Consider the following 59,509-nt stretch of genomic DNA (forward strand, 5'->3'; position numbering starts at 1 on the left):
AAACAAAGGATTCTGTCTGGTCGTCGTCAACTTCTTCCTCTGAATCCTGACAGCATCTTCAGGGCTGAGCGAGGCAGGAAGAAGTTAGTTTCTTCTGCTAAGGGAGCAATAAATTCTTTTTCTCTGAAAGATTTAGGTGTCCTGTGGCTGCTATCTCGGTGCGAGTCCTCTTTTAAAAAAAGTATCTTACATAGCATAGTTTCTATTTTAACATTGTTATAATCTAAAACTATATTTAACACACTACTTAAGAAAATTAATACAGCATAACTTTCTAACATAAGACACATAATATTCATTTTAATATTTGCGAAAAGCCAATCATAAAATACACATTTTTCACACTTGTGAGTTTTGTTTTGATTTTCTTTGATGTTCTTGTTGTATTTTGTTTGGTTGGTTTGGGTGTGGTGTTTTTGGCAGGTTTGGGGTTTTCTTGGGGGTTTTTATGGGTTTTGAGGGTTTTTTTTGTGCTGGCGGGGGCAACATCATGAATATTTTTATTGACGTGGAAAGAAGACCGATTCACTTGCGTCCTCCGCGACGCTCCATCTCCATCTGCCCGCGCTCCCGGCAGCGTCAGCGCGGGCAGCCAAGAGCCCGTGGCAACAGGTCCGGTCGGGGGCTGGAGCAAGGCAGCGAGCGCCGGGACTCTGGGAAGAGTGAAAACTCTTTTCCTTGGGATTCGCGGGGCTTTATTTGTTTGTTTGTTTGTTTCCGTGACGTGCGGCCGGCTGCGTGCGCGGAACGCCGGGGCCGCGGGAGCCGTTTCCAGCCGAGCCGGGCCGGGCACGGCAGCGGCCCCCGGCGCGGCGGGGCACCATGGCGAAAGTGCTGGCGGCCCTCAGGCACCACTGGAAGAAATCCACGTTCGGAGCCTGCCTGCTGGGCTGGGGCGGACACTGGCTCTATGGCAAGCACTGGTAATGCCGGCTGGGGCCGGAACGGGCGGGGAGGCGGGAGGGAGAGATGGAGGAAGGGGGAGCGCCTAAAATGGGGGTCGCCTCTCGGAGGCCCCGGCAGCCGGAGGGGATGGATCTCCCTCCTGCTTCAGCAGCTGGGGACGTGGGAGGCTCAGTGTCTGTTCTGCCTTCCCACGCCTGCCGTGCTGTAGGGCTGGGGCGGGTTCAGGCGGGAGGTTTAAACAGAGGGGATGTCTGGCTGGCATGAGCAGTGTTCGGGCCTCTTGGAGAGGAGAAGGTTTTCTGACTTAACAAAGAATGTCGTGAGCCACACGTGTGCCTTCAGCTTGCTTGCTTTGAGCCTGTATTATAAGGATGACTGGAACCAGGCCTGCAGGGTGTGCTGAGCGTGGCTCATCCCAGCGTGGTGGCCCTGTGCCTGTGGCCTTTCCCTCCTCCTGTTTGCTGTAGCGGGAGCCTCTGTCTTTTTGAGGCCTGGCACTGTAGCGGGAGCCCCTGTCTCTTTTTGAGGCCTGGCACCCGCAGCTTTGTGCTGTCCCCCACCGCGTGCGGTCTTTGCTGCTGTTGCCCACCCAGCTTGGAAGAAGCCTGGCAGCTGCTCCTCCCCTAAGTTATACCTGGTGGTGTCATTGCCACTGCTTACCTGTGGAGTAAATGTCCCTTACTGTAAGGAAAATTGTCATTTGTGTTTTTAAAAAAGCTGAGTTTATCTTTTAATCCTTGCCCTTCAGGATTGTGGGTAATGCATTTGACTGAAAAGCAGGTGTAGCCAAATTATTATTAAAAGGTGTTACTTTTGGTTCTGCTGCTTATCCTCACTGTCTTAATGATTTTTAATTGTTTACTCAGGTTTTTAACAATGCTCTTTTCTGCTTACATTGCAATGCTGCCAAAGCCTCGGTGGAAAAGTTAGGAAAATACATCTGTTTATGCTGTTTTTATACTCTCTTCACATCCTTTTACCTAGGGACTTTGGCATTAAATCAACTTTTGTTTTGCATGGTACATCTGCTTTAGTTGCTTGCTTCTTACCTGAAGCACTGAGGCTCAGTGTCCCCTTTGTATCTGTTGTGTCAGGGAGTTCTTGTGCCTGTGTGCTGTTGGTTTCAGGTGTGCACTGTTCTCTTGTGTGGGGGTGGTGAAATTGTGTTTGGATCACAGAGAATGTGGAGTGTGCCACAGGTGATGTAGCGGGGAATAAGGAGGAAAATATGAAAGGCAAACAACCAAAAAGGGGATCTTCGGTATCTAAATTTTGGTGTGTGGGGGTTGTTTGCCCCAAGTGTAGGCATGGTGCTTTAACCCATATGATGTACTGGGGGCAGAAGATTTTACATATCCCATTCTCCAATCTCCCTATTGTCTGTAAAGGAAAATACAGTATTTCCTTAGGAGGCACTGGAAATGCAAGGAAAGAAATCTTGTGATGACAGACAGCTCAGTGAGACTTTGATGCAGGCCATAGCTACTGCTTTCAGAGTTTCAAACACTGTTTGGAAACACTGACAACTGTTTAGCAGTTTCTGGGCCATTTCCTGCAGAGAGTTGTTTTATCCAGGTTAGAGAAAACAAGGAACAAGAGCCTGATGACAAGAGTGTAAAGAAGAGTTCAAAGGTGGTCTCAACAGCCCTTTGTGATATTCTGTGAACGGTGAGGACCTTACCTTGTGGCAGGTGGACAGCAGGGAGTAGGCCAGGATGCTTCTCTGCAGCTTGTGGGGATGGCTTTTGGTGTGTTTTTGTACATTCCCTGCTCCTGTGTCTATGTCCCAGGTGTGCTGAGGAGCAGGGAGGTGCCTTTTGCCCCATGAACAGATGGCCACAGACAGCTCTGGGAGAGGTTAATGAAGGATCTTTAGGGGCTGGGCTGGCCCTGAGGCTTGTTGTTATCCCCATCAGAGGCTCAGTTGCTGTGCATGAGCCATACCTGACTAGACTGATATTTGCCCTTTGAGAACACATTTAAAGTGCAGTGAGGTCTTGTACTTTGGTTTCTGGCATCACGAGTTCCTGATGAAGGGCCTTGCTTCAGCACAGCATTGGCTCAGATTGGCCTCTGACTTCCTGGAAGTAGCTGAGATGTTGGTCACTTATTTGCAGCCGAAGAAAATTTTTGTTTGCCGTCCTGCATCCCTCTTTCCGTCCTTGTGGGTTTTCTAAAATATTTCTCTTGCAAGGAGAAAGTGATTTGCTTTTTTGACTTCTCAAGGTTCTTTCTTCTTTTTGATGCAGCAGCCATGATGCCTGCATTAAGTGGAGCTATTGTAAATAACAATCTGTCCTGCAGATAAATGGCAGCTCTTCTGTAGTCAGTCTCTCCAAGCTCACAGAAGAGCTCTGAAGTACTTCCTGAAGACTTTGGAGGACGCTGTATGAACAAGAAGAATGTTGCCTTTTCCAGGCTCATTCCCAGTGCCTCTTCCCTGCCTGGAAATGGATATGGAAGTTCCCCTTGCACACCCTGAAGAGTGTGCTATGGAGTCTGGTGTGGATGCTCTTGTGCTCCCTAGGGTGTAAAGGGAAGAGGGGCATGGAGTGTGGTAGATCATCATTGAATTGGTCTAAAGGTTGTGGATGGCAATAACTGTAAAGGTTGAGGAGCTGCTTAGTCCTGGTACTTTCTTCCTGCAGCATTTCTTGTCTGGATCAGTGTTTTAGCCTTTCCGTTCGGGGGGTGTTTTTTCAAATGCTGACTGATTTAAAAGTATGGAGTATTGGACGAGCAGGAAGAATTAAAGTAGGAAGCCTTGTGCTTTTTCCCCTTCTGCCATTCAGTTATTCTGAGCATGTGATAGTGCAGAAGGTACCTCTTCACAGGGTTGTCAGTCAGGAGGTGGCAAAGGTTATACATGTATCAAATGGTAGGAGTTATGTCTGATTGAACTACTGTTAACTGGAACCCCACTGCCGTTTTTGCAAAACCATTATGCATCTTAAAATTCCTTTTGTTCTCATAAAAGAATATGCTTTAAAGATCCACTGTCTTGCATTTAGGATAGCAAATACTCAGTGTTAAGTTTCAAATAACTCAGTGTTGCTAAATGTGAAGTTGCCTGGATTGCATGAATTTATGTATTAGGCTCATTTTAATCTGTAGCATATCATGTTGCAGGTACAAGGGACACTTAATATTAAGCTAGATCAAAGCTTGCAGGGTATGCAGATTGCCAGCTATCTGCTCATACACAGTAACGTACTTCTGCTTAACACAGGTGAGCGTGATTACAGATAAGGATTGTTCTTTACCATTTGATTGTTCTAAAATTTTCACCAAGTTTGGAATCCCTTCTCAACTTTATGTCCTGGGTCACCTTTCCTGAAGTGAGCTGCAGCTGTTCTTTGTATACCCAGAGGGTGCAGTGAGTTACTAGCTCTGTCAAATCAGCAGAAATGAAATCTCCAGCATGATGAACATCAGCTGAACTGATTGTCAGATTTGACCAGACTGTTGCAGTGATGTCACTGCATAAGTGATCATCACCATGTCAGGATGGAGACCCTAGATATTCTACTGAGGCAGTGGACTCATCACATACTTAGTTTTACTCTGTATATGTTAAGGTATTGACATTCTCAGTAGAAAGTGCTGGCAAAGCACCTGAGCCTTTGACTGCCTGCCAGTAATCCTGAGTGGTGCTGTTATCTACAATTTGAATGTTAGTCTCTGTTTGCCAGCTGATAACTCACTTTGTCACCTTTCTGCGTATAGTTCCTGAGTAGCTGACTTTATTTCATCCAAACTTTGTCAAAAAAAACAGAGTATAAATTCTGAGTCTTAGGTAAAGCTGATGAAACCTAAGATTTGTCTTTCATGCCCTTCCAAGGCCAAGATGGAAGTAAATTCTAATACCCAGTAAAGAGGATTCTGTGCTCTTGCTGTATTAGAAGCAGCCAAAAAAGCTCTCTGCTAAGATAAAATCTTTTTCAGGAGTTCTGATACAGCTCCTGAGGGCTGATCCTGTGTGCACAGCTTTGGTCAAGTTTCTCCTCACAAAACTGTTTGAAGGTGCGGACACTAAAGTTTTTAGACTTCTTCATATTTGAGTATATTTAATAGTCTTAGATTTAATGCTGATAACCCATTTTGGAATGAGATACTGAGCTTCTTTTTACATTTGTAGTGTGATCACTTTTAGGGGAGTTGCTTTGGTTGGATCTAAGACCCTTGCTGCAGCTGAGAGCCTCAGACAGCTTCAGTTCAACTTTGTTGTCCTCTTCTTGTTGCATTCATTGCTTTCCTGAGTGACTTTGATCATGGGAGCTGTCTTTCCACTTTGGCTGCTGCTGGCTCTTGGTCACAGAACTCAGCCTCATCTTGAGGAGCATCCATACTAAATTGTGTGGATCTTGTGCTTATGTGTGAGAGTGTTAATGCCCTATTCCAGCTGAAAATGTTCAGGACAGGGGCACTGGCCAGCTGTCCTGCCCTAGGGGTGTTGCAGAGAAATCAGAGCAGTCCTGTCCAGGCAGGTCATATGGATGTTGTGCCTTGTGTGCTGGCAGCCTGGCATGCCTGGGGAGTGGGGAGCTCTGCCCAGTCACTCTTGAGTCCTTTCTGTGTTGGTTCCATCCTTTGCTGTGAGCCTGCTCTGGTCTCCACAGAGTCTGTACTGCTGTGGCTGCTGGCCTTGAGGCTGTGCTGGGAATGTTCTCTGTGAGTTCAGCCTAGGACAGCCTCTTTCTTCCATACCCTGCTGCCATTGTTTGTTCTTCTCCGTTTCCCAATTTTTTACTGCTTAAGCAAGTTGGCCCAGCTGTAAGCTATGTGATGCTTAATTCTCACAGCAGGAAGACAGTCCTGAGTTTGCCAGCAGATGCAACACTGCTTGTCTGTTTGGCTTTAAGGCCAAATTGTGTAGATAAGACCTTAGGGGAAACGTGAAATAAAAATTGATTTTTAGTTTGCTGTGGATATGGTGCAAGTCAGAAGAAATCTCTTTGTATTCTTTAAGGCAGTGGAGCAATTTCCCTCCACCTCCACCTGCTCATGTTTGAGGATTGTTGAAAAAGCTTTGTTGCTACCTAATAGTAAAAAATAAAGTAGAAAAAAATCAACAAAATCTTATGTTTATTACTAAAGTCTCATCTTTTCTGGGAGCTGGTGAACAGTCATATTTTGAGAATGAATACATACTGAGGCAGAAGACTTCAAGAAGTTACCTTTTTGCTGGTTTTCACATTTTTTTCTAGCTCTATTTAGTGATTGTTATGACCTGCAGAGGACTTGCAGGGCCAGTTGGGGTAGTTTAGGTGAGCCATGTGAGGTGAGTAAATGCAACAGCTGGATGTAGGAGGAGGACTGCTGTTCTTACAAATGCGTCCCTGTGAGTGGACTTGTACTGTTTTTTCTGGAGTTTGAATCTAGTTAAGTGTTGACATAATATTTTAAGGAAATGAAAAAATTCCTATTACCTGGCATCTTTATACCACATCTGGGACATCCTTGACAAACTCAGATGACTTTGAAATGTCCCAGTTGAATTAAGTGGAAGTCTTATGGGTATGGTTGGGGTGGTATGGGATTCTGGGTGCTGTGCTGCTGGAGAAGTGAGACAAATCACCTGGAAATTGCTGGATGGTGAATGATTCTTCTAGTCTCAGAATCTAAACATTTCCTTTGACACTAAAATGGTAAGTGTTAAAATAGGCTTCTTCTGTCTCTTTAAGTGCTTCAGTGCAGGAGAAAATCAGCATAAATGTTGACATCTAAACTGTCAAGCTTAATTTTTATGGGTAAAACTCACTGAGGTGAATCCTTGACAGTTGTTTTGAGGATCTTTGAGGTTGAGAAAGAGAGCACAGTATTTTCTGCTTGTATTTGGGAAATGTTGCTGGAATTCATTTTAAAGACAATTAGCGCTGCAGCATAAAGCTGGGGGCACCAGGAAAACAGCCTGGCTGACAGTGTGACAGAGCTTGACTTCTGAACAAAATAGCATCAATGTCAAGTAAACAGATAACGTGGGTTTGGCTGGGATTTGTTCAGAAGGTTAGGACAGCAATTCTCAAAGACATCCACTGTGCAGCCATCATTTGATAGAGGGGGCTCCTTGATATCCCATAATATTTCAGCTTTATGTATTGAAATCGCAATAATTTTCTATTTGCTTTGGCCACACGTAGTCACAGAGGGAGGTGAAAATGTCCCTGTGTGAGGGCTGAGTCCACACTGTGCCCTCAGTGGTACAGTGTGGACTCAGCCTGTCACGCTGTCTTGATTGAGCTGGAATTAGCTGTGACACTGCTGTTGCACAGCCTGGAACACCAACCTTTGCAGAGTTACTTTAACTGGTGCATTTCCTTCATGTTAGTGCAGTCAAACCCAAGGCTGTTGCTCCTCTAAGTGATATTGCAGGTGCTTAATACAAATTATCTACTCCTTTGGTTTTAAGGAGCAAATATGACAGCATGCCTCTGAGGAATTCTTTTGCAGACATTCCAGTTACTTGTTATCCTGATGAGGTATTATTCACATATTTTCTTTTTGCATGCTTGAACTCTTCCTTTGTCTTTTCATTATTGCCAGGAATAAATCTGGCTTTTATAGTGTAGTTATTTTCGCAGAACCCAATTTTATATCTCACCTGAAGTCACCCTACTTCTCGTTTCATGGCACTGCAGCATCTCTTGGTGATGCCAAAAAGAGCAGCTTATGTAATTCCAGTGACAGATAACCAGTGGAAACAAATTACTACTGTAAACCAATGGAATTAAATAGATGGCAATTGGGTTTAGCCTTGCCTTTTTTTCTGCCATTTCCATGGCAGGGTTTGGCCTGATGAGCCACACCTTGGGGCAGAAGTGTGCTGTTCTCCTAGCCCCCTGTTTTTGTCTGGTTGGCCTTTAATCCTTTTGGTCGGTACAGTGTTTGTTTTGGTATGCTGACTGTAAGTGGGGTTTTTTGTATGTGATATTTTGAGACAAAAATACATGGTCTTGCCAGGTGTTAGGCAAGGACAAGCTGGAGGATGGAGAGTGTTGGTATCTGGAGGACAGGCAAGACTCTGGGCACAGCAGAACAGTACTTGCCATTTTGTCTGTAAGGGGAAGTAGGGCATTTTTGGGGCTGGGGAAGGAATAGACTTTCATTCCTCGCTCAGTAGCTGTGTCTCCAGTGCTTGCTGTCTGTATACCCTTGCCAGTGACAAGTCAGAAATGTATTTCTGAACAGACCATTTGTCACATATCTAACACTGAGCATCTCTCTTTTGTTTTTACCCTTCACTTAATGAGATGAATGTTTTCCACCTTTCTGAGTTACTGCTTTGGGCCATGCTCAGACCTAGGTGAGTGGGAGGTGCTGCATTAAAGTGTGTTTGGCTTGCAAACTGATGGAGAGTTCACAGTTGTAATGCACAAAGTCCTCTCTAGAACCCTTCTACACTGCCAGAATGGTAAGTACCTTTAGTGTAAACACCAGGCAGCAAGAACATTGGAAAAAACCCACACCTGAGCTCTGGAGTACAGTTATGTAGCAATTTAACAAATAAATCACAGTTACGCAGTGTGCCAGAGCTTACATAATCTCAGCACACTTGGCAACCTGGTCTTTGTTTTCTGCTTTTCTTTTCTGTAGAAAGAATGCTTGTGTGCACATGCAGAAAAAGAAAATGCATGTGTGCATCAGTGGGGGTGTTTTATCCTTAAAATGTTTTGGGGTTTTTTCTGTTCCAGTGTTGTCAAACTGTGTGTAAAAAGGGTATGTACCTACATTTTAAAAACGAGCAAATTGTTTTAAACTTACACAACGTAATATCCCCTCTCTTTCTGTCTTACCTGATAGTGATAACCTGCTACGAAGAGCTGCATGCCAAGAAGCCCAGGTAATACTGTTTAAAGTAATAAAATTAGATTAAAATCTGCCTCTTATCTTGGTTGTGCAGGGCTCCTGAGATTTTCCCAATGGGCCTTTCCTACATGTCAAGCCTTCTAATGATGCCATCATCTGTGTTCTTTCCCTTGACGCCCAGGGGAGGATAGGGGTACTGCCCCCTGCGTGTCCTGGCTGCTGCTGCAGGGGGGGCAGCGTTATCCTTGATCTTAATCACTGCTGGAGCTACCCAGACCTCCATTGCTGCACATGCAATTCTCTGTGCCTGTAAACTTCTAGCAGGGAGATGATTTGTTGATAAGAGTGAAATCCCAGCCCCACCAGGAGGGGTGTGTGCTGGGCAGAAGCAGCAAAAACCACTTTGTGTCAGTGCTCAGCTGCAGAGACCCTGCCCTTGTCTGTTTGACACTGAGTGACTTTATCAGGGATGCCAGCTGTGATGACTGACTGACCCAGCTCTTTGGGGACCCATCTCCTGGGAACTTAATAGGGACAGCCTAGTTGCTGATCAGTGACAAGGAGGCCTCTGTTCAGGGGGGAGAGTTACTCTCTTTGGTACTGACTGTTGCATTTCTTAGTTTGTGGCCTGCATGGGCAAACAGCAGTCAACAAACTCCCATACTGCAATATTCCAACAAACAAATCTTGTCCTTAATAAGCAGTCTTTTGGAGGTGTAAGTGCTGCTGCCCATGGATGACATCACTTCTGTAGGATTTTAAGAGTTTTTACCTCCCACAAATAAAGTTTATTCTACATGATAGATCTTTGACATTTTGCAGGGTGTAACGCTGCTCCCATCATTGCATACTGGGGCCTGAGTAGAATGGTGAAAATTGTTTTTCTCAATAAGGAAGTGTTGTGCACCTGAATTATCCCAATTTTAGCCTGTCTGCTGTTGAAAGATTTTCACAGCAACTTGTCTTGTGCAATGGATCTTCATGCCAGAATAGATGTAAGGGAACTCACTGCTCATGAAAAAACAAGGAAAATTTTTCCTTGAAATATTGCTTTCATAAACCATACGTGTAATTTCAGAGTCTTTATGTTTTCAATATTCATTTTTACTACATAATAACAAAGTGATAAAAGTTTTTTATATCACAAAAAATAGCCATTAATACCTCAGTATTTGGAAGCATGCTGACCAAATTAAACCAATTTTTTTAAAAGGAGCTGATGAAGTGGTTTGTGTGTATTGTCAAAAAGGTGTAAGTCCTAAGGAAAAGACTGGTACCAGCAGACAATTCAGTTGTGGAAATCCTGAATTTCCCATTTCTTAAATCCAGTTATTAAGTGACGGGTTCTATTCCATTATGGCTTATTCTTAAAAATGAAAATACAAAAGCACTGTCAATAAAGCTTCCTGCAATTTTAGCGGTTAAAGCCAGAGAAAATGTCCTGCAGAAGGCTCCTACATTAGAAAGGAATGAACCAGAAAGCCTAGTAATCAATTCTTGCTGTAATTTCCATTCTCACTGACGCGTCATTGCCAAATAGTGCTTGAAAACACTCAGCAGTACTGCATTAAGGCATTAAGTGTCTGGTATGTTCTTCAGAATAACAACAATCTAAAATTGTTTGAAAAATGCTACTTGCTTTTATAGTGCTGTATATAAGTATCGGAAAAAAATAGAGACAAACTCACCAAAGAAAAAGTTTAGTTTGAATTAAGTGTGTGTGAAGTTCTTACCATTTTTACATTGGATTTTTAGGTTTTTATGCCTGTTACATTATCATATTTGATGAGGGAGGTGCCTTCCTGAGAGAGAATCCATGACAGCAGTACTTCATGCAAAGGTTCTGCTGTGTGTGTCTGAATTTAAATACCAGTTTATGATGACAGCCTTGGTGTGGCAAAAGATTATGGAAAGATAAATTTCTGCAATAAAGAACCCATTTATCATATTTTTAACATTTTACACCTCAGTCTCTGGGATAAGTCAGTGTCAGATGACTCGGTCTTCCTTGGCAGATCAGTCTTGCTGATTGACCTTGTTGCTGAAGTCTGGGCATGTGTAAAGAGGTGCTGTTTAGCTGGCAAACAATTCACTCAATGATAGTTTTCTGTAAAAGTATGTAGTTTCTTTTCTGGTATTCATAAAGCACTGTAAAAGCTTTGTATAAAGGAATTTTCAAAGATGTAGAATAGTGGTTGTCATTTTAGAAGTCCAGAAATATAATACCTGGAAGTGTGCATGTGACCAGAAAGTGAAAAAGGCATTGGCTTACCTAAATTGTATCTTCATATATATATATTTTAATAACCACTTTTATGGTATGACTATAAGTTGTCTTTACTTATGTTCTGCTCTGAAAGACTTCTTTCAAAATATTTTGAAATATTGCATTATTTCCTGTCTGACAAATCAGCATTTGCTTTAGAAATGCCCCTGTATGTAACATAAATGTCTAAGTATATTACATAACGAAGCAATTATGTCATTACTAATAAAATCTTTATGAGCCGTGTTGGGTTGTTTAGAGCCTTGCTAGATTGTTTGGAGCATGCAAATACATCATATTGTGCCCCCTAAGAAAATTAGTTGTTTCTAACAGCTGTAACATGCTAGAGGGCCCCTATTCCCCAATTCCCACCCAACAATTGTAGTATAATAAGTTGGTCTGTTTTCCAGCTGATCTTTGAGTAAAGCTTAAGAGCTATTGATTTGTTTCACTTTCTTTGAAGATTTCTTTACTCTCAGCAACTTCTCTCCTGCTTTTTCTTTCCTGAAGAAGAAATTTGGATGTTTTAAGCAGCACAGTCAGCTGTACCTTTCTTTAAATTGAGGTTTCCTGAGCAAAGTTTGCAAGTGGAATTACTAATAAGTTTAAATAGCTAACAGCCACTAAAATGTACTGTTCTTTGTGTACAGTATCACCTCCTTCAATATAAAAATTCTTGCTAGGGAGTTAACTTCCAAGGGAAAGGGGAAAAAAAGCCAGGAACAGTTGACTGGGCCATGTTCAGCACAGTAGTCTTTGGTTCCTACTCTTTGTGGGGCTTCTGGATGGTATTGCTGAATACCTTGTATTCCTTGTGTTCAAATCCAGTATGATTTGGTGTGTTAGTGAGGCTACCTTTAAGTGACCTTCTAGAAGCTTATAGAGCAGGATGTAACGTGTGGAAGTCTTGCATTTCATGGGCTGTGCTGAACAGCTTTGGAAGTAGGTCCAAAGTGTAAGAGGCTTTGTGGAGAAACTCTCAAAGAATTTAAAATTGAGACACTTTTTCAGAATTGAATTAATAGTTGAAGAGGAATTTAATGATTTTTATAGAGAGAGATTAGTTTAAAAAAAGTATAAGAAACAATGGGCTTGCTTATAGGTCAAGGCAGATTCTCTTACAATTATCTTTCCTGTCTTCAAAAACTGAAGCATAGAAAATACTAAAATGAGTAGAAGAGATAGAGGAATTAAGTTCAGAAGTTGGAAAGAATGCAGAAAGAAGGTGGCATGCAGGTGTATGAGGATTACACATGGAAAGAAAATTCAGTAACCTTGGAGTCAAGGAGAGCTCCCTGGATTTCTGCCCATTGCAGAAAACCAGAGGTTGACAAAAATGAAATGGTAGCGGAATTAAAAATTAGCTAAAGAGTACTTAGTGATGACAGTGATGGGAGCTGCTGCTAAGAATGCAGGCCTTTGAATAAGAGACCTGTACAATGGCTGAAGATGGAAGACATTTGAATGTCATGAGGCTTGAAAGCCCATTGTAGCCCAATAATGCATTTGTAGAGATGCATTATTTTGAACTGTTTTAGCAGTGTGCTTAAAAGATGAACTGAGCCCTGCTGTTTTTCTCTTACTTAGGCTTTTGGCAACCAGCTGATGCCTGCCACTATGCCACTGAAGAAAGCAACAGTCTTCCTCAACCCAGCAGCTTGCAAAGGGTAAAATTCCCCCTTCCTAGCACTCTCATTTGAGGCACTCTCTCTGCATTTTTCTCTGCTGTCCACTATAAAAGCTAGCCAAATTTTTGAGCTCATTTTTGCCTCCCTCTGATGACAAGCTGGTGCTATGTAACTATGCCAAACTTTATTTCACCAAAAATATTGGGATGAGAAATAGAATTAGTTGCTTGAGGTGGAAGAATGATTTCTAAACATTTTTTTTCCATTTTTTTCTTTAATCCTGTGTTTTGCCTTTGTCATTCCTTCGTATGTAGAATTCCTATGTATTCCTTCCAAACTTTTGCATGTGATATATTTCCATCCTCAAAAACTATAGAAGTAAGAGATGACCTTGATTGCTTCAAGACTTGAAGTTGGCAAGAAATGATCTTACTTCTGTGGGAACCTGCCCTTGAAAGGGATGTGCCCACAAACTGAGAGGCTAAATACGGACTTGGAGCAAGACTCCTGGAAGAGGTCGGCTGCTATTTTTACATCCTCATTAGCAGAAAAACCATAATCTTGGATGCGATGTGTGTCTATTTCTGCTGATCAAATAAGCTTTGGAATAGTTGCATTTTGTGGAGGGGCAGAGAGTTGTTACTACCAATATGAGGGGAATATTATAGCTGACATGAGAGTGCTTGGACTCATGCTTTTATGAGTCTGGAAAATGCGTGGAATTAACCAAGTCTCATGTTTCAACTTGTAAACAATTTATAGTTAATGATATAATTTTTGATACATATTTTGTTATTTGATATAATTTGATGATATATATTTTGTTATGCAATGATATGCATGAAATTATCAGTCCTACAACAAAAAAGGTCAGAATTTTGTTTCTAACCTTATTTAATAATATATAGTAATAAATAATTTTAAAAATACTTCTTAAAGCCTACATGGGCCTTCCTTATGGTCCTAAAGGCTAGTGCTATGTAAGTCATTCATTTTCTAATAAATTTCTTTCTGGAGATCTTAATTTGTTTTAATGGGTTTTTAAAATTATTTTTGGCAAAAGTTAGATAGCATCTTGTGCACTTATTAAAGCTGCAACAAAACCCTGACACCTGAGATATGAGACTAGAAACATAATGCATTTGAGCCACGTGAAATCTCATCTTTCCTGACTGTCAGGTTGAGTGACTGATTGTGGAGATTGAATGCTTGGTTTTAAGTAGATTTCTTTTTGCTATTCATTTGTTTTTTTCCTTTTTAATTTTTTTTTTCAGCCGCAGGCATCATTAAACAGTTTTTACTCTGTTATTTCTAGCAAAGCTGGGAACCTTTTTGAAAAGAATGCTGCACCGATCTTGCACTTATCTGGCTTGGATGTAACTGTGGTTAAGGTAAGAACTGATAGGTCCTGTTACTGTAGAAATATTGACTCTCTTCTTTCTGCTCTTGAAGAATTGAAATTCAAATCTGTATGCATTTGAAATTCTCACTTGTCCTGCAGACGTCTTACAGGAAGAAATAAATACTGAGATATTAGGCCCATACCTAATCTTTTTAATTCACAGTTGGTTTTCAAACAGTGTAGTGAGATTTTAATTTTCAGCTAAAGCAGTACATATGCTTGTTCTTCTGTCTAAAGCAGCCCTTCTATAATACATGTTTGAGAAAAAAACTCTCTAAATATTTGAGTGCTGGCTAGTGGTGCATGCCCATTGCTGTTGAATTTGTCATTTTTGCCTGAACTTAAAGAATTGAAAAGTGAGGAATTTTGACATGCAGTTGAACTGTTCAGATTAATTAAAAATAACCTTTTATCTTTACACTGAAATTATTTCTGTCTCTCTCCAAATAATTCAACATTCCCACCATGAAAGCAGAACACTGAGCTCTAAATGGTGTGAATTAACAACAGGTCTCCTTTGGAAAGAGAAGAACAAGGAAACATTGAAGGGATTCTGATCTTTCTGTAGGTTTTTTGAGGCTGTGATATGTGGATTGCTTAATAGTCAGTGTGTCCTAACAGCAAAGTACTCTGATGTGCATCTTTCTGTCTTGGAATCTTTTCCACAAGGTTTAGTATTAAAATGCTGTTTTTATTAATCCCTTTCTCTGATCATTAAATATACCTAGTCCCACCCTATGAGAAGAAATCATTTTGCAAGACTTAAAACTGATGCTTGGTAGTGTTAGACCCGACAAGTTGCCAAAACAGGGCTGGGCCAGGAAGTGAGGTTGAGATGGCTCTGTAAAAGACATGAATTTTGTAGAAAACAGTTTTAATGGTTTAAAAAGTCAGTACTCTTTACTGCTAAATCTGTTGTCAGTGGCTGTCAGGCAGTGGCCTTTTGTGTAGTTGATGCTGTGTTTCAGGAGATGCACTTGAGCACTTTGGCTGTTAAAGATAGTGGGAGTTTTTCTGCAAGTGATTGGCTTCTGGATTTGTTTCATTGTAATATTACCTGCAAATTAGATGGTTGCTGTGACATTCTAGATCTATTGAATAAGATTTCTCTGATATTTCATTTAACTTCTGTGTGTGTGTTTATTGCACATATTATATTATGCATCAGACTGGTTTTATAAGTTGAAAAAAACCTCTGAATGTAAGTAATATACAGTACTGTGTGCCTATATAAAAATAACTGTAAACCGGAGAGATAGATGATTCTTTTTTCTATGAAAGAGATATACTAAAAATAGTAATTTGAGTGCTCATGTTTGGATCTCTGTTTCTTCAGACTGATTATGAGGGACAAGCAAAAAAGCTTCTGGAATTAATGGAAAACACGGATCTGATCATTATTGCAGGAGGAGATGGCACAGTCCAAGAGGTACTGCGGGAGCCTGGTTTGTTGAGAATCATAGTTAGGCCAAGGGCAAGAAGATTGAGTCTGTGCAATGTAGCAGCATCATAACAACAGTTCCTAGAGATCTGTCCAGTTTAGTATCTGTGTTTTCAGTAGATGTTCTAATATTCTGGGGACAGAACACTGTGCTTGTTGGTATTAGTGTTAAGACATGATGGGGGTGGGGGCAAAAGGAGTGTGTGACATAGCTGTCTTCCAGAACTTTATTCTAGAATGAGCAAACTCTTTGAAGGGACATGATTCAAACCTTTTCTTTCTGTGTGATGTAGTTGTAGTGGTTTGATTTTCAAAGCTCCTTCCTTTCTATAAACTCCACAAGAGGAATTCATATTTTGCTTAGTGGGAATCAGATAATTTAAAAATTACGTGGGAATGGTAACAAAGCGTGGAACGTATTTAATAAATGCCTATTGTCAAGATGATTAATGACAGAAGCAGAACTGGGGGATACTCTGTTTTTCAAAACTGTATTTTATTCAAGCAGTTCCTGATGTCTAACTACTGATTTCATAAGACAATGGCTAAATGGATGTAATGAAGAGAAAGACATCAGAATACATCTGTAGGTTCATTCTGGCCTTTTGTTAATTGCACTGGCCAGTGCTGGTTTTGCATTATGCAGACCATCATTCAATGTTAAAACATTTACACTGGCATTGGTTGTGGTACCAACATGTACTCAGGCACACTCATAAATCTGCTGTTTCCAACATGTTTGCGGGCTGAACATGCCTCCTTTCCCATGTAAACAACTGTAGCAGCTTCCATAAAAGGGTAGCTGCTCCTTAAATCTTCTCAAAGATTAAATGTGGTTAAGAATTTCATAGGTTCTTACTGTAACTTTAAAATAAAATTCTTCGAGCATGTCCCATGTTTTTCAGGTCATAACTGGACTTCTCCGTAGAGCAGATGAGGTGAGAAGGTGTCATTTTAAAAATTGTTTTTATTTCTTGGAGTGTCTTGTGCATCCACTGTGATCTCTTGGCCTGAGCTGCCTCCCGCAAATACTTTGCTTACTACTCTGGAGCCAGCTTTCTGTGCAACAGTCCAGCTGGACTACTGTCCTGCAATGCTGCCTGCTGTTCTTTGTTCCCTTTCTGAGGGAGTGCAGTGACTCCCAAGCCATGGCTTTGGGAAGTTTCCAGCGTCAGAGCAGGGATTGTGGAGAAGCCAAATGCTCAATTTTCAAAGACCCATGGACCAGCTGTGCATGCCACTTTGTTTGGCAGAAGCATTGGGCAAAAGTACATGTTTTTCTTGTATTTGTTCAGGCTTGAAACTGAATTCAGTTATGGTCACTCTCCTACTGCTTTGGGATTGCTTTGCTGTTTCTTCAAGCAGTGCATACCTACCTATGCAGATGGCTGCAGTAAGCAAATTTTAACCTCTCAAGGTGGATCACTCTGAATGGAAATGAGATAGATTTATCTTTTTAAAGTGGGAGAACAGTGTTATTGAAGAAAGGAGGGAATCATTGTTCCCAAAACCTTCTCGCAGGAGCTGGCAAAAACTCTATTAAATGATCCAGACAAGATTATGATGATACCCTTGGCAGCTAGAATTGTATCTGTTTAGGCATTTGCTTTGTGTGAATGTGACGAGGGGGAGTTGCAACCAAGTCAGTATTTTTAAAGGAAGGCTAGTTATTTCAATTCTGATACATCATTGTTTTAAATCTAATGTTATTATAGTTGGATCCTGAGACTTTTATTATCTGATGATAGTGGAAGCAAAGTTTAGAGGCTTTACTGGCTAGTTTCTCTTTATTTTTTTGGCTTCTTATCTTGATGTGGCTTGGATCGTTTTGCAGTAGTGTGGGGAATTCTGCATCCAGCACCATTATGGGTGGAATACTGCATTGTAGTATTGCCACTGTGTCACTTCCTGTCTTTGGCCAAGGAATTCTTGTCCTTCATGTCTCTCTGTCCTAGGAGGAGAGATCTGCACTCGAGCTCCCTCTCTCTGTGCCCTGCTTCCCTTTTCCCTCGGGGGTGTCACACCACTGTTGCTTGCATAAGAGCCTGTGCAAGGTATTCCAGAAGCCCTGTTCCTAGCAGCCAGGGGAGCAGAGCTTGACTGCAGGAGCTGCAAACAGCCTGTCATCTGCACACTGCAAAGCAGTGCTGAAGAAAATGAGAGCAGGGTTTTTGAGAGTGTTGGCACTCACAGGTGACACAGACACAGCAGGGGAGAGGGCTTGGGTGTGCAGTGAGAGGGAAATTCCCGGGTGGCTGTGGATTGGCTGTGTCCTGGTACTACTGACAGCATCCACCTGGAGGGGTGTGGTGCTCTGGGGTAGTTTACACTGGTTTGCTGACACACTTCAAAAAGCAAGGTTTGAGATGAGGTACAGGGTAGTAACTTGCTCCTTCAACAAGCCCTTTTGCTGAACAGCTGTACAGAAAAATAATATGGTCAGTGACTTCCAAAAATTAGACCTTCTGCTGCTTCATGATTTGGATGGCAGAGGAATAAATTAATTTCTCTTCCTTAAGTGAGAAAATCTCTTTGCTGTGCAAGGTTACTCTGTCAGAGGGGATTTCTGCAGTGGTAAATGGGATTCAGAGCCTGTGATGCCACCACCAGTATTAAGGAAGATGGCAGATTGCTGACAGAATTAGTTGGGATGTGGCTGCCAAAATGGATGTAACAATGCTCTTAATGATTACAGAGAGCTCCTTTGTACCCAGTTGGCAGTGGCTTCACAGATTTGGGTGCCATGTTCTGAGTCATTGTGTGAGGAAGTGCCTGGTGCTCAGTGCCAAAGGGGTGATGCCAGACACAGCTGTGATCTCCACACAGGAAGCTTCATGCAAGTGTTAATTTACTCTCCTTATGTCTCCAGGCTGCCTTCAGTAAGATTCCTATAGGATTCATACCCCTTGGAAAAACTTGCACTCTGAGCCACACACTGTACCCTGAGAGCACGAATCAAGTCCAGTAAGTATGACATGTTTCTGAAACATGGTTGGTTGTTTTCAAGAAGCAGTGCTTCTTGGTAGCTTGATTCTTTTCTTCTTCTTCTGTGTTACATAGAAGTTGGCAGTCTCTGGGCAGAGCCTGATGATTCTCTGGACTTACCTGAGTTAATGACTTCCAAAAACTGACTAAAAATTAAAAGAAAGAAATGTATGTATTATTAGAAATCATTTGCTGTGACTAATTCCTCTGTGATCGTGTGATGCTCAGAGTTTAAAAAGAAAAAGGGATTAAAAGGATCAGCCTGTTAGGAATAGCTGAAAGGGTACAACAAGGATATAGCAAGGATGTGACAAAATAAGCCAAAAATAAGTCCTCTTTCTGACCCTTCTCCAGTCTAAGAACTCTAGAAACCGGTCCGCATATAGCCTGGTTAGGACCTGCAAAGTAAGGCATACAACAATGTGGGAAAGGTTGGATCACATTACTGACTTTTGCAGGTCAGGACTGACTTTTCCCTATGGTGGGACTGATGCTGGCAGTAATCCAACAACCCAATTCTTCAGCATTTTCAATATGATCCAGTCTGGTGCTATCTGTTGACTGCAGTTCAATTTGCTGCAGGATTGTTTTGTCCACTTATAAGGAGAACAGGGAGTCAGTCTTTCTTTTCCCCACACTTCATTTCTTTTCAATTTTTCCCTTCCTCTCCTCTCATAATAATAAATATATTTCTTCTTGATCCTGAAATCTTTTCACTCTCACTCTCCCAGTAACTCATTAATGTTGTTCTTTGTGGAACCCTTGCTGGTATCCATCATACGTAAAACCCACGAGTCAACTGGCATAACATCCTTCCTTAAAACTACCAGAGTGCTTTGAAGCTCAGGAAGGTGGACAAGGCTGTAATCAGCAGCTAAGATTAAAGTAATAATTTATGTTTGGATTCTGAAGAAGCTGTTTGAAATGGATGATCTTCTTGTGCCAGGGTAATGAACTGTGCAGGTGGGACTGCAGCACCCTGGAGAAGTTGAAGATAATTTGGTCAATAGGCTGCTTAACAACCCGCACCAGTGACAGACCCTGAGTTAAGAAGGGCAGAAGTGATATTTTTCGAAGAAATGTTTGGGCTTTGGTTCCTTCAGCACTCTCTTAGGAGTGTAGGAACTGTGAGGGTCTTAGAGAAAGATAAGAGCTGGGAGAGAAGATGGGCTGTGGGAAGAACTGCTTCCTTATCTGTCTCAGTATTGTAATCCTGATGAAACCAAGGGTAGTTTCTCCCACTGATTCATATGAATATTGGGCTGGATATGAAAACTGCATTTTTTCCTTGCCCAGCTGAGACACTGGAAATGTATGCCATGTGGAAACTAAATATTACCCAACTTTGAAAACAAAGAAGGGGTTTCAATCAAGTATATACTTTAAGGTTTGAACATAGGCTATTTAGTGGACTCAGACACTTTGGTTACAAAATCTTTACAGCTTGAACTGACAAAAGTGCCCTGGCTGCAGTCCACAGCTTAATGGAGACCTAAACAATATGGGCACTGCTGACAGGTGGATTTACGTTGATTAAAAACTTCAAAATAAATTAGCACATACTAATGCAGCTCAATCTCAGACACGTGAGTTGAGACCAGTCATGCTGTCCCATTCTCTCCCAGGCTGTAATACTTGCTACCACTAAAGAAGTGGTATTCTAAAAGAATTATGATTTGGGTCCTTAGTGTGTTAAGTATCTGAAAGAGGAGGTAACACAGTTGGCCTCTGACCTCCTAGATTAGCTCAAAAAGGAGGAATATCTCAAAAGCTTAGGCTGATAATTTCCTTTCACTGTTTTCTGTATTTTGCTGTTTGTTAGGTTTTGTCATGTGTTGCAACCACACGTTTTGCTTTCTGATTTCAGTTAAGTGCAGCATGTTTCCCTGGGGTTTTTACTTTTGCTGAAAAAAAGCCTTACCTGAACTCATAGTGGAATTTGCTGGGGAAAAAAAAAAAAAAAAGCAATTTTAAAGTTTACTCATTTCCTTTCTTTCTGTTTTTTTTCCTTTTTTTCCTGTTTGTTTTGCAGGCATATTACTAATGCTACATTGGCCATTTTGAAAGGAGAGACAGTTCCACTTGATGTCTTGCAGATCAAGGTGAACGCATCTACTTATTTGGAAACCAACATTCCTAAAACTTTCCTATTCTGATATTTTTATGTTTGCATGAACTGGTTTTCCTCTGTGTTTTGCTGTTACGCATTTTAGTTTATGATATCAGCAGTTCTGCTGGCAGTCATTTCTCACCATGTGCTATGGCATCAGACAATCTAAACAGAAGAAAACACTAGAATGCTTCAACATTGCTTTTCTTTGAGACTCAGAGAGCATTGATGAATACAATGAAAACTTACTACAGTGGTGTTTCTGTAGCAATGGTGAGAGATACCAGTAGCTGTCTGCTGATTTGATGCATTCCTGTGGATTGTGAAGTCAATAGCTTTCTTTGACAAATGGAAAAATACAAAATGGGAAAACCTTTGAGTATGCCTCGTATGGTTTCTGAATATTATTTTTCTGTTCACTTGTAGAATGGACATTTCTGCAGCAAGAGCCTTGTATTGCTGTGCAGAGCTCCTTGCTTTTGGCTAACAGTCAAATCCACAAAATGAAATGGCCATTGCTGGGTGTGCAGTCAAACTCGGGCTACCTGTTCAAAACTTCACCTCTTATATTCCTCCCTGGAGCACATGGAATTTACAGTGCTTAAATTCTGCTAAGCTTTATTGTTGTTAGCTCTTTGTCATACCACTTCTGTTAAATATCTGTGTAGAAATTTAACAGAAGTTTTTATGTAGCAATGCTGTTTTTCCAACTTCAGAAAATAAAGTTGGAAAAAAGGTAAGAGAAAGCATTTTTGCAGTGTTTATTTTTCTTTACAGGGAGAAAAAGAGCAGCCTGTGTTTGCAGTATCTGGTTTAAGATGGGGATCTTACAGAGATGCAGGAGTTAAAGTTAGCAAGTAAGAAAATACTGTTTTTTGAAACGGTACCCTTTATAGTATCTGTTGCCTAAAAAGACACACTCCCCTCTCTCAAGTAAGTCTTTTTCTGAATGTAGGCATCTGAGAGGCAGAGGCCCCCACTCTTGCTCGATCTTGCATTACACACATGGGAGTGTAAGATATATCAGAATTCTTGTGATTTGAAATAAATATTTGGTGCTGACCTGTTGTTTTAAGTACTTACTTTCTTCTTGCCTTGTGATATCTGCTTCTGGAACTTTATTCAGATTGTAACAGGGAAAATCTCTCCCTTGAGTAAAGTCTAAGTAAAGTAATTGGCCGTTGTTTTTTGTCATCTGCCAATGAAAAGCTGTGTGTGTACTCTGAAACTCAATTCCAGCAAGGGACATCAGATGCAGTAGAAATGCCTTCAGGTTCGTGCCAGAAATTGCATGGACTGTGCTATCTGATGACTGTTTTCTGAATGCTAAACTCATAATTACTGGACTTTCTCCAAGTGGACACTTATCATGTCAGTGTCTGTGTATCAAATGACAGGCATTATCTGCTGAAGGAGCAGCAGTGCCAAAGCAGCTGACTCCCCAAACTCTTATGGAGGAAATGCAAGTTGTAAGGAAATACCATGTGCTTTGTGAATGAGCTGTCTTTGTCAGGAAGAAAGAGGTGGCAGACCTCTGGAGTTTGTCTGGCAAATGTTTGAGTAGGTTTAAGAGGGGGTGGGGGAGATGGAGTAAATGGTCAGGTTGTTTGTCCCTGGGAGGCCAGGGACATTCTTAGAGGGCTGTGTAGGTGCTGAATTGGCTGTGCTGCAGGCTCTCCTGCTAATTGCAGCCCCCAGTTCAAAGAAATGCACTTCTCTCTCCACTCCTACTGGGCTTCCCACCCATGCCCTGGTTTTTGCCTGGTGTCAGCCTTCACATCTCTCCCTGCAGCGCTTCCCTTTTGTAAGAGTCCTTTGGGCTCAGTGCTGGAGGCATGACAGCGCCTTTGGTACATGAGGCACACGAACATCATCAAGCCTTGCTTCCTTCCATAAATGTTTTTGAATGCAGAGAAACACGTCCAGCTTGGAAAGCACTTCAGCAACAAATGAACAGGTGCTCAGAGTCTGCTTGGAACAAAATCCTCGTGTGCTTGTCCTGTTTTTATACTTTCCCACTTCATCCACTTCTGCTGCCCCTGAGAGATGGGTTATTGGACTAAAGACATTTGGTGTGTTCCAGTGCAGCTGATCTTAAACTGAAAATAACTCAAAGGGAGTTAAGCCATAAGACACAGTTCCAGAAGTGTGTCTGGCTATTGCTCTACTAAGGACTGTGCTGCTGGAGACCTGGTGCTGTCTTATGTTACTATTTTACAAACCATTTCATGGCTTAAGGGGAGTGGTGGCACATTTGCATGCCTTAATGGTTAATGAGATCCTTACATCTGCAGGACTCTTGAGCTAATGCTGTTCAATGTGCTTTGTTGACCCTCTTTGGTGAAAGACACTGATCAAAATGTGTGCCAAGCCTACCTAAATACAGTCACATCTTTAGATTCTATACAGTGCTGTGTGGCTGGCAGGATTTTTATTTTGTAAAACTCTGATTTCGATGTGAGAATCCTTTGGGACTAATGAATGTTTGCTGGTTCTTTTGTCACTGAAGCGTTTGGTTTTCTGTTTGTTTCCTCCAAGCTTTGGAAATATGCTGTATTGCATATTGTGGAGATGCACACCACCAGCTGTTAGACCACAGACCTTTGAATCATCCCCAGTTGTCTCATAAAACAAAGTAAAATTCTGATAGTGGGATGTCCTGCTGCCCGTAGTGAAGATTGTACGCTGCGTTTTGGTGATGTGTAACTCAGGATAGGGATGTCACTTCTAGACTGCTGGTGATGTCTAGAAACTATCTTACCGTATCAAAAAGCTAAAGTGTCAGGGAGCACTAATTCAGTGGCAAACAAGTCTGTGTGCTCTGATTTCATGCAAAGTTTTCCCCTTTCCCAGTATTGACCCCTGGATATCTTAGAAGTTCTATTTCTGTTCTTTTTCCAGGTACTGGTACCTTGGGCCTCTGAAAACCAAAGCAGCTCATTTTTTCAGTACATTTAAGGTAAATATTAATTGTAAGGAAAGTGTTTTTGTTTCAGAAATGAGCAGGCTGACTTTGCTTTGTATAATTTGTCTGTGAGCTTTTGTGAAGGATTCTGATAACAATATAAAATGGGACTAAAACTCAACTTGTTAGAAAGCCTACCAATTGATAGATTTACTTCTGAAGAGAGGAAGGGGAAGAGAAATACTTCTAAAATTTTTTAAAGAATTTTTTCTGCAGGATCACCAGGGGAAGCCAGTAACCCTCTGTGAAACTGGTGAGCAGCAGTGGTGAACTGCTAAAGAGCTCAGCCACATTTTCTCAACACTCTTTGTAATAACATTTCAGTCTGATTTATTCATCTGGCAGAAGGGTCTATAATTAGACCGCTCATGCACATTGATAATCAGGCTTCCTTGTGTAGTAAAATGAACATGGAAATGAATAGCTTTTATCTCGCCTGTTGCTTAAAATTGATCCTGGAAAGATTAAAATTTGACCTGCATTAAAGGTAAGGCATTTTCATTCACGTGGTTTTACTTTTCTCTCAACATATAAGGAACCTCCTGAAAGGCAGTGAAAATGCCCTGGAGCTGATGCCCTGGAGTAGATCAAATAGTGCAGTCTAGCCATGCTGTCTGTTACAATGCCAATGCTTCCTTTATAGGCATCTCCTGTAATGGGGGTTTAATAGTAATGTATCCAGAAAAGTTGAGATGGGTTTCCCCCTGAACCCCATCCATAGAAAATTTGAGATTATGCTTCTGTGTTCTGGCATTCTAAGTAGAAACCTATTCTTTTCTGTCCACCTCCTTTCTCACTTCCTTTGAGTCCTTAGGCTCAGCTAGGGGTGGATTTCTCTGGTGAGCTATTAATTGTACATTAAAAAGATCTGGTTAACCTGCTGAAGGTTAAAGAGAAGTGTCCGCTTCTTCAGCCATTTAGATAGAAAACTTTCTACCTGATCTCACCTAATTGTGATATTCACATTGCTGTATGTGACTCTTATGCTATCATTTTTTTAATTTCTACAAGAAGTGTCTCCAGCCTGTTGAGTTTAATCTCTTCCTGGCTTGTGTTTGCTGCTCCACACTTCATTATTTTCTGGTTTTACTGGGGTTGTCTCTTGAAACAGGATGACCTGTAGCTGAAAAAAAAGTGTAATTGGAAATAGCACCTCTGATATTGGTAGGGGCATTGTTATGAGTGTTATCATCTCTTCTAGAATACACAGGCTTAAATTATCAGAGCATTGCTGCTTTTCCATTTAATCATTAATATTTATTGTTTGTGTACTGCCCTACTGATACAACCTCTGTTTGTCCTGCTTATTATGTAAGTATGAGAGTGGAGTCTTTCCTTGCTCTCAGAGGTGTGAGGTGAATTAGTTTAACAATCTGTGCTATATGATCCAAAACTACTTCTGAAGTTTTGTACATAGAAAAATAATTCTACTGAGTTCATGTGAGCTTTTGGCTGTGTTGTTTTAGTATATAAATTTAAAAACCAATTAAATTATTCCCTCCCATAAGTCCTACGTTTGGAGCATTTCTGAAATTACTTTCAAAACATTGACAGGAAGTAAACTTTGTCAGCATCTGGAGATACTTCAAAAGCTAAGGTTCTTCTGTAGCCCTGCTACTGGAATCTGAAATATCACCAAGAATAATGTGTTAGTACTTTCCTTTTTATTATTTTTAATGCTTTATAAAGCTCACATGACTTCCCTTAAGAGCTGTTCTTTTGCTGTTTAGAAGCACCTGACTATCAGGTCAGGTCTGGATTGTTTGAGTTGCTGGAGAACAAAGGCCTGTCAGGTTTTAGTGCCCCTTGGCTGCACACAGCACTGTAGTCTTTGTCTGTTTGCACTGGATCCTGCTGAGCAGTTGCTCTTTGAGGTTGCTTTTTTGCCATGCAGAAACCAACTGTGCTTTCAGACATTACTGTTGACCTGGCTGGTTTGGATTGTTCCCTCCAGCCAGAAGCAGCTGTGTCACCCTGCCACACATCAGCAACAAAGGAAACATCCCTTCACTCTCTGTTCGTAGAGGGGAAAATGCCCTCACTTCTGTGCAGGAATGGATTAGAATAGTGGATTTGGGAACTGTGGATAATCTTTTTGAAACTACAGAAATGTCATCTCACTAATGAACCTGGAGACTGGAGAGCCATAATGTAGGCTGAGGTAGTGGGGGGTCTAAACAGAATAAACAGGAAATGCCCTAAACAAAATGCCCTTTATGTTCTGTCTTCTCTTTCCATGTAAATCCAAGGAGTGGCCTCAGAAACATCAAGCTGTTCTCATGTACCTGGGTCCAACTGAGAGACCTCCAGAAGAGCCAGAGGAGAAATCATCCAGACCTCCTTTGTATGTGAGGCTTTACAGACGACTTCGATCGTACTGGTCATCTCCAAAAGGTGGGCTGGATGTGTTCTGGCATAAACTCACATGAAGACTCTACTCCTCTAACAGATCTGGGGGTGTGTTGTGTGGAGAGCATGTCTACTTCACTGCTCTGTTCTGTTACTGTTTTGGTTTTTTCTTGTTTCCTTTTAAAATTTATTTAAACTGTGATTTTTGTCAAGACGGTTGTAGTGACATCTGTCAGAAATGGAACAGAGTAGTCCTGCCTGTGTTTGTGGTCTCATAAGCAAATACTCACTTGTAGAGAACCCAGGGTGTTCCCTGGACTCACAGTTGCCTTTGCAGTGGAGGTATGCACTGAGGATACTTGGCACTTCTGGGTGAACCAGCAGAATGGCTTCTTAGTGAGCTGGGCAGAGAGGAGCAGCCCTTGTTTTTCCAGGGTGGGGAGAGTTGCTAACACAGAGCAACAAATGTGACTTTAAATAGAACAGTACCATTTGGGCCAGGCCTAAATTTCTCTTAGTATGTTAAATTCTTTCTGTACCATAAACTTTGTGTTCTCTGAGCCTCTCTTGGGTTGGGCTGTTGTCTGGACAGTGCACGTGGCAGGCCGCAGGAGGAAGGAGAGTGGGTATTTTGCACAGCCTGCTGCTAAGACCTTGTTCCTCCTTGGCTAGCAGAGGTAATTCATGCATGAACATGAACCAAGTGACCTGGATATGAGAACTGAACTGTGGAGCTGCCTCCTGTAGAAAATGTGTTACCACAGCCTCTTGAACATCAGATTCCTGGTTTTTTGGTATTAGTATTTCATGGGTTTTCTCAATGTTCTTGCCACTAGCCCAGGAGATCTGTTAATCCCTGGACATAAGGACTCATGTGGCTGTGATGTACTGTGCTTGACAGTCTTTTCTGGTACTGTGTAAATACTGATGGTATTTTTTCTTTTCTTCGGTACTCCTAAGCTCCCTCTTAATTTTTTTAAGATTTTGACATCTTGAGAAACAAAACTAGTGGCCAGAATGGCTCAGACTGATTTTTGTGTCTGGCATCTGCTTCATAGTGATCTGTGTAATTAAATTCCATTTAATGACTGGTACCTTCTCTTCCTGTTGCGCAGAGTTCCCCCAGGAGGTAGCCCGAGAGGACTGGGAAGAACTGAAGCTGTCCACCATTGAGCTTTCCATTGCAACTCGGAACAGGCAGCTTGATCTAGCAGTAAGACCATAACATAATTGGATTCCAAATGCTGCCTGCCCACAGAGTTTTCCTGTCTTGCTAAACTCCTATTCTTGGCTCTATATGAATAAAATTTACTATTTCTTGGAAGAAGAGGTCCATGATTGAATCCAGGAATGGGCAAGTTTCAGATCCAGTATGAAAGCACAGGAGACCAATGTAAAACTGGGATGCAGTGGGATCAGAAAGAATTTGTACAAGGCTTCAGTAGCCAAACAGAAGTTTTAGGATTTCCCATGAGTAAAAAAAGGACCAAGAAGCATTCCTTTCCCTATGTGAGAGTCTCTTTTTTGAACTTCTGCTAAAAGGAAGCTGAGCCTGAGTGTCTGGCTGGATTTTTTTTTTTGTCTCTCTTTTTTAGACTTGCAGAGTGGAGTTAAAAATAATTGGTACTAGGGAAAGGACAGGGGCTACACTGATTTGAAGGAAAGGAAGTGCAGGTGATTGAAAGGATAGAAGCAAGGCATCAAAGGAACTGTTCCTGTCATAACCTTCTCAGCATGTTCATGCTGTTCATTCACTGTTTTAGAACCTCTCTTTGGCTTATGCCTGTGTTTTGGTGCAATTTTACTGCTGTGAATGCTATTTGGATAGATGTCAGTCTTTAATTTTACAGGAAAATGCTTACACAGTGATCCTATACTCGTGAGCTTCCCTGCATTTCCTCTTCGTGGGTACAGGAAACCCTTGCCACTATACCCAGGTTAACAGGAGGTGTTGAACTTTCTGCAATATATTTCTTCCTTAGAATCCGGGTCTTTAAGAACATGAAAATGTTATGTGTGTTATATTGATACATTATCATTGTAGGATCAGACCAAAAGAAACCAAACAAGCAAATTTACTTTTTTTAATGTTCTCCTGGTTTCTCCTTAGAATATACCACCATGAACTTTAGTTTCTTCTTCATTGTGGGTTATGATATGGACTGTCAGTGTCCTAGTAATGGTAGAAGCTAGACAGAGACTAGTATTTGGGTATTTTTTTTAGTGGTTTCTAGGTGGCACTTGAACAGAAGAGTTTTGGTTGTTGAACTGGATGGGAGCCAGTGATGTAAAGTAAAAACAGACCTACCAAGAGCAGAAAAAGTATCAGATTGCCACAAACTCCCTTATGCGCTTTCTGTGGTTCAAGATGTACTTTAATATTGGTTTTGAAAAGAAGGAAGTGATGTAGGGTTCTCAGGGCTCTTGCATAACCTAGAGAAATGGACAAGTTCATGTTAGACCAGTTGTACTTTCCTGTTCCTAGAGCTGGAAATATCTTGATACTGCATCTCTTTTTCTAAACGTGTGGATCCCTTTTACTGCATTTAAGTCCTTCTCTTGAAACCATTGTCCCTGTAGTCCTCAAAGCTGACCAGCAGCTCTCTGGAATCAATACCAGGCCATATCTGCTGACTGCTGCCAGTCACTCCTGTCTCTGTGTCTCACCTCAGATTCATGCAGAGGCTGCCCCATTGAAGGAAGCTGATAAAGCCATACAGGTGCAGCTCACGCAGTGCCTCTGCAGAACAGCAAAGGACTAAACCAAGTTCCACTAATAGATGCATTTATTTTTACTTTTGTCATTTTGATTGCATCTGCACACTGCGACTTTTGCCACGACAAAAATATTAAAAAACATAAAATATAAGTTGCATCTTAATCAAAATTGCTTTCCTGGAAAAAGCTGTACTGTATACTCAGTTTAAGGGCAGGCTGTAAATAGGAAAGAAACTAAGTGAGGAGTTTAAAGAATTGTTACCAAGGACACTTTGATTTCCAATTTGTATTGTTTAAAATTCTCTTACTGTGGTGTTTGGTGGCCAAATGTTGTATCATTGTACTATTGCTTAAATTCATGAAACACCCATTGAATAGAAATAAATAAGTAAGCGTAAGAGATCTGCTATTGTCTTTAAATGTAGCAAGAAGCCAAACGTGTGACTCATTATTTTGATTCTTGTGGTATTTATTGAATATTCATTAACGGGAAAATAATGTCTGTAATTTCTAATTCAAATCTCAAGTTGAGATTTGAATAAAGCATGAAATGCAGAAATGCATCTTCTGTCTCCTTTTGGGGGACAAAGGACTGGCCATTGTGTGAACATATTGCAGTATCATGGGTGTGGCATTTTCAAATGTTAACTGCTTGATTTCTGAATCCTTTTTTGCACAGCGCACTGAGGACTTCATGGACATTTGCATCGAAGCAGAGAGTGTCAGCAAAGGGGAGTTTGTTCACAGAGGGTGAGTATGGGAAGGCTGCAAAAAGGGGGCAGGATCTCTGAAAAGTGTGCTGGTTTTCTCTCATACTGTGCTGCAAAATTCAGAAGCAGAGGACTGCAAATCACACCAATCAGTACTGCTTCTTGGGGACTAGTACTTTTTTTCTTTAAAACTCTTACTCATCTTCTGTTTCTGTAAACAAGGCAGAAATCCAGAACCTGGAGTATTCAGAACCTGGAGTTCTTCATAGCTTCTGAGTTTCCTATACCTTTCGTCTTTTCCCCTGTTGCTGTAAGTCAGTACTGCTTGGATATTACTGTCCTTACTGAGTTTTATAGGCATCTGTGCAGATTTAGCCCAGAATCTTTTAGGCCTAGCTGCTCAATGGATTGAGAGGTGGGTCACAGAGCTGGTTTGTTTGTACTAGTGGTATCTGGGAATTCTTGAACTGTGATGAGACAGGCCCTCCTCTAAGAGGGCCTCTTCTTTGCCTCAATAGCTCTTGTGAGAAATTAGGTCTGAGCTGGAAGAACTTTGGAAGATGTGAATTTAAACAGGGACTTTAAACAAATGTATTCGTCCTGCTTGTATGTGGAATAAGAAAGGCTGCAGGTGTGAAGAAGCAGTGTGTGGAGAAAGTGAACGTTACTGCTTTCTTTGTGCTTGTGATGTTGCCTTGTAGTGTGCTTGTTCCTCCTGCTCTTACAAGAAGCAAATCAGAGCTGCCTTTTCCAGCTCCTTCTTACAGTCCACTCACAAATACATTGCGTCTTCAGTACAGGTTTTACCAGCAACAGATTTTCCTGCTAAATCCAGTGGAGCTCCTCTCCATATTACCTTTTATTAATTTGCTGTTTTCTCAGTCTTCGAGCTCCCTCTAGTGAAATCAGTGTGAGGATTTCAGTGCAGTTTTACCTGCTTGTCATCACCCTAATAATTCCTGCAAGATACTTGTTTGTGGTACTAATGGCAACTCAGGCCCCTTATTTGAGCCTCCCAGGAGCCTCAGTGGGAATAGAATCTTCTGACCTATGCATACACTGTAAGTCAGGTTACCACCTGCAGCTGCTTTCAAATTGTATGAGCATGTGGACTGTTGTTGCTTGGGACTGATTTGTTTGCTTTGAAGGCTACAGAAGGAAAGGAGGAGGCAGTTTTCCTATTAGATGCAAGAGGAATCTGATCTTGTAAAGGAGATGTTATTCTGGGTTCTCAAACATTTTGCTGGCAGAAAAATGTAGATGAGTTTGTGTGACTCGAGGGAGGCATATTCAAGTGTATTCCCAGTGTAAACAATACCTCCTGTGTTGACTGGATGTCTTCCTGCAGTAGTGTGGCACATTTTCTGACTGCAGTTACAGTGTCATGCAGAAAAAGCCTCTGAGGAGCATTACCACAGCCCTGCTGTTGAGAGCTAATTAGAGGCAGTACTGAAAGCTTTGAGCTGTTCAAGCAAAGTTCAGAGAAACAAGCTCTTTTGATTAAATAGTGCCAAAAAGCCTGTAGGTAACAAAGACAAAGAAGTGTGGGGGGTGGGGGAGCAGTGGGAGGGGATGGTTAGTTGTACAGAAAGGAGTCAGAGCAGAGAAAAGGTGCCCTGTTTTTTCAAGGCAGAATCAGGATGTTCAGAGGTCCCACTGTGCCTTTGCCAGCTGGATTTGAGTTAAGCCCATTATCAGAGGCCCCCCATTGCCTAGCACCAACAGGGTTTGTCTTTGGAAATGTGTGAAACAGCTCTTTCTTTTTTCTTCTGTTTTAGTGCATAGTTTAAATACCAGAATTTGGGGGGTTGAAAAAGGTTTTTAGAGGAAATACTTTATCAGTTCAATTAACAAGGGGTTTTTATATTGGAGAGGGCACTGACATGAGCTGATGAGAACTGATGGGTCACACAGAGAAAACCATACATCCAGCAGGAAACTACCATGGAGGCTCAGGCAGTGTGTGTGTCTTGGGGATTGTGGGGATGCATCAGTGTGCTGGAGGGCAGCTGCTGTTTGATTTCCAAGAAAGGAAGAGATTATCCTGGATGTATAAAAGTGCCTCTGGCTGTGGATCAGATCTGTGTGAACAAGAGCATCCACAGCAGCCATAGAGCTGATGTTTTGATACGGTGGGGGAAGAACAGTTGTGTCCAATGGAGTGGTTACTAAGAAGTGCTGCAGGGAAGGAGAGTAGGCATGGAAAGTGTGGCATTAGTAATCCACATCCTGGTAGCCAATTTAGATTCTGTATATGAAAATATGGAGAGTTGTCACTCCAGGGCACGATTGCAGTTTATCATCCACAGTGCACAAAACTGGGGTTTTTTTATTAGAGGTCTTACTCTGAATCATTTAACACTGGCAGCTTCTGGATATGAAAATGATGTTCCAGTTGTGTGTTACGTGCAGTAGGTGTTGTGGTTCTCTCTCTGCCTGTATTTTTGTGGTTCAAAATAGAGTGGGATGCAACAATCAATGGAAACTTGCTGTTAGACTTCTGATCTTGTTCCTATTTCACATTGCTGTCTGGTCTTGAGTGAGGACCAGAGTCTAAGGGAAATGAATTATGATTTTTTTTTTTCTGCTGGACCACTAGAGGGGCAATCACTGCAGGTGAAGTTGTGTCTTGTTTGCTTCTACCAGTGTTCTCCTTTGATTGATCTTTAATTCCATGTCTTGGCTCTTTTGAGTTTACCTTGACCCCACAATTACATCTCTATAGAGCTTCATGTGTCTTCATTGGCCAAAAAAATCTGCTTGCTCACCAGAGTATGCCTTGTATGATAAACTCCAAGCAGGTTAAACTTTAAGTGAGGAATTTTGCTGCTTGTTTGTACAGCACTGTATAAACTGATAGTATTGCATGCCATCAATGATTTATAATTTATATTGCTGGAGGATGTTTAATTCCCTCACAATCACTCATCAATCTTTTAGTGTATACATATTTGATTAAAACCAAAGTTTCCACAGTTAATATTGCTTCCGTCCTTCCCTGTCCTTTCCTTAGCTTTTCTTCCTTTGTCTTTGATTCTCATCTCCTGTTTCAACCCTCTCTTCTCATGTTCCTTCTCTGGGATTTTCTGTGACTTAAGAGGCGCTGCCTTCCTCAGGGCATAGAAGATTTGGTGTACAGGGAGATTCTGACATGACTTTTGTGAGTTCTTTTCCTAGGCAATATTTAAATACACCTTTCTTTCATATCAGTCTAGAGATGGAAATTTGGGGACAGTAGGCATTGCCTGTCAGAGAAATATCTGTGATAATTCCACCATGCTTGAGAGTTGTGGTGTATTAACACAGTAATTCTGTGCTGTTCTCTTTGCTATTTGTGTGTTGCTGTCTGTCTGGAGAGGGGCCCACACTGAAAGGTTGCTGCCTGGGGTGCAGCGTACCCTTTGCCAGGGGTCAGTCAAAGGTTACATGTGTAGTCAGTCAGGAGGCCAGAGGAAGGTCAGCACAGCCCAGAGCTTGTGCTCACTCTGCAGCAGCACTTGTGGAGAAAAGGAATCACAACTTGCTGTTCTCTAACAGCTGAGACAGTGACAGGACAGCAGCCTAAGCCTTGAAAAAGACCACGTGGCACTTGCAACACCAGCTTTCCCTGACAGGAAACTGCATTCCATGCGGTCCCTTTTGTCATCAGCAGAAGTAGGAAAGGAAGCAGCACTTATCTAAGTACAGTACATAAATAAGAATCTCACAGGTACCAGAAGAGAGAAACTGTCAAAACTGGATATGTTATTTGGAATGGATGAAATGATGGGGGTTTCTTCATGAGTAATAACAGAAGCAGCTGATAAGAAATGTCATGCTGATTGGTTTTGATATGAAAAATGTGGGGGTTTTGTTTGTTTTTAGGTAGTAATTTAATGGTTCAATGTAACTATAATTCTGGTTTTTTTTGGCTTAGATTTTTTAGGTTGCTGGTAAGTTTAGTTGCATGAGATATGAGGAGATGGTAGTCACTGCAGGAAGTTCCCAGTTCAGCATGGAAGTGAAGAGCACAAAACTCTGCTCATTGTTCAAATATAATTAGTGAGCCTCAGAGCAGAAGCTCGTTGGAGGCTGTTGGTACATTATGATTTGCATTGTCTGCAGCAGAAGAGGGAAGGACTTTTTTACTTTTTCCCAGTTAAATCCACAAGTATTTGTGTATATAACCTCTAAGTTTATCAAATGCATAGTGATTTACCACAACAAAATGCCATTCCTGAAGAAGGCTGTTTCTGAGAGAAGCATGTCCTTACCTTACCTCTCTTTTGGTTTGGACAGAAGTCAAAAGATGCATGACCCACACATGTGTCCTGAAGGGAGTCAGTGCATCCAAGCCAGCAGATGCATCTTGCAACTTCCAGAGGTGAGAAGCTGAGAGAGCTGAAAAAGTCTTTCACTTTGTTTCTTGTACCTGTTGATGCTGCACTTTAAGAAATTCCTACTTTAAATCTGGGAGATTGATTACACGGCAAGTGAGACACTCAGCTCCACAGTGCAGCCAATGAGTCCCCTGTCAGGACAGACATACTGAAGTTCCCCAGGTAATCTGTAAACCTGATGGGGGACTTTGTTCTGCCACGAAATAGTGGCAGATATTTTATGAAGACAGTTGTGGTGGTTAAAGGGTCTCTTGAGTGTATTGCATACGAATGGAAGTTCCACCTGAACACTGGGAAGAAATTCTTTACTATGAAGATAAACAGGCACTGAAACAGACTGCACAGAGAGGTTGTGAAGTCTCCCTCACTGGAGATACTTAGTATCATCTGGACACAGTCCTGTGCAATGTGCTCTGGGCTGACCCTGCTTGAACAGCGAGGTTGGACTCCACTGTTCAACAGGGAGGTTGGACTCCTCCAGGGAGGTTGGATGATCTACTGTTGATTCAAACATTCTGTAATGCTGTGATATGCAGATCTTCTTTTCCTTAGCACTGAAGATGTGTACATTTTGCCCTAGAAGGCATTGTGCTGTAGAGAAGAAGATAAATATTAGAGAGAAAGGAGGGTAAGGCAGGGCAGGGGAGCTGAGATCAGTATAAAGAAGTGACCCAAAACTTTGAAATGATGAAGCTGAGAAAGAAGACTGTGCCTGCCTGTGTGATTTAGATTCATCTTTTCCTGCCTGTGAGCTGTTATTGTGGCCCTGGGAAGACAGTTTTTTGTTTTTACAAGGACATTAAATCAATCTCCTAGATAATTTCTGTTTTCAAGTGATCTATCATTTGGCAAAATAATTCCATATTAAGGGATAAAGAATGTGTTGAAAGGCAAAAAAATCTGTTGCTACCAAATAAAAATCATGAATTATGATGTCATGATTAACCAGCATCCTAATGCTTCCACTGAATTCAGGTTGTAATAAATTTGTGATTCTGAAAGAATACTCTGCAGTGCTGGGCTAAGTACAGCTTAAGTAAGGGTTGTGGTATAAAATAAGCTGTTCATACTGCAGCTGCTGCTAAGATCTTCAGAACATGGGTGCATGGTACAGAGCAGTTCAACTCCATGGCCCAGCTCCAGTGAAGGAACTGGAGGCAGCCCAGATGAGTCTCACCAGTTGATGTTGATGGAGGTGGACTGCTTTGCTGTATGTCTGACTGCCAGAACTTGTACTGGTTCCTCTAGTCTGTGCTGCTCTGGTGTCCCAGTTTCCTCGGAGCTGGTTTGAGTACCCATGTAGCACAGCCCTCCGGTGAGTCAAGGGCACCCAAAGCAGTCACTGAAGTTGTTTTTAGGTAAAGTCAGCCTGCCATTTTGATGAATGGTTTTAATCACATGGTGACTTTATCAGCATTAAACACTTGAGAAAATTCTACTGCTGAGTAATTCCTGGCCAGTAAATTACTTTTCATCTCATGTTTCAGATCAATACAGTAAAACAATGCTGAAAGGGGTTTATGACATGGATTTAATAGAAGTTACTTAACAGGCATTTCTGCAGATTAGTTTATGTCACCACTGGCAGACCCAAGATCTAAGTGCACATAATTGTAGTTCCAATAGAAAAGAATCCTTCAGTATAAACAATGTGGGTCATTAGAGCTTCCTAGCATTTAATTATCACTAATTAGTAACTAAGTGAGGTAACATCTCTTGCACCAGACTCTTAATACATTCTGTGCGGTGAAGGATAGGTCTCCCTGTGTCGTGGAGAGAAAATGGGCTGGAAGGCAGAGGCAGGGGGTCATCTTGGTTGAGACTGAGCTAAGTATGCAACTGTGTTTTATTAGTAAAATCAGCATTACAGCCTTGCTGAAGTAACGTTTAATGTTTAACTGTCACTGCACACAGGGCACTGAGGGATCCTTTGGCATTGATAATGAGGAGTATGAAGCTATGCCTGTGGAGGTGAAGCTCTTACCCCGCAAACTCCGCTTCTTCTGTGACCCCAGAATGAGAGAGCAGCTGCTGCAGGCAGCAGTACAATGAGAGTTCATGGCAGAAGGGCAGTGTTCACCAGTCTTACCAGGGTCTCTTCAAGGCACATGAGACCTAACTAACCTGATTAACCCCACTAGACTAATAAGCCTTTTGGCTATTTTTATGTGCGACGTACTTCCATTGGAAGTGTATCATTTGACTGGTCTCAAAGGGGTTAAAAATGCAAATGAAAATTCTGAAAAATGCATGTTAACATGATGGCATCTTTTTTTCCCCCTCCCCTAAGAAGTCATCCATTTATAGCACTACAGGCTGAGTGCTGTGTGCCACATGCTACTGCTGCAATGCAATTGTATATTAAAGTAAAATTTAAGTATACTTGTCCTTGTGTTCTAAGAGTTTAGGTTTACATTACCCATGTAAAAATCTTGCAAAACCCGGGATCCTGGAAGAAAATATTTCGGGGGAGTAATGCTAAGGAATTCTATGAAACATTGGAATTGCCACATTAAAACAGATGGTTGGTTATCTACTCTGTCACAAAATAAACTGGAGGTTGGTGATACAAAGCTTTGAAGCAAGTTTAAAAATTCCCCATATGTATCTTGGTAATATATTTATGTTAATTTTTTTCGTCTTGCCAGATTCAACAGCACAGAGTTTCAGTAATTGTATAGTAGAAATGTATTCCTTTGAGCAATTTAGGTATGTTGCACAGAAGCAAATTGGAAAACATCATTGACCCAAAGCTGTATGAAGTACATTTGGAAAGACTCTTTAAAAAGCTGAGTCTTTTTTTTTTTTTTGGCAAGTATCCCTTTTATTCCTGCAGTAGTATAATGCCAGTAAGGATATCCAAATAAAGTTTATTATTTATTGTGTCTGATTGCTCTTCTTTAATGTAAAGAGTGCTCTCCACTCCATATGCAACCTCCATCCACTTGAGCCTCAGTACCATAATTATTTTGTTGCTTTTATGAGCTTTTATTTATAGCTTTGCTTTAATTGCTGAAAGGAAGTGTTACTGACTTAGGCAAGCTTATCTGTTGCCCTTATTCTAACTTAGAAATTCACATGATTCTGCCTTGCTTACTGGAAGAAAGAAAATTATCCTTATTTTTCTGATGTGATTGTCTGTAGTCAATGTGTTACAGTGTGGTCTAGTCCAAGTTAATTTGTTGACTCTCTGCTGTTATCAAAATACAGACCTAAGTGAGTTGGCTTCCAGCAGCTCTATCCAGGACTGAATCCTGGCAGCCTGTGCTCCAACAACATCCTCTGCTGGAGACATCTTAAAGGAAAAATGCCTTCAAAGTGGAAGCAGGTTGGGTTTCTGCATGATGCTGAAACCAAGCTGAATGTTCTTCCCTGGATTACAGTGTAGCGACACAAAGTACCTAAACTGGGTGGTCTTTAAAGTCCCTTCCAGCCCTAGCTGCTCTGTAACTCTTGACTGAGACCGAAGGGAATAGAAGCCTGTTAGTTCCATTTCATAGTTAATGCTGGCGATAGGACCTGGTTTGTGCTGTCTTTTGGTTTGCAGTAATGAAGAGTGCTCAGTGGAGCCCTGGGTCACTCTCCAAGGAACATTGTGGTTGTGCTTTGCTCTTTTTGCTTGCCACAGAGACACCTGGACATTGCTCTGCAGCCCCTGGCTCATTCAGAGTCAAGGGCAGTTCTCACCATTGAAGTTTTCCCTCAAGTTGATGTTTCTGTAATAAAATCAGGAATGCGTTTTTTCTCCAGTGGCAGGAAAGACAAGGCAACAGCCATTTCAAAAAGGTAAGCTTTAATTGTATTTAAAAATACCCATGTTTTTAGTAAGCATTTTCTCTACAGAGCCACAGGCCTATGGGAGCAACCACACATCTGCAAGATGCAAACAACATCAGAGCTGTTAGAATTACACCCAGCTTGTTGCAAGGGGTAAGGTGGTGAGAACTGGCTCCGTGTTCATCTGTACCATTTTACAGGGAAAATCACTAGTTCTCTTCCATAGCTCCCATTGCAATGTAATTCCTTGCTTGAGGGTAACCAAGAGATCCCTTCAGAATTGGTATTGCTGATGCTGTTCTGATGCTGAAGTACCAAGGCATCATCTGAGACAGAGGCTGGTATTTAAATATTCATATCAGCATAAGTTGAGTAGCTTGTACAAATACCATTCAAGTAGTTTTTCTCCTTCCTCTGCAGTTCAGAGTTCTTCCAGTATAGGGTAATTCTAGACCTCTGAATTGCAACATTGAGAAGGGAGGTGTGAGATAGACACTACATAAAATAGGCAGGGGCTGAACCCACTATCTGAAGTGTTGAGGAAAGGACTTAGTTCTTATGTTTCTGTCTGACAGCAACACAAAAATCTTCTTTTGCACAAACTCCAAGACAGGAAGGAGGAGTAGAATCCTAGGTCCCACTCACGAAAGCACTTATCCTGGCTTCAACTTACAATCCATTCTAGAAGGGCTTAAAATACTGTAACATAAATAAAAAGGAGGGATAACAATCTAATGATGGACCAGCTCAAGGCACCTGTTTATTTTGACCACATTTAAACATTCCCATTTGAATGACATGTTGCATTAACCAAGATCTAAAATCCTGGTTCACAGGCATTTAGTACCCTCAGTTTTAGACAGATCACACTGTTAAGTCAATATATTTCAGTCCCTTGTAAAATACATTTGTGTTGTCCTTTCTCATAATTACTACACCACTGGTTTTGGGAAGGTGGGAAGAAGACAGCATCTAACTTAGAAGTAATGGCTAGGATGAGAGTTTGGGTTAATGTATATGCTTTTTACCTAGAATTCTGCTTTAGGATAGAGTGCTCTTACCCTGCTATTCCAGGAGCCACTGTTTTCCACCTCCCCGAGCAAAGCGTGCCTGTCCCTTGCACAGTCTGTGGCCAGGAGGGCCACAGCTACTCCCAGCCTTTTGCTTATTAACTTTGACAGGTGTTAAAATGGGCTATCTCCATAACCCTGCTTTACTAAATAACCTGTACAGGGAACTACTTCCTTTTGAAAAGGTGATTGAACTTTCTTCTGCCCAAAAGGATGGTGAACACACAAGCTCAGCTCCTGTGACAGTCATGACCATTGGCTGTAACATACACTGCAGTAAGTACCTCATGTATGCTAGAAAATAAGGTAGTGGCATGTCTGTAAGACAAATCTGAATTCTGATTCCATAAAGTGCCTTTCTCCTAATATCCATTATAGTTCTTTATTGGTGCTATGCAGTTTGGCCTAACCTTGCAGTGAGAAGACTTTTCGATGATTTAGATGTCTGGCATGGTGTTGCTTGTTCAGATTGAAAACCAAGCTTTTATGTCTCTCATAAGCTTTACCCTTCAGTGCAGATAGTACAAGTAGTAATAATTCATTGCTTGATTATACATTTCTAGTGCAGCTTGAGTTAAGATGCAGTTAGGAAGTTCTTGTTCTCCTGGTTCAAGTCAAGCAAGTACAAGCTGAGAACCTGCACTGGCTATCCAACAATTTGAGTTTTGGAAAATACACAGGGGCACAGGGTAGACCTGGTTACCGTAACCACCATTCAAACCTGGGCTCTTATCACAGCAACTGACCAGAGGCATTACACCCAAGAAACTGAAGGCACCACTGTAAAGGCAAAGGGAGAAGACAAATCAGCAATATCCTATCTTATACCACATTTTCCTCCCTCTTTTGATTCAAAACATACCCAGTAGATGTCTCCCAGCTGCTACTATGCAACAAAGCACCAGTTGAGTGTCCAGGAGAGGATTTTTAATATCTGTACATAACTGTTTTACCTTGAATTATGGTATCTTCTGGAAAGATAAGACTCAGTTAAACTGGTTCCACAGAACAGCCCTTCATGTCCCAAGCTATTAACAATTTGTTTCTATTATGTACCCATTACCCATTTCTTGAGAACTTTCCACATGTGACAAAAATAAAAGTGCTATCTTTTAGAAAGGAGTGCAGGTGAAAGCACTTCAGCAGCTAATCAAATAAGGAAGGGGTTAGGAGAGAAGAGTCTTCTTGTTCTGTCTTCTGTTGGACAGCTTCCTGACTTTTGTAGCTGTTGCCTGCCAAGAGAGCCTTGATAGAGAAGCAAAATTACAAGGAAGAACAAAATTACAAGGAAGAATAAGATAGGCTGCAACCATCCAACTGGTAGCACATGCATGCTGCTACAGTAATCTGCTTGCTTTGATGCTTCTGCACCCATACTACTGCTAAGAACTGAGGACCTGATTTCTGAAAAGCAGACTTTTAATAAATCAAATAGGAATTTCAGGAGCTTCTGCTCAGTGGGCTATGTCAGTGCAGTCTACCAGACCTCATGTTCCAACAGTTTGTAAACAACAGTGCTCTAATGCAGGGTGTTAGAAAGCCTCTCACTGCAGTGACTGTAAAATTTCAACATTAAATCAAAGGTTTGTTTCTGTTTAGTTTAGCAAAAGGCAAAGAAAATAGAAAGTCATTAACAATTGACCACAGCTAAACTATGTAGCAAACCTTCAAGAAAGTGAGAGGAGAAATTGCTTGTGACTAGTTTCAGTTCTGGGGTTTTTTTTTTTTTCTTTTGATGTCTGAAGAAGTGACAGCAATACAAGGGTAGCTCAGCTGTACTTCCTCAAGAATCGTCACTGCAGACAGCATGTTAAAACAAGTGGAAGTTAGAGAAAAAAAGTGTGGAGGTTGTGGGCCACTTTTACACGTCAGGTGTCAATTTAAAAACAAAGCCATTTCTTAAGGAGACTGGTCTTTCCATTAAATGACACTCAGCTGTTTTTACCTCTTTCTCCATTTTTTTCCCCAACCTTCTAAGGATGGTGTTACAGTTATTGTGAGCAATTGACAGTATGAACAACTGCATATTTTCTTCTGTACAAAAACATCCCAAAGCCTTGAAAAAGCCCTGGAAAAGCAGCTTGAAAAAGCTGCTAGGGGAGTGACTGCTCAGAGAAAGGCAAATTGCAGGAACAACTGCCTCCCCCTTTCCAGAGGAAGACAATCCACAGAGGGTATGGTTGGAGAACATTTGCTTCACCTGTTTCAAAAACGTGCTTGCCTGCTTTAGAGTGGGTGAGATCTCAGTGGTTCAGGTTCTGTCTCATGCTATAAAATGCTAGGACAAATGGATACATCAGCTACAGTCTGCATTCCTACAGTGCACAGAAAGCCTCCAAGGGTGCTGAAATCTGTAATGATAGAAGCAGCAACTAATCAGCTATAGCCACAGTTCAGGAAGAACAGTCAGCTGAAAGCTGATATTGCGACTAGCTGAAGGATTTGGAGCAAAGCTGTATGTCACACGTAGAACCCACAGTAGCATTCTTGGATTTTGTATGGCAAAGGGATTATTCTTTACTGGGATGGCCTTCTTGGAGGAACTTCAGGAACTGAATCCTATTCTTTCAACAGCATAAGAAAACATCTGTTTCATCTGGTTCTACAGCTCTGCCCAGAAAAAAAGACAGACTTGCTTTTAAACATTGCTCCTAGCGGCTGTGCCAGGTAAGAATACCAAACTCCAAGGGAGCCTCCTGCAAACTTCAGTTGTTCCTGCTGAAAGGTCTGTTCTCTGTCTCACACAGAAAGCCAGGGATAGCAGCAGGCAGTGCTGAAGGCTCAACAAAAGGATTAGCAGACAGTATTAAAGCAAAGGAGCAACAAGTCCCATCAGCTACAAAGGAAGGGCTAGTGACGTTAGTTAAAGCATACTTAATCTACCCCCCCCAGCCCAGCACCATCTGAGCTGAGGCTGGACAACAGTGACTGCAAAGTGGCTCAGTGGTGTTGGTCCTTGTTAAATGGGAGACCATCTTGCTGGTTTGAAGATTTTAAACTAAAGCAGCAGATGTGATGCAACTAAAAGCCGAAGGTGGTGGTGGGATGATTGAGGAGAGAGGGTGCTCTTCTCCAGCTATGAGATAGGTAGGTGCAGTCTCTGCCAGTTTAGACCACCTCAGATGCTGAAAGTGAAACCATGCTGCTCCGGTAAGCAAAGTCATAAGATCCTGTAGCATCCCCGATCCCAAACTTGCTTCTGGCATTTACAAGGAAGGGTGGCTTGACTCCAATTCACCTTAAAGTTGCGTGAGGAGTGTTTAAATGAGTCCTGGTTGTTATCATTGATTTAACTGTCCCCACCAATAAACTTGGTAGGAGCTATTTATGAGATTGGGCCATTAACAGCTTGTGCTAAAGCCCTCTTCAGTCCCCAAGTGGAAGGGGCAGTTGATAGGAGGATTTTCCAGAAAAGTCTGAAAGCTCAGCTGTAGCATTTCACATTGGTTGTCATCAAACAAAGTGCTTTCCTGAAGTCTTCCGCCCTCAGGTATCCAGGCCAGGCCAAAACCTAGCTATCACTGGCAACAGTGAGGTTTGGTGCAAAGGTGCCACTGGTCCTAGCTAAACAAAACAAAAACACACAAATGAAAGGGAAAGGGAGACAAAACCAAAAGGAACCTTAGAGCAGGTACTCACTGGGAAGTTGAGTGTGAGAAAATAAAATCACATTTTGCTTTAAAATTATAAATACTCTCCATATAAAGTTATTAAATAACTGTGGCTGTGGTGAGTTCCAGTGATCCTCCTAAGCAATGTCTAGTAGTCTTTAAAAAGTGATCTTTGCTCCCCATCTCTGTTGCCCTTGGTTTAAGTGCAGCAGGGGTTGTCAATGACTAGCATAACATCAATGCCATACACTTCCAGGAGGTCCATAAGGAAACTTCGATCCCCTTGGGGATCCAGGCCCATGCCTCGTGCGTGGTCAGCTGTCAGTGTCTTGTCCTGGCTGGCTGACACCTCCATCAGCGTCTGGAATATGCGGTTGTTCTGCTCCATGAAAAACCTACAGGGTAAAGTCAGCAAAAGGGATTGCACACACTCTCCAAAAAGACAGCGTCTTTACCAAACAGGCAGCAGAGCCCCAGAATTGCATTTAACCCCCTTTAGCCAGAGATCCCACCTTGTTGGGTGGTGCTGTAGTACTTTTCCATTCTCTCTTTGGTGACCCAGAATAAACAAAGATAAAGCAGTAACTGTTAATTGACAGCGGTGCTCCCATCTGTGGGTGTCATTTCCCTCAGAAGAAGCCACGTTATCAGCTAAAGTGTGTTCTGTGGTCACCAAGCAGGTACATCACACCTACAGCTCCCATAATGTAAAGGAGGAAATAGTGTTGTCACCCATCTGATAAGCCAATGAGTAAATAAATAAATTCTCCATTACTGGTGCAGAACACACCAGTGAGAGCTACTTCTTACCTGTTGTTTTCTTTGAAACATGCAAAGCTACTCAAAAAGAGGTCTGGCTACACCTGTGAAGCTCAACAGTCAGAGCTCTGCCCCCACAGCCCTTCACACAGTTTCATCCCATTACTTCTCACTTGCTGCAGAGTGTGAATAGCAACAGGCAGAGAAGGGCTTCAGAGGTGGTAGGCATGTGGTTTTTATCTAATTCTGTACCTCCCACTCTACACCCAGTTCTGGTTCCTCTGTTTGCCAGGTATGAAGTCAGCCACATCAGTGGGCCAGTTCTTCACATGCAGGTCTGATCTCCACACTGTACCAATCCCCAGTACAGTACAGTGCCTGCTTTCCATGAACACTGTCCTTTCCAGAGCCAAATGTTCTGGCAATAGTGCTTATGTTTGCGAGGGCATTCTTACATCTCCCATTGTGTTTTTAACATTCACTTCTCCCTTCTGGCACATAAGTGACCCCAGTGGATACTACGTTTTGGCTTCTCGAAAGGAAGATGATCTGAAGAAGAACCAATCTGTTTTTGGAATCCTAGAGGAAGAAAGCTAACTATGGAATTATGTCAAACATGCTGCTTCATAATATGCCAAACAGTGCAACACAAAATCAGTGCAAGAGGCTCCCTAAAACTAGCAGTGTCCAACGAAATATTAGAGGTAGCCACTCACAAGATAAAAAGGTCCTCTTCACAGGAGCTGCAATCCTCACCCACTTCTTGAGAATACATTAACATCTGCCTAAGAGAAGGGAGACAAGTTAATTGCACATACGTACTGTGAACCTCAAAGCTTTATGAGATGACCAGAATCTTCAAGAGATGAGCTGAACTAGTGGGATATTTTGAAAATACTACAAGGAGGAAAGTACAAAGGAGCAGTGTCCTCTTTATTCCACATCTCCTATCAGGAGCACCCAGACGTCTGTGATTACCTTTGGTCATTGAGCCGTCGGTACTTCTCCTTGTCAGCATTGTTAATTTTCAGGAGCGGTTGCAGATGTTCGTGATGCGTCTTCACATTCTGGTTGTCCACATAGACATCATAGAGATCCCGTTTCTGCTCAAATATCTTTTCTGTTGTACCTGCCAAAACCAGAGAAGATTTTCAGAGCAGCATGTTGCTTTCCCAGCAGACTAACTGTTCTCTCCTGCTTGCATAGTTAGTAATTCCATGCACAACCTATTTCTCATCAGTTCTATTCCACAGTCTGGTGTCTCAAGACATTTTGCAGCCTGAAGCTAAAAACATCATGACTAATCTATCATACTTACAGGCCACGTATGATACTTCTGTCTCCAGCATTTCTATGTCTGCCACATTCACATAGAAGAATGGTTTGGACTCTGGGACAGTTCCTCCAAGACCAGGCAGAGAAACATTTGCAAGGCAACAGCAGCAATACACTGTGGACAAGACAAGTACATCCTGAGATGCTTTTGGTTTCCCTTAAGGGCACTCTGAACCCCAAATGCCCAGTTCTCCCACAGGCCTCTATGAAAACAATGGTCAGAGCTCTGAAATGCCCTTAAACATCAGAACTTCTCAAGTGATGACATCTTGTTTTGCATAGGAAATAATGAGTTCTCTCATAGGAATCCCACATACTAGAATCCACAGATTCAGTCAGTGCTCTTATTGTCCTGTGCTGACAGAAACTGAGTTTGACAGTGCCAGATGTGTCCTTACTCACAAGGCCTGAAGAAAAGCATTTGGTAGGAAACGTGTAAATGCAGACTGGGTGGTGTCTTCATGAGGCATGGTCACAATGGATTTTGAAGACCTGCATGACGTCTGTCCCCGCAGTACTTGCAGGCAATTTCTGCAATGCTTCAGCCTACTAGATCAGAGCTCTGCAGTGTCCCTGGAAACATACCTCTATAGCAGACAACTCCAACTGGGGGTGGTGAAAATATCAGTATGCGCTTGCGCAGCAGGGCAAACTTCCAGAGGACAAGGATCTGCTCACCAAAGAATTTGATGAACTGAGACATACAGCCAGCAGGGTGTGTGATCTGCAGGTGGAGCGAAAGGGAAGAAAACAGCTTAGAGGTGAAACCGGGACACATGCACAGATGCTAAGGCTAAATGTGGGAGCAAGACCAGCACACAGCTTGCAACGGTCCAAGTAACAAAATCTTATCTAAGCAGCCTACAAAGCACGGGAGTGACTGCTTACATAAAGGAGTATGAGGCACCAGCAAGGAGCAGCAGCCCTCTGCTCATTCCTGCAGGCCTCAGGCACCTGCCTCACCTTCATCTCTGGGTACATGTATCTGTGGATAGAAGGCAGCCAGTGGACAGGTTGCTGAGAGCTGGGGGTGCCCTTGCTATCAGGGAGAACTCCTTTCTTGTCATCATAGAATGCCTCTAGATGGGAGTAGTGCCCTGGCATTTCCAGCTGGTGTCTGGAAAAGAAAAGAAAAAAGGGGAGATCTGTAGTATCTCCAGACTATTTGTTTAGTGCCTTGCCCCCAGCAAACATCTGCTCTCCCAGCTAAAAGGGATCCTGGGTGCTTCAGTTGCACAGATTCATCCAGGAGGGCTGAAGAAACATCAGGACTACGAGCTCTCAGTGCAGCCAGAGAACACACACATGCTGACACAGGCAGCGAGCTGGGGTGTGCATAGCACTGGTCCTGTTTTAAATACACTCAGGTAGGAACAGTTTTCTACCATCACCATTTTTGCTGCTAGATCCACTCAACACAACTGAAGCACACAACTAGGCAGGAGCACCATTACACAGTTAGAAGCCTTTTGTAAACCCCTAGTAAAATGGTTGTCAGAAGGAGAAAAGGGGAACTACTTGTTGTCTCAACTCTCCCTGTGACATCTATGTCTGCCTACAATAACCAGGGTTTGGGTATCATTTGACTAGCCTGTTAAGGAAGCAACAGACTGCTGCTAATCAGTTCCTTGTCTCCTTCACACTGTGAACCTGTAATACTTTGTGGAGAAATAGCCAGTCAAGGAAATCACAGCAGAGCATTGTCACTGAATTCTCACTTGCCTAAAACTGCTCTCTATAGAAGGAACATAACCTCTCCCACGTGGGGAATGGCCAGGCTCATTCCGAAGGGAACTTACCTGACCTGGTTCTCCAGGAAGTGCATGTACCTATACAGCAGTGTGTAGGAAGGGGAGAGGATGCCCACGGACTTCATGCGGGCACCACGCTCTAACTCACTCTCCACAGGCATGTTGGCAAAGCAGGCCAGGCCAAAGCAGAGCCCTTTCCGGAAATAACTGCAGACAAAGGTTGGACAGAAGGGTTAATGTTAAAAAGAAGAAAGAAGAAGAAAGGTAACTGAGGGCTAAAATTGCTGATTTGGGAATATATTTTCTTCTGTAAGGAGCTCTCTGAAATACCACCCTGCTAACTGAAGGGCTAAGGACAGGCCTTGGGTGCCCCAGTCTTCTGAGCAGCAAGACAAAATATTTAAGGCAAAAGTTCCCAGGAGTTCCCACTAAAGCCCCTACCAGCCATGTCACAGGCCAGTAAGTATAAAATAAGTAACTTGGAAGGAAGACCAACAGAACACATAATTCAGTCAGTGTAGAGCCCTTCCTCCAAGGAAGAAGCCTGCAGTGAATGCAGTTCTGAGTACAGTACAGCTACCTGGTCATATTTTGGGTTGAAGAACACTGATGATCAGACTGCAAGAGTTCAGTTCACATGCCTTTAAGAAAGTAACTGTTATTCCTGAACAAAAGGAATTGTGACACTGCAGTTCATTGCAAAACATTGCTGCATTGCAACATTGAGTTAGCAGAATGCAGAAAATTTCTCTCTTATGTGTTTCCACTGAAGGAACTAGCAAAGAAGAAAGCGAGTGAGACCTGTTTATAACAACATTTAAAGGAACCAAAAGTTCTGTCAGAGTTAAGAACATTGTTCTAAGTCCTGTTCCTGCAAAATCCTTCCCATTTCAGTTCTGCCATTCCTTGCCCTTCACTCTAGGCCCCTGCTGACAGTCTCTATAGTGGCAGTGCAGGTCATTTGCCCAGTACACATTAAAATTTGCGCACCAGTGAGAAGCTGGCCTGCCCCAGTTGGTCTCCACAGGCAAAGCAGTCATACAGCAGATCCCTGCAGCTTGCTGGTACTTAACATGATATTGAAAGTGTCTGAAAAGTATCTTTGGCAGGTAGAAAGCTTAGCAAGCCAGTTTCTGCAGGACCCTAGCTTCCTAGAAGATATTTTTCTTGAATGTTATGAATTAAGACGCACAACTAAGAAAGGAAGAAGTTATATAGCTCAGATGTACTCACATGAAATCTGACTGGATTTTGTGGGACCCGCTTGCCATGGATTTGAATTCCACACCTTCCAAATCTATATCTTGGGGTAAACACCATTCCACCATGTTGCCTGTAGAGAAGCAAATTCATTTGGGTAAGCTTGAATACAGTACCTGTTTCTAAAATGCATACATCATCAACAGGAAGTTGTTGCTTTTCTAACCCTGGGACACCTGTAACAGTGCCCTAACACAACTCCGGAACTCCTACATTGTCACAGACAGTACATGACATACAATACTCCACATTTCTCTTGCAAATGTTACTTGTAGCACAACATACAGACACTGTGGGACATTTGGGGCCACTTCTGAAGCTAGTGCTATTTTGTGGATTTATCCATGATAAGCTTAATTACAGAGCAGCTATGATTTTACCTGATGGTGGATAAGCTTTGGTCTACACAAGCATCCATCCCATTAAAAAGAACCAAAGGACAGACTGTTGCTCTTTAGGATGAGTTTCTGGGATAGCTCACACCACCAACAACATTTTTCTTTCCCGGTGCTTGACAGGCCTGGTCAAACAGAAACCCCTAAGTCATCATCCAAGTCATCACTTCTTCCCTGAAATCTCTCCTATTTTCTTTAGGATAGAGGAGTTACCTGAAGCTTTATATGGAGGCTGAGGTGATCCAAGTACTGCAATGTGTTTTTGCATGCTAGAATAACCAACAAAAAAATACATCAATTACAACCTAGATCAAGATCAGCAAACACCTGTCACCTGCTAACCCAGCCAGAAAGCATGCAGTTGTTCATGGGAAAACGCCACCTGAGGAGCCTGATCCTGGAACAGATGATATCAGAGAAGTCACAAAATGTCCCTAAAGCAAATAAGTCCAACAAGTCCAATAAGACCAGAAAAGGGGTGACTTCTCACACTTTCCCATGACAGCACTTCAGAGCCCAACCGCTCTCCTGGACATTCCCACTGCACTGAGATGTGCTCCACAGCTGTCAGTCTGTCCACAGCATTTGAAGTCATGTGGCTTAGTTTTAAAAACAAGGCAAACAAACCAAAATTCTTCAGGATAATGCAATGGCAGGTGCAGCAAAAAGGTGCTTCCTACTGGTTCACTCCTTTCCCTGCCCTTTGGGGTGAGCATTCCAGCAGTGCTTGCACAGACTGTGTACATTTGGAGGGGCCTTACACTCAGCCAAATCTCTGGGAGATATTTAAATCACAGGCCTCATTTCTGAAGCCTGTCTTTTGTCTCATTACTCATACTGCACAAGTATATGCCTGCACAGGAATAAGGCTTAGCCACTGACATTTAAATAGGCTATTTTTCTTCTCACATGGATGCTGCATTCAGTAGACCTCCCCCAGCCCTGCCTGGCAAGGACTTCAAAAAACCCAACAGTGTTAGGCATGGCAACAGGAGAAGCTATGCATCCAAGTGCCCATTTGCAGTGCACAAGCAGACCTCTCCCGGAGAACCAGGGAGCAGCAGCAGCCTCGTGACCCGAGCGCAGCCCTGTGCAGTCACAGGCGAGAGCACAGAGCTCTGCTGTGCAGCACCTCGGCCTCTGAGGCGTGTGAAAGGCTGGCAGAGAGAGCCAGTGACATCATAGCAGCCGCGCGCTCCCCTGGAGGGCCTGCAGATTATATATAGATGGTGGCTTTTGTTGTTTGGGGCTTGTGTGAGCCTGTTTGGTTTGCTCTTTAAAGGCACAAGAACCCTCCCTGAAAGTGTGAGGATGTCAATTCTTGAGACTGTTGCCTCATAACCATGAAATTGTGGTTAAGGCCAGATGTTAAGCCTTGCCCCATAGAGCATCCCTTACTGGTCATTACTTGTAGATTCATAGATGGATAGGTGAGAGTGCCAACAAAAACAAAGGAAGATGGGCTTTGCTCAGTTTAGTCACAAACACTGTCAGGTGTTACATCCACTGCAGAGGTGTTAGAGTGGACATTGTTTAAACAATGCTTGTTCTGTAGCAGCAATAAGGAAAGGATGCCTTGAAACAGATCTTTACCCTGCATGTGACCTCAAAACCAGCTCACCTATCACGTAGCTATTTTTTTTTTCTGGGATCTGTCAGGAGCAACCTGCAGCTGTGCTCCTGGCTGTTCCTCACGCCACCTTGCCCTATGAACACGAGCGACGTGGCAGTCGGAGAACAAACGCCGAGATTAAAAAGTAGGAAAGTCAGTCTGGCGAAACAGGAGAGCAAACAAAGGAGAGACTTCACCCAGATGCAATAGGACTGCCAGTCTGCCTGAGAAACCAGAGGAGGGAGGAGGGAGCAATGTTGTAGAAAAACAGGAAGCACTGCCCTTCCCCATGGAGAAAGCAGCTCTCGTGCACACAGGAAACTTTCCAAGTGAGAGTCACCCAGCATTAGAGAGCAGCCTAGTGATTCTGCTGAGAGTCAGATGTGCACATCTGATCTCCTGGAAGCTATCTCCCACCTTCAGGTCAGGTCTGAGCCAGCACTCATTTTCTAGTGTACAAAGTTAAAGATGTTCTTCCTCTTTCCCTTGTATTTCCTTTCCACTGGATTTTCACATCCTCACAAAGAAGATACTGGCACCAGCATTTGGGGTCATCACTTGTCACTCCTCACTATTAGATGTTTCCCGAGGGCTTTAGGGTCCCCAGCTGTGCAGTGCTACCATGTTGTGCCAGGACAGAAGAGGCATAAAGTGTAACCTAAACATTACACTCACTCAGTTTCCTGCATGGAGGAAATGTGGGACAGAAAAACAGAATATTTGCATGTTCACTGGTGCAAAACATATTACTTCCCTCTCTTCCTTGTCTCTCTCCATTACTCACAGACCCTTTAAGCTGTGTGGGACCTCCACAAAGGTGACTGTTATCAGCTGCCCCACAACAGCAGTGAAAAGAGCTCCTTCTCAAGTGCCACAAGGTTCACCATGCTGCAGGTGAGGACTGCACCGATTCAGAAGCTGCCTCTGGCTCTTATGTCAGTCACTCACATGGGCGCTGACAGTAACAGTGACCTGGCAACCCCATAACCTACCTTTGGAAACTTATCACATGCAACTGCTGTACACTAAGCTCTTCTACTTCAAGCCCTTCTAAATTTTGGAGAGAAGTTGTTACGTTCTTTATTAGCATGGTTACCAGTTCATGCTTCTACAGTAAAACCTCTCTTGCCCACCTACTTGCCTGTATTTGGGTAGACCCTACCTGGCATAACCACCTGCACAGAAATTCAGCTGTTCCTATGCCTCAGCAAGCTGCCAAAGAGGTCTGCCATGCTTTTTCTGGGCAGGATCAAGCAGCTCAGACACTAACTGGATGATTTCCTTTAAGTCATACACAAGGACCAGCTACTCTTACAAACATTAAAGAAGTTCCTCACACTATCTGATGTGGTTCACCAGTAATTCCCGCATTCTCTTTTTGACCTTAGCAAGTTCACACCACTGCAACTTCATGATGTTTTTCCAAGTCCACACCCTGTGCAGGGCACTTTGCTTCCCAGCTGTAAAGCTGACATTTGCTGGTATATTGCTCACAGTCCTATCATCCATGCTGGGTAGCAGCAGGAGGTTAAATATTCCTGGACTTGACAGACTACTCCAAGGCTGGTGACACCCAGCATTAACTGCACATCAGATGTGAGAAGAGCTGTTGCCCAACTTTCCCTGGACTTCTTTCAAAGCAACAGCTGGTTAAGAAAAACTCCTGAGAAAGCTCAGCTTCCTGCCAACTCTCAAGAAAATCTCACAATTTCATAGAAGGCATATGCTGTCGGATTGAAAGGCAACCTGCTGTTGCTGCAGTCACCCAGACTCTTTCATGTTTTGGATACTTAGGAGAAACACCTCCACTTTCCATCTCCTGGTGGAAAGATGACATCCATTCTTATTTCAGATTTTTATGAGTAAATTACCTCTAGACTGAAGACACTTCCCTCGGGTGCAATATGAAAGGGTAACTTCTCAAAATCCCTTGGGTGTTTTGGGACACTGCAGTCATGCTGTCTGACAGTGGGCACTGCTGACACCACATCACACCAGCAGCTACGTCCTGTTCTCTACTTCCTTAGGATATTCAGTTCAAGACTGGCATTCAGTCTTCACTACCAAGGCCCTCTTGTGAGCAGGATGTCAGGTACTTTCCCCTTCCACTGAAGAACTAACCTCACTGTGCTTTACAGACTCCTGTCTCGTGTACTTTTGCTGTGGATTTGCTAAGGCAGTGCCTGTCTAGAAAAGAAAGAGGAGCTCAGTCTCACATCTGGATGTAAATGGGCTCCTGAATCTCTCTCTTGCCTTTGAACCCCAGGTTGGTGCCTGGCAGCCAAAAGACCCAACAATGTGTCTCAGGACATCAGATCCCTCTGCACAGTAGTACCTGTGTTCACAGGTGCAAGGCAGGTGCTAACTTCCTATCTGTGTCCTAACATCCTGTTTGGTGGATACTGTGGGGGCAGTGGGACTAGGAAAACAAAGTTAAAACATTTTCTGAAATGCTGATTTACAGGTTTGAAATTAATAACCTCTGTCAGTACTGATACAACAGCATAGTCCAACAACATTGAGAGAGAATGATATGGCAATGAGAAGTAGAAAATATATTCTCTTGCCCCCCTCCTCTGCCCTCCTGGATCGCAGCACTCCTTCAAAGCACTAAGTCCCAGAGATCCCGCCAGAGGCCAGCCTCTAAATACACCGGTCACCAAGAAATACGCAGCTGAGCTGCTGCTGCTGCTGCTGATCATGCCCTGCGAGCCTTCCGGATTTACGCCTGCCACAAACGCCATCCATCACCGATAGCTGCGGGCAGGTCTGCGCCGCTCCACGGAGGCAGAAAGATGCTCTCAAGATGCTGCTAACAGGTTGGTGCCCTCCAGGCAGCGCTGGGCAGAGGCTCGGCCTAAATCTGTGTGGGGCGCAGGGGATGCCCCAGAGCCGTCCACAAACTCCCGGTGCCGTGGAGATACACCCATCCCTCTCCTCCGAGCGGCACCAGACGCGGCGCCTTCCTCCCGCCAGAACTTCTTTTCGGCGGGATGGAGACCAAAAGCAATCCCCCTTGTGCTCCGTTTTCGGCAAATGCGCACGGCCCCCGGTCCCCACACCGGCAGCCGTGCGGTGAAGCCGCTGTCCCCCGTGGGGGCAGAGGGCAGCCCGGCTCCCGCGGCCGCTCCGCACTGGGTCCGCCACGCTGCCCCAGGACGGCGGGAGGAGCGGTCCCTGGGAGGCGGGATGCGGGGGGATCGCTCCCCAAGCGAAGCCCAGTCCCGGCCGCATCCATCTTACTCCAGGGGCACCGGGAGCCCCAGGCCCGGCCCCCGCTTCCCAGCGCGCCCGCTCCCGGCGCCGCTCACCCGTGCGGGGGTCGAAGGTGACCACGAAGACGGCCACGATCTGGTCCTCCTCCGCCTCGGCCCGCTGCGGCCCCGCCGCCTCCGCCGGCCCCTCGCCGTCCCACGGAGCCGCGCTCCAGCCGCCGCCGAGCCGCCGCCCGCCGCCGCTGCCCGGCTCGGCCGCGGGCGGCGGCGCCGACACGGCGGGGCCCTCGGCCCAGAACAGCAGCGGCGCCTCGTCCGAGCGCTCCACCATGGCCGGGCCGGGCCGAGCGGAGCGGAGCGGAGCCGAGCAGAGATAAGTCGAGCCGGGCCGAGCAGAGATGAGCCGAGCCGGGCCGAGCAGAGATGAACCGAGCCGAGCGAGGCAGAGCTGAGCTGAGCTGAGCTGAGATGAGATGAGATGAGCCGAGCCGAGCCGAGCCGAGCCGAGCCGAGCCGAGCCGCACCCCCCGCGCGCACCGGCGGGGGGCGGGAAGCGAGGGGCGGGAGCACGGGGGTGTCACCGGCGGGGCGGGGCTGGGGCCGCCGCGCTGGGGAGCGGCCGGAGTCGCCCGGGGCAGCTGGTGGAGATCCCGGATCGGAGCTCTCCGGTGCCGGCTCCTGGAGGAGCACGGCGGGCTGGGGACAGTCCGCCTGCCCTTGCTTCACCTCCTCGCGCAGGGCAGAGCCAGCTGCCCGCCTTCTGTCTCCAAAAGGCTGTGACAGCAACGCCGGGCAGCTGCCTCCCCCAGCCCCGTTAAAGCCGTCCTGCTGGCAAAACCACGGGAACTGGGCAGAGCAACGGGGGCAGGCTCGCACCCTCTCAAATGACTGTGGTGTAAGCTGCGAGCCACAAATCTGAAGCAGTCAGGGATATTGATCCAGTATATACTGGTATGTGTACATATATATGTGTGTATATATATGTATGTGTACATATACGTATACATATATATATGTATGTATGTATGTATATGTACATAGGTGCTACAGAAGGGTGTGAAACAGTTTTGGGCGGAACAAGTGGACTGAAAGATGGGGACAGATGCATGACCAAGGCATCTACAGTCAGCCAACTTTTTGTAATTACCATCTTCCTTATGCCACCACCAATGTGATTAGGTGTCATTAGGATTAACTTGGTTCCCTAGGTCTTTCTGATTAATTGAATTACCCAATTAAGCAGCCCACAATTAAAAGGAAGATGCTGTCATAAAAGCCTTAATTGTCTAACTTTTTTCCTGTTGAGCAGTTCTGAGTGTTCAATACCCCATTAAGAAACCCATCATCCCGTTTCCTCAGCAGTGGGGTTTGGGTTTTTTCTCTTTTTTTTGGTAACATTAGCATCCATTTGCTGTGAGCTTCATTTCAGACAGCTCCAACACTGAGTGGGCATTTTGTTTTGCAAAGCCCATGCACAAGTTTACTTTGCAGAGCTATAGACCAGAGTAGGTGGTTTTTAGCAGATGGAGTTTTTCATAGAAGGTGACTGGTAAAGAAAAAAAGAAACAAACCCTGCACAATATTTTGTTACTGTGTAAAGAAAAGCCAGATTCTGCAAATACTTGGCCACATGCTTTGCTTTAACTGTATAGACAGTGCCAATCCTCATTTGGATGAATATATTTTTGCATGTTGGTGATGCTGAAGTGACAACTCATTTCTATCTTCATCTCCACAGTAGTGCTGCTGCAAATGTCAAGTGTCTGTCCCCCAGCAATCTAGGCAGGAAACAAATCCCAAATAAGGATTCCTTCATGACCCACGTGAGCTATTTGTGGTGTAGAGCTGTTCCTGGTCTCTTCAGCAGTGCAATCATACCAGTATTGCCCCAGCATGAGGAGGGGATGCAGTGGGAAGAGCAAGCAGTGACAGCGATCAGGGGCTGCCAGTGCTGCCTCTGAGATGTGTGAAACATCACCATGCTCTGAGCTCCCAGCTTTGCTGAAAACACCTGTGGGACAAGGGACCTGGTGGTACCAGAGCCATTGATACGGCTTTGGCAAGCAATTTGGGCCTGCTGACGGCACACTCTTTGTTGGATACATGTAAAAAACAAAGACCATATTTTCTACTGTTTTATTATTTTGCCAACATTGAAATTATTTAGGCTGGAAGATAATAGAAACAAAAACTCTACTTCAAAAGAAAATGAACACCTTTTCCCTCCAGCTGAGGGCTCAGGAAATTGTCATCAGGTCTTTGAACAGTCAGGAGAAATGTAAATGAAAGTGTGGTAGCTTTTATTTTTAAAATGCAAGATGAACAAGCTGGCCCTCTTTACACAGCAGATCCAAGTTTTCTCCCTTACATATCACATCCCTCCTTGGAAAAATGGATAGTTACTCTAAATCCTGAGGGGGCGGGGAGGTTTAAAAACCTTTGTTTAAGGTGGAATTGAAAACTGGTCTGAAGGAATTTCCTTTCTGGTGTTAAAAACTTGTCATCATGGGGAATAAAAGCTTTATTTCTTCAGAATTAATATATTTCAATCTGATGCTTCAGCTACTGAACATTTGATGAATGCAGTCAGATCACAGCAGTGCTAAAGTGGCCCTGGATCTGAGCTGGCCAGATGCTGCAGACCCAGCTTGTCACAGCAGAAAGCAGCCAGTGCTGGCACTGCCAGGCTTTTGGACCTCACTCAGGATGAGACACAGGGAGATGCAGCAGCTGCATTTGAGGCTAAGAGAGGCTGCATGGCAGCAACAGCTCTGTGCCTACAAGAAATACTGCAACCTGTGGGCCAGATGCAACCAGAACTGGGCTCCTGCCATGTCCTCTTGAGACTGTTTTGGTGAATAGGATGCAAATAATTTCTATATCAAATGAATTCTTCATCACAGTCTTAACAAGCAGTTTCAGAGACCCATATGGCCATACTTTTCATTTAAAGAATGGGTTAGGAGAGCACAGAGACCTCAGACCAATGTGGCCCTGTGTGTTCTGGTGGGAATTACCCTTGATGTGTGCAAAGGAAAGCAGATGCTGCTTGTGCCGAGCACCCATCTCCTATGGGCTGCAGCCACTTCCAATCTCTGCACGTCCTTCTGGCAGCTCTCCTCAAGGCTAAGGAAAAAGGCTGCTGTAACCTTGTCCCCAGTTAGTTAAAACGTGCTCTAGTCCCACTTTGAAACACAGGTTGCCAAAGGCTCAGAAGATTCCTGTTTTTTACAAAGAGGTGCAGTGAAGGGAGACATTGACCTGCTCCTGACTCTCTCCTGAAGTCTTAGAAATTATACATTCATAATTCTGTGCATTATGACTTAGGCTAATGACCTATTCATGCAGGCTGCAATGCTTGCCCAAACTAACGCATATTTAAATGCATGAAGTGAAATTCAGACTTAAAGGAGGAAACACAAGGCCCCATCATCACAGGTAAAAGGGGGTATACAGGTAAAAGGTAAAGCCCACAAAGGCTGGATCTCTGATGGGATTATGGAGCAGACAGGCTGTCAGCAAACATCATCCCCCTTACAGGCCTCAGGAAGCTGGAGAAGGGATGAGCATGCAGGAGCAGGGAGATGACTCAGACTGAGAGGGAGTCAGGCTCCCTGCAGAACTGCTTGTTGGCACTGCAAATCCACATCCAGAGAGAATTCTTCATCCACCAGGCAACTGTGGACAGGTGCTGCCAAGCTCCAGATGTTTCCCATTAGCACTGGCTCAGGTGTGGGGTGGTTATAAATGGTCCAGGGCAGGAGAGAGGCTGTCTGTGGGGTATCTGGTGACTTCTTGGGGCATCCTCTGCTTTTACAGCTGTATGTAGCATGGAATTTTTTTTTTCCTCCCCTCTGGTTGAGAAATTTATTGTAGAAGAAAGTGAGTGGAGTCTGTGTGTGTTATTCTTTAGTATGTGTTTCCTTGTGTGATGGGAATAGGAGATGATTCTTACTGGCAAAGGCAGTGACTTCTGAGTTGCATCTGACTTATGTCAGTAAGGCAAAAAGCAAAAATCTGTTTTTACATGAGCAGTAGTGGAATGGCTTTGTACCTGGTAATTCTGGGGTGCTCTTCATCAACCAATACTGTCTAGGTACAGTGCCGAATGACCAAGGTTTCTGTGTATGTGGGATTGCAGAGTGTGGTCAGCAGAACTGATGCCCTTGGTGAAGCAAGGAAGAAGATAGTTTATCTGTAAATAATGCTGTTTTTCTGTCTCTCTAACAAAACAGGCCAGTATCAGCTCTACCTGTTCTGTTTCATGTGCTAACATGGATGACTGGGACAACAACAATGAATTCGTTCAGCGACTGGACTTTTCCAGTTGTGGTGAAGAGAGTGAAGAAAGAAGTGTAAATGAGGAGGACTCCCTGAGCTTGAGCCCCCCCAGAAGCTCAGAGTTCCAGAAATGGCAAGAGAGCAGTCCTCTGCCAGCAACCCCTCAGAGAAAGCTTAGTGAGATTTTCCTGAGCAGAACAAAAGCCTGGATGAGTCCCACCCTGAAGTCTTCCCCATCTGTGAGCAAGAGCTGGAGTAAACCTGAGACACCACTGCACATCACATGGAAAAAGCTGCAGCTCTGTGACACCCCGCACACTCCTAAGGTAATGGCAGGTCTGTAGCGCCTCTGTAGGAGATAAATGCATCTCCCTTCAAGAAGCTCATTGTCTGGGGGGAGCTTGGAGGTAGGCAGCTGCACTTGCTGCTCTGTTCAGCACATTTGTGGATGCTAATGGGTTTTGTCTTGAAAATTGGAAATGGCGTTGTGGCTGGCATGTGTACTTTGCCTGGCAAGACTGGTCAGCTCCAACCAGCTTGTTGTCTGGTGCCACAGTGTTTCTTTTTGTGTAAGACAGTTGTTCAGCGAATCTGAAGAAAGCAGGGCTTTGTTCTCAGGGTAGCAAATTTCCTACGGAAGGGGTAGCAAAACCAATGTGAGCTTGTGGAGGGAGGTTAGCATCTCTTCACTGTCCTAAAATACAACTTAGCTACTGAGACAGTTTCTTGAGAGAATAATCCCAGCCTCTGTTTTATGTGTAACCTCTTGAAGAGAGTATAATACAACTGCTTTTTGTCTTGAGTAAGCACAGGTAGAGACTTGGCACCAGCTTCTCTGTTCCTAGATAATTTCTGGTGTGTGCATGGCTCCAAGCAGTCTAGACCTGCAGTGAAGTGTAGCTGTTGCTCTTCTCTCAATGTTCCTGCTTGGTTAATAGATTGTTTGCTCCTTTGCTTAAGTGCTACACAGAAAATCAGTGCTTTAATGCTTCTGAGCTAGTACTTGACTTCTGTCCTTCTCCAAAAACCTGATTATGTGGAGACAAGGATGATCCTCTGGCCTTATGATTGACTGTGTGGCAATATTTACTGAGGAATGGCTTGCCACTCTCTAGGGGAAAGCAGTCTAAAGGACATCACTCCAAAAACTTCCTGCAGTGACACTTAGCATAGGTGAGAAGTTGTCCTTGCTTGGATGGAGATAATTTTGTCCTAGTAACTGGTACTGCATTGTGATTTTGGGCTTAAGAACAGTGTTGCTAAAACATGCTTGTGGCTGAGAAGTGTTTACCCAAAGTCAAGGACTTTTCAGTTTCCCATGTTCTGCCAGTGAGCAGAAGCACCAGCAGCAGTGTGGCTCCATAGCCAGGACAGCTGCCAGGAACAAATCAGAGGAAAGTTCATACCATAGACTGTCATGCTCAACATATAAACAGAAGGATATTAGCCAGGAGGGGCTGATTAGGACTCAGGGATGGGCTGGACATCAGTCAGCAGGTGGTGAGCAATTGTGAATCACTTGTCTGTCTTGGGTTTTATTTCTCTTTTCATAGCACTAATAATGATTATATTTTATTTTAATCATTAAATTGTTCTTTTCTCAACCTACAGCCTCTACCTGTTTTTCCCTATTTCTGTTCCCCATCCCACTGAGGAAGGCATTGTAGTTGTGAGCAAAGGATTCAAAAGCAGAGGGCTTAGTTGCTGGCTGGGGTTAAACTACAATAGACATGTATAAAAATCTTTTCCAGACCAGATGGGCTGCAGGTAGTGAAGGCTGCTTTCAGGGTGTGCATTGTGTAGATAACATGTTGGCTGGATGATTCAAAACATGCTGCTTGTAGTTTGTCATGTTGTGGCCCATAAGCAGCAGTTGCATGAAATCAACCATTTATTTTCCTTTCTCTCCGGGGATAAAGGTCTTGTTTTCCAAGCATGCTTCAAAAGATGGGCTCCAAAGGGCCTAAATCTGCTTGTAGACAAACCTGGGAGCGTTGGCCTTAGAACATTTGAAAATGATAGAAAGGACAGAGAGAGCAGAGCCCTGCAGACAGAGCCACTAAATGTGAGTGGAGATGTGGCTCCAGGATCATGATAGTGAGATCACTGTGGGATTGAAAAGATATAAGACCTTGATCTTCAACAGGGAGACTTGTGTTCTTAAAGGGTTTTTAACTAGAGGAAAGCACGATGTTAAACAATCCTTTAGATCTTATACCACTCTATTGAAGTTGAAACAAGTCAAAACCAAATGTATTTTTTAAAAGCTCATGGTTACTGAAGGAGTCAAATCAGAGTGAGCAGATTTTTGTCTTCAGCTCAAGACTGGTGAATATGCTTTCCATGGTCCAAGGTTCTGGACTAGTGAGTGAAACACAATGACCTGTATTCTGTAGCAAGGTGAGCTATAGAAGATCCAGAGGTTCTTTCTTGAACTTAAATTTCTGAAACTCTGGTTTTTACTCATGAGGAGAAATGGATTCATTTTGCTTTGCTAGTAGCCATATAAAAAAATATTTCTAGCAACTTCCCCTGTCCTAATGCTGCTTAGTGCTGGGAAATCTGGCTGGTGTTCTAGCTCATCTCCTGACAAACCTGTCCTGACTGAACTGATGCAATGGTCCATGCCTGGCAGAACTAGGTCTTCTATGTTAATGCAACATATGATGCAATTTCTACCTCTCAGTAGGAAGGAAAGGGGAGCAGCTGGCTCCTCTTGAGGACTGTGATTGCCAAAATGGCTCTGCAGGCCTTGCCCAAGTGAGCAGGGAATAGAAT

The 59,509-nt window shown here is 43.2% G+C and overlaps 3 protein-coding genes across 5 annotated transcripts in view; 2 read left to right on the forward strand and 1 right to left on the reverse strand.

Moving 5' to 3' along the window:
- Positions 1-625: 625 nt before the first annotated feature.
- On the forward strand, positions 626-36,047 carry AGK (acylglycerol kinase). 2 transcript variants are annotated; one of them, XM_041487502.1, is made up of 15 exons: positions 631-923; positions 8,707-8,746; positions 12,566-12,645; positions 13,922-13,997; positions 15,345-15,437; positions 16,355-16,387; positions 18,319-18,413; positions 20,467-20,536; positions 21,322-21,401; positions 23,446-23,503; positions 25,759-25,903; positions 26,974-27,071; positions 29,256-29,326; positions 33,565-33,649; positions 35,580-36,047. In XM_041487502.1, the coding sequence occupies exons 1-15, from the start codon at positions 823-825 to the stop codon at positions 35,715-35,717; spliced, it is 1,263 nt and encodes a 420-aa protein (XP_041343436.1). In that variant the 5' UTR covers positions 631-822; the 3' UTR covers positions 35,718-36,047. The 2 variants fall into 2 exon arrangements, with proteins under 2 accessions (XP_041343437.1, XP_041343436.1); XM_041487503.1 differs by lacking the exons at positions 8,707-8,746; positions 12,566-12,645 and having other exon boundaries at positions 626-923.
- A 1,394-nt stretch (positions 36,048-37,441) lies between these two features.
- DENND11 (DENN domain containing 11) lies at positions 37,442-52,893 on the reverse strand. Of its 2 annotated transcripts, none has more exons than XM_041487513.1 (9): positions 52,547-52,893; positions 47,202-47,301; positions 46,017-46,175; positions 45,181-45,334; positions 44,803-44,941; positions 44,201-44,332; positions 43,861-44,011; positions 43,599-43,667; positions 37,442-42,518 (listed from the first exon to the last, which is right to left on the reverse strand). In XM_041487513.1, exons 1-9 carry the CDS (start codon positions 52,779-52,781, stop codon positions 42,323-42,325), a joined length of 1,335 nt encoding a protein of 444 aa, XP_041343447.1. In that variant the 5' UTR covers positions 52,782-52,893; the 3' UTR covers positions 37,442-42,322. The 2 variants fall into 2 exon arrangements, 1 of the variants encoding a protein (XP_041343447.1); XR_005956852.1 differs by having other exon boundaries at positions 42,502-42,518; positions 43,599-43,663.
- A 3,831-nt stretch (positions 52,894-56,724) lies between these two features.
- Positions 56,725-59,509, forward strand: part of WEE2 (WEE2 oocyte meiosis inhibiting kinase) — an 11,390-nt gene continuing 8,605 nt past the window's right edge. The window contains exon 1 of the mRNA XM_041487515.1: positions 56,725-57,057. Within this exon, the coding sequence (XP_041343449.1) occupies positions 56,725-57,057 (333 nt within the window). The remainder of the gene's footprint in view (positions 57,058-59,509) is intronic.

The sequence above is a fragment of the Pyrgilauda ruficollis genome, unplaced genomic scaffold (assembly GCF_017590135.1).
Source record: "Pyrgilauda ruficollis isolate IOZ18807 unplaced genomic scaffold, ASM1759013v1 scaffold80, whole genome shotgun sequence".
NCBI classification, from domain to species: Eukaryota; Metazoa; Chordata; class Aves; order Passeriformes; family Passeridae; genus Pyrgilauda; species Pyrgilauda ruficollis.

Bases quoted from the DNA above. Each gene is read 5' to 3' on its own strand.
- AGK (XM_041487502.1), top strand. From the start codon at position 823: ATGGCGAAAGTGCTGGCGGCCCTCAGGCACCACTGGAAGAAATCCACG. The intron at 13,998-15,344 runs GTAAGAACTGAT...CTGTTTCTTCAG, and splicing joins TGGATGTAACTGTGGTTAAG to ACTGATTATGAGGGACAAGC. The intron at 29,327-33,564 runs GTGAGTATGGGA...TGGTTTGGACAG, and splicing joins GGGGAGTTTGTTCACAGAGG to AAGTCAAAAGATGCATGACC.
- DENND11 (XM_041487513.1), bottom strand. From the start codon at position 52,781: ATGGTGGAGCGCTCGGACGAGGCGCCGCTGCTGTTCTGGGCCGAGGGC. The intron at 44,942-45,180 runs GTGAGGCAGGTG...CTCCACCTGCAG, and splicing joins ACATGTACCCAGAGATGAAG to ATCACACACCCTGCTGGCTG. The intron at 44,012-44,200 runs GTAAGTATGATA...TGGTTTTGGCAG, and splicing joins AGAAGTATCATACGTGGCCT to GTACAACAGAAAAGATATTT.